Here is a 69,848-nt window from a genome sequence, read left to right as displayed (position 1 = left end):
ATTTATAGACGATATACCAATAATATATACATTATACACATACCTACTATTTTTACAAACATAAATAATTATATTATATATGTATGAATGTATGTATTTATATTATTTTTATTTTTTCCGTCGTCGTGAATTTTTTCTTTTTGTAAAACGTGTCATGCGTATAATAAACAATATTAAACGATGTGTTCCAATAGATTTTGGATTTTAACCATTACATACGATAAGTCACTTGTCGTACAACATAAATGTGTTAATGGTATATCGAAATGTTATAAGTAGGTGAGTTACTATTTATTTAGTTACAGATATAGTACACGACTAAATTACGTAAGATAAAAAAAATGAAATACGCAATCAAATGATAATTTTTAATTTTTTTTTTTCTATTTATTTTGCACGCATTATTTTCTTGATGTGAATATTTTTTAAACGCATACTTAAATTATGTTATCTTTTTTAAAGTAAATTATTATTATATCGTCTTGTTGTTTCTAATATCATAACTATTAGGTAATTTTAATTTGTAATAGCATTTATGTTTCAAAAATACACAAAAATATGATACAGTCAAAACTTTGAACAAAAATTAGTTTTTAATATGGTATGACAATCCCAATTATACTCGTATTCGTAAAATCCAATTAAAAATAAACCATATGCATATAATAATATATAATATACTATATTGCATAACATATCACAAGGTTATATAGTTAAATATGTTTTTAATGTAAATAGTGCAAGCAAAAAAAATAAATGTATTCTAATTAAAAAAAAACATACGTATAATATTCACTGTACATACAAATAAAAATAATAGCGCGTAGGTATACTATGTATATAAATTAATTCGTATGTATACATTTTTTAAGTCTATTCAATCTATTCCCTGTTTGCTTTTCTTTATTGTAATTGATTTATTGCAATAAATATAAACTATATACACAGTCTAAAATAGGTACATGATACATGAAGCATAAAGACGTCAAAATATTATGTTATTTATAATATATGAAATTAATTTTAAGGTTTAACTAAATTAACAGTTATACATTAAAATACACTGTATTAAAAAAAAAAAAAAAACTGTCTAGCTATATGGGTGAAATGGTATCACGTGATAAACTAATCAGGTTAATGTACTTTAAAATTCAAGTATAGACTTCTTTGATACAATTTTCAGGTATTATTATACTGGTATCCGGTTTGTATGCAACATCGCCATAAAAATAACAAGTTTTCAAAGAAACTGAAAAATTATAGTTGTCACTCAAATGATTACAATAATTACCTGGTAAACATTACACGCAGTGCAAAAGAATTAGCGGAATTAAGGAGTCTAAATTGGAATGTTATCTTGATTTTTAATTAATGTAATAACTAATAAAATATTCGTATTCTGTACAGCATGTGGTATGCCCTACTGTCTTTGTGAAGCTAATCACCTCCAATAACAACATTTTTGAATAAATTATTTAATTATAATTTATTTTTCATTTTTAAAGTTTAATTATTTATTTTCATTAGAGGTAATGTCGGTATGAATTAAAATTAAAATTTTCAACGAGAGACGATAAATACGAGTATAGCCATTCTTATAACGACAATACAAGAAATTAATTTAAACTTAAAAGTTTTTAGTAAATAAATGCATTTAGATAAAAGAAAAATTATAATTAATCTGCAAGTTATGAATGACTTTAATGAACCCATTTCATGTGTAATGATATGCTCACACATCATTGTATATTACATAATCATAAAATTCAAAACAAATAAATTAACGGTCAAGTTGTCGCACGCATATTAAAACCCCATAAACATCCTTTTATCACTGATGAAAAAAACGACTTATATGGTCACAAAGGGATTGACACATGATTTGTGGCAATGTGCTGCAAAGCGTGTGACCCAGTTTCGTGTGCCGCCAGAGACAATGGATGGTCCAATAAGGGTCTCTGTCGCCTAGAAGAAATCCTATTTTAGAAAACACGGAGACCTTTGATGGTGCCGCTTGCGACTCTGGCTGGCTTAACCAGGTCGCCTTCTCTGATCAGTGCTTAAGCACCAACTAAGCCATCAATGCAGGCGCACCAGACAAGTGAGCAGGAGCTCTACCCAAAACCACCACACAGCATACACACAAGATTCTGCGAATGACGGCTGAACTTCTTTTTTATAAGTTAAATCAGAGTTATTTTTCTTATTTAAATTTAAGTTTTTCTTAAGTCGTTTCGTAATTTGTGTCACCTTATATCTCTCTCCAAGGAACTTACAATAAGCATTCACTGCGGCGAATCAGGTAAGGTGCATGTTACTATCTAATTTACGTAACGGTGTGCTTAATTTTACATTCTCGAATACAAGACCTTGAGAACCCTCCGAAGAACAGGAGGAAGGTAATAATACGAGAACAAGTATATTCAATAATTATTAACACCGGACTTACGTCCAAAGTTTGTGTCCCTTGTGTCAGTCCGGACATAATACTTTTATTCGCAACTCTAAATATATTTCTAACACCGGACTTACATAAGAGACTTGTATCTCTCGTGTTTGTCCAATTAGTTTTATATTTATTTATTCTATGTTATATTTTCTCGTTATTACACATGTATATGTTTACCTACTCTTAGTAATTTAGTATAAACAATAGCACTAGTATGCATTTTAATTTTTAATAAATTGCTTATTTCAAAAATAAAAATTTTATATTTTTATAATAATTACAAACTTACTTTCTAAATAAGAGTTGTTAATATCAAAAGCAGTCAGGCCCATTCAAACTAAATCATTTGGCGTTTTAAAGTAATATAATTTATTATTTTACTTTAATCCATATCATAAAAACTTATGCAAGGGCATCATTTCAGGGGGGAGGGATCGGGTGTGAAGTTGCACCTTTTACTTTTAAAATAATATACTAATTGGCTTGCGCCCTATTGAGATAATGCTCAAAATTAAATCTTCTTAAATTGTATTTTAATTTTCTCATTGACATTTATTATTATTGCTATATATACAGTCAATTATTGTGATTGCTAATTATTTATTATATTTTAGTTTTAATATTGATTTTTACTGCCTGTTTATATTGATGCGATCCATGAAATGTATGGAAATAATTAAAAGCAGGATAATGCGTACATATATTTACATATATCTATTTTTATTTGGCTTGATTTAATTTAAAAATGGTCTTCTTGAAACTTCACACACCTAAAAAATAACCTGAAATGACGCCCCCGCTTTTATGATATATTTCTCTTTTCAACGTCTAAAAACGGCCTTTATGAAACGTTTTAATTTTTGCCATAAATATAGTAATTACTAATTAGCTTTGTACTCCGACATTGCCCCTTGAAAAAGTAAATCCTATAATCCCTCCCCCTCTGGGCATCAGGCATAAAGTTATTTACTATTCGAAAACTTCCTTAACTCAATGGAAATAAATAATTTAAACTTTTAAATTCTATAAAATAAAAATATGTTTTTAAATTTGTCGAAGAGGCAGGTCATTTTGAGGAGGTATGAAAACAAGAGAACGAGTTGAAGGAAGTAAGCTATTTCCGGGGACGAGAACTCTTCGGCGGGACACCCTGTATCATGGTATAATAATGTAGTGTATACATGACCTACAACGGGAATTTCGTTTTAAACACCATTGTCAAGAGGATCGATAACGTCGAGATTGTAAGAGCTAAGGGCGCTGTCATTTCGGCCGTTATTCACAACGACGTATTGTTGCACGCAATCGATTGCGATTTAATGTGGTAACAACTGGGACGGGTTCGGGTGTCTCGTGTAATACAATATATTAAACCAGATGGAATTCGTCCGTGACCGGTCTAAAAAAACTGTGTTCGAACACGCGCAAAAACACACAATCGGACGGACCGACAATCAAAAACCGTGTCTTTCGTCCGTTTATTTTTCTCCGAATTTGTCGTAATGCGTTACATTTGTAATGCAAATCTTACGAGGTGCCGGATTTTTCTGAAAGCGAATTCCTGACTGTCGTAATAATGATAGAACACGAAATTAATGTTGATTTCATGCAAAGCTTTGTTCGGTGCACGGTATGCCACCGTGCACGAGCCGTACAAGCGCGCGCGACGTAGAGTAGTACGGACGGCGAAAAGAAAATTCCTTTTCCACGAAAACGGCTTTATCTACGACACATAATGGAGGTATAAATTAACACGACCGAACGAGCTCGTGAAAATTAACGAGTGTAAAATATAAATGATGATCGTAATTACACGACTGTTACGACGGTATTACACGATTATATTGTTAGAAACGCGCCGCCGTCGTCGTCGTCGTCGTCGTACGGATGCGGCGCCGAGGAACGAGCGTAGGTACCTCGACGGCTCGCGGCTGTAGAGTTGTCAAACACCCGATATTACGCGAGATCGGGTTTGCGTGCGCGCGTGTAAATCGATGTTAATTCTTATCTGTAAACGCATATTTGGCACCAACGATGATAATAATTACGTTACATTATATTATTAATAATAATAATAATAATAATGCGTATCGCTTCCGCGAATTCGGTTTCTTCTTCTCAGATATCCGTCCGTTCACACATCATCATCGCCGCCGCCGCCACACCATCATCATCGCGTTTCGTGGCGCGCACACACGCACACACACACGCACGCCGCCGAGTTTGATTATTATATAAAATGCCTCGGCAATAACGCGCGCGTTAATCAGAACGGACGGCGTAACACGTGTTTCGACGCCGCCGGTATTATAATATACAAATGATATTACTACAGTAATAAAATATTATGACAGTTTGAATGTAATAATAATAATATCATCGCATTTACGCGTGACCGTTTGTCCCGTTTCGTACCGTTTGGTAAACTGTTATACTATTATTACTATTATACCGACAACGTCTGCGCCGGCAGCTGTTTAAAATGATTTTCCTAACGTTCATTGCAATATTGTTATTTGTTAAACATACGTAATTACATATTGTGGTGACTGGCACACACAGCACAGGACAGAAATAATTATTATTGTTTTTATGTATTTTTGCATCGCGTTTTTTAAAGGTTTTTTTTTTTTTTTATTTATAATTGAGTTGTCAACGCGCGTTTGTCACGATGTCAACATTTCCACGCTGTTCTCCACCGCGTTCTCGTGCCTGACCGATGGTTGTCACTCGCGACGGCGCCCGACCAGAGCCGCGTACAGCGCGCAATTAAAAAACATAGGTACCTACTGTTTTTACGATTTTTTTTTAATTCTCTTTCTCTCTCGTTCTCTCATAACCACACGTCGTGTTGTGTTTAAAAATTATATTCATTCAATTAAAACGAAATTGTCAATAATTAATTGATAATATTTTATTTGTTGATGCGTGCGGTCTTAATAATATGAGATGAATGAAAACCACATCGTAAACGCGCGATCATACGTCACAATCTGTACATTTAGTTTTATTTGTATTGAGTAAAATTTGGTGAATATTTTACACGCGATTTCGCGCAAAATCGGTTGGCGAACCACACGCCCCTCTACCACTCTTAACGTGCAGCCAAATCAAAATCGTTTAAAATTTTCAATGTACGCACAGTGTTATTTCGATGTGTGTGTGTGTGTGTGTGTGTGTGGAGACGTTATAATAATATATAAGCGCCGCACCTATTCGATGTACCTATTGCGTATAAATGTATAATAATACCCGTTCCTGTATAACAGACATACAGACCATACAGTTGAATGATTTATAGCTTTTTTTTTTTTCGAATTACGTGTTTATTGTTTATGCGTATTATTTGCTCGTATAATTTATTCTCCGTACTAGCGATTTCCTGTTATGCGTTTCAAAAATTTAAACATGTGCTGAACTGATGGATTGTGCTACAAATTTATTTTACACATTTCAACTACCTACTGTATTAATTAATAAAAGTGTTGTACTATTACCGAAAATGTAGACTACAAATATAATACAAATAATTTATAATATTGATCATTAATTTTTTTATTTGATTTTAACATATTACACGTATTTGAAAACAGTTATCGTAATAATCATTATTATATAATATTTATGGAATAACAAAATTTGTTTGTTTTAAAATTTATTTGCGTAATTAATTTTTCGGCTCCCAGTACTGTCATTACGTCATATTTCTACCATTAATTTAGAAGCTATTTTCTTCTCTTAGTTGTTTTAAATGATTGATTATTTCGAAATATTTTGATTTACTAAGAAAAATATTCTTAATTTTTCTTAGTTCAACATCTTTGTTTAAATTTTCATAAAATTTAGATTTATTTTTTAAAAACGATTGGCGATTATAACAAATCGCATTCAATTATTACCATACACGTATGAAGTAGCAGTGTCTTATTAGTTGTAAAATACAAAAACTCAACTGGTTAATTGAAAATATCAATTTTTGTTCATGTATTGTTCTCTGATTTTAACAAGATAGCTATTGCTTTTATCATTCTTATATAGTCTCATATGGGAAAACTATAATTCTTAAAAGTTTAATCACAAAATAAAATTTATACATCGTTTTTCAAAAATGTCATACATAGTTTATTATGGAATTCTATAGAATTAAATTTATGAAACAATAATATTAGTTAACTTTTTTTTCTTATTTTATAAATATTTTATAATCATGGTTGTTATTACTATAATTGTTTTAAAATATGCGTAATATGTTACCTAATGAATATTCATAGTAAATTATTTATTTGTATTCGAGATGTATAATCTAACATACACACGGATACCACGATTGTCGCTACCGGATTTCGCTGTGTCATTTCAAATATTTGAAGAGTATAATAATATTTAAGCGTATAATAGTCTCTAGGGTCTAGACAATTAATAAATTTATCCCTATGTTCTCTAGAAGACTTGTAAGAATAAAACGATTAGAAAGAAACGGAGATTAATAATCTGAAAATCTGATTTTATATCATCTTATATTTTATACTACTGTACTGTATAATTGGATTGTGGTGTCGTGGGGAACTTCAATAAACTATTACACAGTAGCGTAGCATGAAATTTCGTAATTCTAAGGCTTATAAGAGGTGGAAGATCATTTAAACACAAAAAATAAATTATTAAATAGTGATGTTAGAAACTAACAAAAAAAAAATAATAATTTTAACAATTGTTTTACTAGTTATAAATGGATTGAAAACACAAACATTATAAACTTAAAAATGAACTTTTCGAGCCATCATTTAATTAAAATAAAATATTTTCTCAGATTTTTAAATTTCTGAGTGGTGCGATGAATGCAATAATTTAAGAGTGATGTGTTTTTTTTCTTATATTTGTGTATATGGTTTATAGTAAAAAATGTATTAGTGTGATCGTTTTATACTTTTATAGTATAAAAATTGCTTTGATCTTCAACTTTGAGAGTAATTCTTGATAAAATTTTTGATTTATTTGATGTTTTTGAAAATTCCTAGTATTTACTTTTTAAAATAATAGAAAAACAAAAAAGGAATTTTTACATAGCAAAAACATTTTTTAACAAAATCGATTTTTTTATTTTGTTGTAGTTTGTTAAAAATAAGTCAAAATAAAAACGCGTTATATATATATTTATAAATAATATTTTGCAAAGTAATTTTAATTACATTTTGGTTATAAGGAAATAATTCTAACAAAATTAGTAACGCAGTAACGTGTTAGTTTTGTTACATTACTACTCAACACTGGGGTTTACCAGTTTATAACACTCAATATTTGATTCTATTTGTTTAAAATAATACTTATACATATCTATATAGCTATAGATAAAACTAATTTGCCAGTTTTTTTTTCAATCACACTGTATAAAATGATTTAAAATTATTACAAGCAAATAAATATGTCTTGATCTAATATATAGTTTAGTTAATAAACAAAACATAAACGTAAAATTGCTAAAACCATTGCAACTAATGTACAATAAGAAGGAATAATACAGGATAAATGTTAAACAAAATACTTACATTATTGTTATTAAAAACAAATTTAAAGTTACACAATCACTTTATAAATATATATGTATTGTGTGTGATGTGATGCTTGTCATTTATGAACTCGCCAAAAAAGTCAAAGAATTTGCACAAAACAAAAAACAATGGTGGGATTTTGTGAGCACGCGAATCATAGTTATAATATAGTTATAGAATATAATATTCTTGCACACCTAAACTGAAAGAGTTATAGATAATAAATAAATAATAAGTCTGTAAATTTTTACAGTATAATGTAGATACTAAAATCCATACTTAATTCCAAATGTGTTATTATTTGTGTTAAACATAATTTATTATTAAAACTATAATAATTTAAAATTTGAGAATTATTTTTAATATTATACGAGTAGATATTGTAAAAAGTATAGTCAGCCGATAAAAAAAAATCCTGACATAATATAATATTATAATATAAAATATACCATTATATTTTAGGAAATTTTAATTATACAATTTAAATTATATTTTTCACATCATAATATTACTATACTATACCTAGTGTAATGTTTTGTAAATTATTATCATAGTTTTTAGCATAGAAAACATTAATATATTTTCAATATTTTCTTACAAATCATAAAAAAATTAATAAGGCTTTATTGTACAAAATGGTATTATAAAATGATATTTAATTTTTCTTAAGATATTTGAATATTTAAAGTAATTTATTAGTAAATTCATAATTATGAATGACTCATGACTATATATAAATTTGTTAAGGGGTAAAAATACTAAAAAATTCATCAGGCATATACAGGCGTAATGTAATTTATCTAGACATTTTTATTAACAGAAATTAGAAATATATATTTCCATTTTTTCAACTTCGTATTAGTTGTATATTAGTTAAATTTTTTGTTACATGCAGTGCCATAAGTGAAACAATTATAATTTAACCTGTACACTATCGCCAGATACCGAGTGTCCTTTAGTGGAATTCATAGCTACTTAGTTTATTTTTTCAAAATCTATTATGCTTTAATTTATTTTCGAATTGTTCGATATTAGAATATAATTAATGATAATTTATAAAATAATCGTTAAGTAATAAGTAAGTAATTTTTATCTTATTAAATAAAAATGCATGTATTTAAGTGGAAATTTTATTTTTTAACTGTACTTATATGATATTAAGTTGTTGGAATATATTTTAGTTAAGCACTAGCCACTACATCGTTAAATTCATAAGTTTCCAAGTATGATAAAATATTTAAAGTGAAATTAAAAAACAAAAATCGAATTTCGAATTTCGCAAATTGTCTTGTTTATTATCAAAAATTGACAATATATACCGGTATACCTACTAATTTTATTGAGATTCAAAATATAAATTAATGTTTGCGTATTTTTATTCTTTATTGGAGTTGTATTTCTATTCCCTTTATTGTAAAAAAAAAACGTACCTATAAATAGCACTTTTAACTCTAAATTAGAAAAATGGCACTAAAATCGTAAATATGCATAAATTAGTAAAATTAAATTTCTTATACATCTTATGATATTTAATTGGAACCTGTATACTCTTCCTTTTATGGCTTATATCCTTTATTAAGAATCGTTATGAAATAGTTGTTTATAAAGAGTAACTGCAAGTCTACCCTAATACATATTTCATCGGGTATTCCACGCAAGGTTCGCACTTAGCGCTTATATTACTTCTGATTTTTATTAATGATATAACTTACCAAAACAACTCTACATTAATGTTTGATGATGACATCAACATTTTTCGGAAAGTTAACGGCAAAAATGATACTGAGTTATTCTAATCTGACTTAAATGCTCTTTATAAATGGTATACGAATAATAACTTTATTCTTTAACATCCATAAATGTCAAATAATATCATTTACCAGAGTCCGAGCAATTATTATTTTTTATTATTATGTTAAAGGAGTAATTCTTCATTGGACTAAGGATTCTGTCTTGGACTTAGGTATTTCGATCCAAAAACTTAAATTTGATTGTCACATTAATAATATTTTTATTAGATCTAACGAAATTTTAGCTTTTATTATTTGAAATAGTACAGACTTCACTAATAAATATGCCCTAAAATCTATTTATATTGTTCACTGATACATGTGTATATGGCTTAATTTTAGGGCCACCATACTAAATAAGCTATTAATGAAATTAGAAAAAATGCAGCAAAAAAGTTTACGCTTCCTTTCATATAAATGTATCATATATCTACCTATAGGTAGATATAGGTATCCTATAGGGATCCATATGGATACTACCTTTTCTTGTCTATTCTCAAACTTGAAACACTGCAGTAATGTCGTTGATTGTAATTAGACTTATACTGTACCTTAAAACTTTTTTCCGGAACAATTGATTGTCTTGATTTCTTGTATCGTTTTTCCTTTCATATGTCTCTTGCACTAGAACTAAAAAAACATTTTATATGAATATATAAATAATATGAACTAAGCTAACAATTCTTCTAGTAATAGAGTAATACAATTTATTAATGAATTAAATATTAATTTTTTGTTTCACCAATCTTTTACTTATTTAAAACCTATTGTATTTTTATTTTTAGTTTGTCAAAACTATATTACTATGTTATTTATCCTTATGTTTTACATTAATCATTTGAATATCTATGAATAATTGTTTTGTTTAACTACTTATGTAATTGAGCATGGTCTATTTAAAATTATATAAATAATACCAAGAAAGTATGAAGCAAATTTGTATCTTATTTTTGATGTTACCGAAAAAATAATATTTATTTACCAGAATTTCCGAGCCCTGTTTATTACCAATGACTAAATGTGTTCTTATTGATTATTTTATAAAAATATATTTACTTAGTTATAGATTATAGGATTTTATTATTATCATCATAATTGATTTCTTTGAACATTTGAATATAGTTACCTTGCACCAATAATCTATATTACACATTTCACTATAGCTATGCTAGAAGTATTCAAACTTTTTCATCTCGCGGTTTCTATTTGTTTCTTCGCAATATTTTGACGGATTTTAAATTAATAATAACAATAATAATAATAATAATAAAAAATAATAGTTATATTATTTATGTAAATTATTATATTACAATTATATTTATTTATCACACGACTATATAAAACAATTTATAATTAATAAATAGGTAATGCAGGAAATATTAAATTAAAAATTGTTATGTTTGATAAATATAAATTAATAAAAAATTAATTAATTTTTTGTGAGATAGATGAGGTTGTTTATGTTTTATAATATGTTCAAATCTTGGTTTTAGTTTAGAAATAGCTATTTTAATCTCCTTCTCAACGTTTACTTTTGACCAATATTTTGTTTTAATTACAGCTAACGCAAAAATCCAGTCTCACAATTCACATAGGTATGAAATAACAAAAGGTATTAAATTTTTCAAAGCTTTGTTGGCCAATTCTGGGTATTATAGTATTATACTTTCACATGTGCCCAAAATTGGATTAACGACGATGATACGAATATAATCTTCATTGTGAAATCTGATGTTATATTGATCTAATGTTCTTGTTCAATAGATGGTAAATTCGTTGGAAGATCAGCACTGAAGGGATCTTTGATCCAATTTTGTTGTTGAGTGTTCTCTGGAAAATAGCGTTCAAAATGAATTTAGAGATTCAATATAAGTAGGTAGTCAATGCATGAGCTCTTTTTTAACAATATTATTCGAGTTCATATCGTTTTCACTTAGAAATGTATGGAACATAGAAAAATAGTCATTAAAAGTATCCTCTTCTATTGATTATATATATTACATTAATTTTATAGTTTCCGGTTCTTTAACGTGGCTCCCTTCTCCAACTCTTGCGATTACCCTAAAAGTAATTTTGAATACATCTGCACTATAATATTACATATTAATAAATATTCATAATTCATACATTATTTTTGTTTTTATATTTATTAATTGAAAGAATTTACCATTACCTATATGTCATATTAGTTAATAATATTTTTCATGAACATTTAGAACTATGATCATTTTTTCACTAAAATAGGTTAAATTATATTTAGGAGAGAGAGTAATTTAAATTAAATTTATAAAATTTATATCTTCACTTTTGTTGACCAATTATTATATTTTTAAAATATAGTTTTAAAAATACTGTATATTCTATATCTTCCCATATTCTTAAAATTTGAGGGTTTTCTAATTTAGGGTTAATATTTAAGCTATTATCTGCACTTGCAAGTCATCTTACTTTTAATACTATGTTAAATATAAATATATTTTATTTTAGACATTCTATATTATACGCATATTATATGAGTAAGCAATTTGTTTATATGTGTATGTATGTATTTAATTAACATTTGTAAACTGTTATTTTTAAAGAAATAAGAAGTATAGATAGATAAAATTTGTATAAATCATCAAAATAATTTAAACGACATTAATTAATTTAACCAAGATTTAAAAATATTTTTGTTTTTTATTTGCAATCATGCAACAATTTTTTAATTGAAAATTATATGTTTATGATTTATAGTGGTGACTAATATGGTGTGCAGTATTTGTACTTACTGCTTGATATAATTTAGTAGAACAGACTTCTCTATTTGTACGTTTTGAGAGAACTTAGCCCACTTAAGACCCTTACTCAATTTCCGTCTATGGTGTTAAAAAATTTCAAATATCTATTAACGCTTAAGTAATCATGTGATAATGTCCAATTTCTATGATTTATTAACTATTGCCATGTATTATGATAATTTAATATAATACATTTTTTATAATATTGTTCTACTAAAAAATAAATATTGTAGACAATTTAATACTTATCCATTAGTATTAAGAATTAACTTATACATACGTATCATATAATTATAATAGGTTTTTATTATCCATTATGATGGTATTATATTGAAAATTTAATTTCATCTCCAAAGTAAACACGAGAAATGGAAAATTACTTTAAGTTAGTATTTATTTATTTAATTTTATTTACTTAGTAATAAATATTAAAATTTACTGGAAAAACATGTTTGTTCTTTGGTGGTGTGTGGAGATTTAAAATATGGTGTAATTATGTTCATTATTTATGAATTTGAAAATTTGGCTGTTTTTTAGGTGATTATTTATTACGTGAATTCAAAGAAAAATAAATATATTATTAAACAATTTAGGCATTACTTTTTAGTAAATTGTACTTATGGTTATAAAATTATAAAAAAATAAATAGTATCTTGTGTTATGGTTATAGATACCTATAATAGCTCCCTTCAAAATATCCCACTTTAAAATTAAACTCGTTACAAAATACAAATGTCCTCAATTAAAAATATCCTATATACAAAATTGAATATCCCCATTAATATTATTTCTTATTTCTTGTATCATATTTTATTAATTTTTAGTGTAGGTACCTTAAATTATATTTTCATTAATTTGTAATTCAACCATAATAACATGTTCTTTTCTGAATAATTAATATAATATAATCAAGACTGAATTTAATGTACTTACTAAAAAACTAATAAATATGTATTAAAAGCTGACGAAATATGCATTTAAAATTATTAAAATATGTAAAAATGAACATGTTAACAATTCTTATTACAACTGGTATTTCCACCGTTTTCTCATATTGAAATTGATTTTATGAGTTGGGAAATTAGTGAAAACGCTAATCAAAGTATAATATACTACGCACATAACGTATAGTTAAAATCAAATTCAAAATAATTCAAAATTTCAATATGGCGGAGTGAATGCCCCTTTTTTGAGTATGCGTATAGAAGAAATCCGCGTCCTGAAAATTATATAAACATTTCAATAAAGAAAGAATTTTTTTTAATTTCTTCCAATTGTATACACCTTTTTACTTGAAATTCAAAATATTTCCAAATACAAATTCTCCACTGACTCCACAAGCTGAAATATCTTGTTATAATTTATTATCTATACAAAGTTGGTAATCAAATATTTATTTAATCAATAAAACATAAAAAAAAAAAGTATTTTATATTACATATGACTTTTATTTTACTGTTATACAAATATATTTGATTTTTATGGAAAATTCATTAAAAATAAAAAAAATGATTATTTTGGGGAAGGTAGGTTTTAAATACTTCAAACTGTATTTACTGAAAATCGCATTGTTTTTTTTTTTTTTGTATTCACAGATTTCTTAAGAATTGTTGAGAATTTTGAAACTTAAATAAACTTGAAGTTTCACTTGTGCCTGAATTATTAAATTGATAAATCATAAAAATTAAAGGACTTAGCATAGCAAGTTCGAAGAATTTTCCTAATCCTAATAATTATATTATGAGAAAATAAACATTATTAACCATCGTTAACCTGCATTATAATATATCTTTCTTTCCTTCGCTGAGAACTTAAAATATTATAAAAATAAAATATATGCAATGCTCGTTATTTCTTAAAAAAGTAATAATAAAAGCTTCTAGTTCTGTCTTCCATACTTTTATCATAATATAATGACAATATAATATATGATGTCAACCTTGAATTATTTTAAATAAATTGCTTTTCTTGTTATGGTAGATAGAATTCTATCTGCTATTAAATATTTTCTTATACCATTAGGCGGCGATGTTTAACCGGATGTCAAACTAAATATCTGTAAAACAATATTTTATTGTAGGTAGATGTATGTATTAATCTTCACGATGCCATTGAGTACAATTTTATATCGTCTAATATAAATTAATACTTGAAGTTTTCAGACGTTATTCGAAAATCATAATTTTTTAAATGTATATTATATTTACTATAGATACATATTATACAAATCTAACCACTAAATTCAAATTTAAATAATAATAAATTTTAAATCGTGATCATATTACGACGTGTACACCAACTAATGTATTATTTTTATCATGTTGACATGTTGTTATTCAAACTATATATTTTCGATCGATGTAAATAATAAGCACGATTATTGATTAACAATATTTTCGTGGTGGTTTTACTTTATTGTGATTCTGTATAAATCTAATTCGTTTAACTAAAAAATAAATAATATATTTAATTATGGTAATTTATTTATTTTTGAACATATTTTGCTTTTCGTTTTATAATCACTATTCCAATGTTAGATTGTATTAAATCAATATTATAAGTTATCATAGTTAAAACAATATTTAACAATATAGTCATAATGTCTATTTCTGTATGATATTTCAATTTAATTATTTTTAACTACAAAGACAATTGACAAGTTATAATAACCTATAATAAAAATTAAGACTCCTTATTATCTCACCTTTACTTTTAATATCTTTTCAAATGTTCCGATCTTATTATTTTTATCATTTTTACGTTATTAGAAATGTTTTTTTTTTTTTAACAGATTAGGTATTATATCGTTCATACATTATGTTAAGTTTTAGAACAAAAGACAATTTAAAAAATAAATGTTTTGTGGAGATAAGCATGTTTTTAAATTTTGAATTTGATGATATAGAAACAACCATATTCAATGTGAATTCTGAGATTTTAATTTGTCAATTTTTTTTTACAAAATGGTGCTATTTTGTAAAGAATATTTCTTCAAAATATTTGATAATTTTTCGATTTTCATGAAAATTCTTGAGAAATTTCAAAAATTACCCTTTTATTCTATATTACTTATACCAAGTTGTATCTCTATTTAGAGAATAATATTGCTTATAAAACTTTAAAAAAAAAAATTTACAGCTTTATATTTTAGTTAAATATAAATTTGCTTTGAAGTTGTTTGCACTCGTTTGCTATATAGTGACTATATAATCATAATCAAAATTGCTATCCTGCAGTGAGGTAATAATTTTACGGACGGATGGCAAAATGGGTTTATGATTGAAATTGTTGATAATCAATATCTATATTTGTCCTAAATTTTACAATAGCCTAGTCCTGTTCTAAGTATAGTGCGTTTGACAATGTTTTAAACTTCCTAGACTTTAACATTTGATTAAAACTAACTGATGAAGTGAATTTAATGAAAACACCGATTATAAGAAGTCAGTACATCATATAAAAATGATTATTGGGTTATTTAATAACAATAAGAATAATTCTATTTAATATTGTAAACTTTATTAGAGTAATACGGAAAATAATTATTAAAGATTTTGAGAATCAAGTAAATTTGATTATACACATCGTATCGTTTCATTAGAATCACATTTAAACAATAATCTTGTATACTAATGATGTTGAAATGTCCATAGAATAATTTTATTCTGATTTTATATTTAAAAAATATTATTCTAATGAAAAGGCGGCAATTATTAATATACTTCATATTTTCTTTTTCATTATAATCTTGATAATTTGAAGAATTATTATATTCGATAGAATTAATCTATTGATTTTCATTATCAATTCTAATATTAATATTTTAAGAACTGTATGTTTTTTAAAAATATTTTGATAGCCATTTATATCAATAATAATCAAAAATAAACAATTGATCTCAGTTATCTCATAGCAGTGTATCTATAATACAGAATACTACATATTATATAAATATTACTATTTTTATTTTATATTATAACTAGCTGAATATTAATTTGTGCATTTTCAAAATTTTACTTTATTTTATTAAGTGCTAAATAGTAGTAGTAGCTGAATTATAAATAAAACAAAAATATAATAACCACTTGTAGGAGTATTTGGTACAACTCAGTAAAAAAAATTGAAAAAATGTTAAATGGTGTCGTCACAAAATAGGAACAAAAAAAAAGGACTGTTCTTTTATATATAAATAAGGATAAATAAAATATTTATAATATTTAGTTAGTTAAATTATATATAGCCATATTTCGGGTATGTTGGACCATGTACACCAGCATCCCGACAGTGGATTATTGGTTTGTTTGGCATTTTATGATTGCGTCCTTTTATAAATCAAGCTACATACTCTATAGTTCAAACTTGCAACGCATAGATAGATGATTGTAATTTGTAATTATAATTTAGCTCTGTCAGTAGTCATAAGCATTATCACAAATCCACACGATTGGCATGGAAATCATTTGTGAAATTTTATAACATTACTATTTATTATATGTACCTACGATTCGCGTTATCACCATCATGAAATAAAATTAAAATCGTGCAGTGATCTGAACTTTTAACAGACAGATTGTACTCAAAATGATATTTACTGTTATTAGCATGGAGTCAGAACATAATAATTATGTTGTTTTATATGTTATTAGGTGAGCAGAACACAGAGTAATAGTTTCTTTGTGGAACAGAACAGACCGTTATCATTTATATAAACAATGCTAGGTACTTTTGTAAACAATTTTCAGGTGATTTTCTTTTTTAATATTTATTTTACTCGAGGCGAAATTTTTAAATTACTTTAAACTAATTAATTATATTATTGTTATTTATTCTATGTAGTGCTTATTGTCAATATTTCTGAATTGTCGTTAAACACTTATAATAAAAACATAGTCGATAAATCATAAGATAACATATATTTCAAGAACATTTAAATTCAATAACTTAGTATTTAAATAGAATCAATATGATTTTTAAGTATATATTACTAAGAACAAAATTAAAATCTGAATAATAATATACGCAGGTATTCAGATATTTTCTTATACTTAAATGTGTTTAAACAATTTATATTTTTACAAATATTTTGATGTACGGTAATTTTGTTCATTGATTGATATTAATTTTTAACGAAATATTATGTTTTGGGAATAGATAAACGATTTATTTCGTAACTAATAAATATTTTAAAATGTACGTTTATGTGAACAATGATACTATGTTAAACTTAAATTATTAAGATAATGTTTATTATTTGTATACTTATAGTTAAAATTATTTTTCTTATGTATGTCCAAAAATTATTTTCATACAAATAATATATTACACTTAGATAACTTAGAAATAAAAGTTCACTCAAAATTAAACAACTACCTACATTGGGATAGATTTGATTATTTTGAAGAAAAAACAAAAACTATATGTCAGGAGTTAAATTATACCAAGGCGCAAAGTCTCGTCTAAAAAAGAAGAAGGTATTTTATAATAAAAAAACGATATTGATACATTAATAAATGGTCGCGAAAAGTTTAAAATATTTACATTTTATGTGGTTATTTATTGAGTAGAAAGTGAATTAGAGAAACGGCGACAAACTTATGATTTCTACTACATTAAACTGTTGATATTCCACAAGCTGATTTCAACAAGTGTCTAGGAAATAATAGAATATACCAATAAGTTACAAGAATGTCACCCAGGTGATATTGAAAAAAAATTTTCAATAGAATGTATACATTTTAAATCTTATTTAGAATCTTCAAATAAACAAATTAATTGTATTTCTCTTCTACAGTAAATTATTACAAGAAGATTCTGTTATGGACATGTATCCTATTATAGATATAGCACTTAAAATATATGTTTGGATATCAATTTTTAACTGTAAAACTGAACGTTCTTTTTTATGTTTGAAACGAGTTATAAATTATTTAAGATCGACTATAGATAGGTACTAAAAAACTCAATAGTTTAGCAATGTTGAATATCAAAGCGGATTTATTGTCGATTTTAAATTGTGATGATTTAATTGATGCATTTGCTGAAGAAAAAATTTAAAGTTTTAAGTATAATTAATTTATAAATTGCAAAAAAAAAACTTATGAGCAATTTAATTTTTATTAATAATACATTTTTTTTTTCGTATAGGATAATAATACAACAAATTTTATAATCAACTATGTTTAGGAAAGTGCTTATAATCGAAAAATCTCTAAATACGCCACTGTTAGTATATTTCATTATTATTTAGTATAAAATATAAATAAGTAATAAGTATTAACCAATGGAACGAAATGTAAAATAAAATACTTAGGTTTTACATCACAGGTTAAACTAGATAAATATTATAATTGATAATTATTTTCTAAAAAAACAAATGTATATATGTAAATTATTATGATTACTTATTATAATTACACACATACAGGGGTGGAGTGGGAAAAAATTCAGGCCAAAAAATAAATTTATTCTAGGCAATTCAACATTTTTATCTTTTGAATAGAAACTTTATTTTATTTATGTATGTAATGAATTTTTTATTTAAATGTCAATAGGTAAATAACAAATAAAAAAATTCGTCGCATTGGTATGTATTTTATCGATAAAACTATTAAAAAAACTTTAAATCTAAAATCTAAAATAAATAACAAAATAATAATAATCTCAAAATGTTTTTACATAATATATTATGATAATAATATGATCGGGCTTAAATGATGAATCATTATGATCAGAAATATTTTTAGTATCTATTAAAATGTTTGGTAAATTTCTTTAGAAATAATATTATATTAATTAGATACATTGTTTTTCACTTAGCATCAATAACTTTTTACTTTTTTCACTCTCTTTCAGCACCACCTGTCCTTTTCTTATTATCACTCATTCCGAGGAAACCCGAAAAATATTTAATATTGAAATTAATATAATATTTAAAAACAAAACTTTTTTTAAAGCGTATGAAATATAATTAATGTACCTAGTACAAAGGTACTCTACTAGTCCATCATGCTGTATTTTGTTAAATAGATATTTTGATGACAAAATAATAGGAAAATGTATATTTGACTCGATAGTCGCGAGACGATAAGGTATTATTGTGTTGTAGAGCTTCTACGAAAGTTCTAAAAATAGATAGTGTGTATTTTACTAACGTTGGTATATCGTATACACTATGTACGGGCTACGGCAAATTCATATCGAATAACTATCGCTAATCAGAATTCAAAATAACAAAAATAATATAAAAAGGATATTTAATTAAATTGTTTTTATGATTTCGTTTTGGTATATAGATAAATATACTTTTCACATTATTCTACACTAATAATTTCATGTTTTTTTCTATCTATACTTCAGGCCAACGGGCTATTTAGCTTCCAGGCCATCGGGATTATTCCCGGTATCTCGGTGGGCCACCCTGCCCCTGCACACATATTTTAATATAAATACAATTAATTTAATTTAATTAATATAGATTTACAATTTCAAAAAAACCCGGCGTTATTTATCACAATACATCGTTATCAATTTGTTACCCAATTCCAAATACGTTGTAGTAAGATCATAACGCGGTTCGAAAGAACCTCCTTGGATATAGCGTGATGATGAATTGTAGGTTAACGCCTATTATCATCATATACTCACGACACTTTCGTTGTTTATCCCGTCGGTTTTTTGCTTTCGTGGTCGAAACTATTTACGAATTGTAATATTAGTTGTGAGAATTCATATTTTTTACTAGTGTTTTCAATACAGCTTTTTGCAATGCCGGAAGAAGTGCCTCATTTTGTACCCCCAGAAATACAAAATAATCCGTTCGGATGGGGACCGTGCGAAATGCCAGACCAGTTTAAGGACATGCCATATCAGCCATTCTCAAAAGGAGATCGTATTGGAAAAGTAAGACATTTGATGGTTCTAATTGCTGTTTAAATTTGTTTGATTAATACCTATACCAATTTTATCTCTAGATTTCTGATTGGACTGGTTTGTCACAGGACAAAAAATATTTGAGTGAGTAAAGATTTGTAATATATACCACAGTAGGTACTTGTATTATTTCTTACTAAATATTATTTATTGTGTTATTTTCCAGACAAATATCAGTCTCAATTTGGTAGTGGTAATCAGTATGCGTATTATCACGAAGAAGATGAAAACACATTCCACTTGGTGGACACGTCTCGTGTACAAAAACCTCCTTACCAGCGGGGTCGTCATTTTCGTCAAGGTGGTCGTATGTTGCGTGGTCAAGGTGGTCGTGGTGGTATTTCACGTTTACCTGGTGGTTCCAGTCAATTCCAATCTCTTGGAAAATTGAACAAACTTCAAAGGTATTATAACAAAATATAAGTTATAAGTATATTAAATGTAAATTTATTTACTTGAAAAAAGATTCAATAATACTACTTTAAGGCATTAGGTATTATTATTTAGAATCTATATGGCTAACTCATAATATTATAAAAATTAAAACATACTTAATTATAAATAAAAGTAGTTAAATTTCATTCATATTATAAAATGAGAATGCCGGCTATTTAAATTAAAGTAAACAAATAATCTAAAATAAATACAATTAAAACTAAATTTTTTTTTTTATTGAACTTAAGCCCAGCAACTAGGGCTATTAGCTGTTGTAGGGGTTATAAACTGGTAGGGGGTAAGGTTGGTATGGTAGGTTGTTTTTTACGATTGTTACAATTGATAACAAACACGAGTATGCGTGGCAAGGTTTTTAACCACTATGATCCCGAGTGGTCACCCATCCGGGAGCTAGTAGCTGTGGCTGTTACTTACTCTCAGTTGCATTCCGCGACTGGTAGCAACCAACACCCCACGCCAAGCCTAAAACTAAATTTATTTTACACTTTTTTTTTTTTTTTTATTATAGCTTCAAGTTTACAACTAATATAGCTCAACAATTATATAATTATTTTACACTTAAAAAAACGTTAATGCATATTATGAATACCAATAAAAATACATTAAAATATTGCATTAGAATTAGTTAAATATTAAAAATATTTTTTAAATTTTTTACTGTTATCTAAATTTATAGTTTTAATTGTAATATAATTAATCTATTTTCCATTAATAAAAACTGTTGTTTTTTAGGGATCGAAAAAATCCAAATGCACGTAGAGGTTGGAATAATAAACAAGGTGGTCGATCCAATAAAAATAACATGCAAATGAAGAGTCGAGATGCCTCAGTTACTGTAAGAGCTGATTGGAATACTATTGAAGAGATGGATTTCGTTAGATTTTCAAAATTATCTTTGCCCACTGTTAAAGAGCCAGAAGATCTGTAAGTGTAACAAAAATTGATCATTGCTAACTTTTTTTTATTCTTTTTATAACTCAATTTTAGTATATGTTGTGGCTCCTTGGAATATTATGATAAATCATATGACCGAATTAATGTTAAAAACGAAAAGCCATTACAACGTGTTGATAGACTTTTCCATACTGTTACTACTACTGATGATCCGATTATAAGAAAAGTAAGTAGACACTAATTAATATACTTACTAAGATTATTGAAAATTTGTCAGAATAATATTTTTTATCTTTGTATATCATAATTCCTAATAGTTTTCTGTCAATTTCTGAGTTCATTCAGGCCTATTAACTTTTTAATTTGTCAGTAATTTTTTACTTCTAATATGTATATCTTTGTTTTATTTTAAAATTTTATTGATATTGTCCTGTATCAATATTTTAAGTATTTTATCATATTACTTTTAACAAATTTAGTGCTATATACTTTAAACATTATAATAGTTCAGTATACCTTAAATTAAATTATAGCATAGAGATACTATTAAAATTAGGAAATTCATTAAATCTATTTTTTAAGAAAACATTTTATTTTATTGCCATATTTTTATTATTGTATCAAAATTTATAACTAATAGGTATAAAAAAATGTTTATAGTTGGTGAAAACCGTGGGTAATGTTTATGCTACAGATGCTATATTAGCATGCTTAATGTGTTGTACTCGATCTAACTACAGTTGGGACATAGTTATTGAAAAAGTTGGTGATAAATTGTTCTTTGACAAGAGAGATAATACTGAATTTGGTAAGCATTTTTTTTTCTCATAAATACATACAATTGACTGTGTTTCTAGTGTTGTAATATAATTATTTACTTGGTTTTTTAGATTTACTTACTGTCAATGAAACAGCAGTAGAACCTCCATCAGAAGAAGCAAATAGCTTGAATTCGCCAAGGAACTTGGCATTAGAAGCTACTTTTATCAACCATAATTTTTCACAACAAGTATTGAAAACTGTAAGTTTTAAATTGATTTACTTGAATAATTTATATAAAAAAAAGTATTTTTATACGGTTATTAAATATTTAAGGGAGAAGCAAGATACAAGTTTGACGAACCCAATCCATTTGTGTCAGATGATGAAACCGATGGAGAAGTAGCATCTGTTGCTTATCGATACCGTAAGTGGGATTTGGATAATGGAATTGTATTGGTTGCTAGATGTGAGCATGACTCGGTGCTACAAGTACCAAATGGAGATTTGCAATTTTTGACTATTAAAGCACTTAATGAATGGGACTCAAAAGTAAGATAATAATAATTTTTTTTTAATATTAAACACAATAAAATATGTTTTTATATTTGTTAAAATAGTTGTCTGGTGGAGTAGATTGGCGTCACAAGTTAGATGTACAACGTGGAGGAGTTTTGGCTACAGAATTACGAAATAATGCTTGTAAATTAGCTAAATGGACAGTACAAGCTTTGCTTGCTGGTTCTGATTACATCAAGTTTGGGTATGTTAGTCGTGTACAAGTGCGTGATTCGTCAAAACATGTTATATTAGGCACACAACAATACAAACCTACTGAGTTTGCGACTCAAATAAATCTGAACATGGATAATGCATGGGGAATTCTACGATGCATCATAGATTTGTGCATGAAGCAAAAGGATGGCAAATATCTCATTATGAAAGACCCGAACAAGGTTTCTATTCTTTATTTTAATATTAAATCTCTTGTAATACTATTTACTATTTTATAATTATTTTTTTATTAACAGCCACTCATTCGTTTGTATGACATTCCTGATAACACATTTGATTCAGACAATGATGAGAATGAAGATGAAGAAAGTGGTAAGAATAATTTTTTTAAATATTTAAAATCAAAAACATATAATATATTTTATATTTATATTTTTTAAGTTAAAAAGTATTATAATTTATTAGATGGATTTAATTTAACACATTGTTTGGAATCCTTTTTTATATTTATGATTTTATTCCAAATACTTATTACATGATTTCATTGTTAAATATTTACATTTTATTAAAACATATTTTGTTTTTATTTTAGGTGAAAAATCTACGATACCAGCTGAACTTCTTCCACCAAATCCATGAAAGAAATTTGAAATTTAATTTTTAAAATTTCATTAAAAATTTAAGTTACAGTTTTATATTCTTTTTAGTCTAAATAATTTATTAATTTGTAAACATAATCAATATTTATTATGTTTAGAAATCGCTAAATTATGATTTATATTTCATTCAACAATAGTTAAAAATTTATTCAAATATTGATTTGTTTTTTATCAATTAAAACATTAAATTAAAAATCACTCGTTTTTAGAGAATATTAATTAAATGTACCATTGGTTTGATAAAATTTGAATTAAATTAAAAATAAATAACTAAAAAGTCATTTGGTATGTATAAATAATATCTATAGATATACAATTTTAAAATTACAAAGTATCTAGTTATTTTAAATCCCAATGTAAACCATTATAACTTCGAGGAGCATTTTTTTTATCATAGTTTCATGTATTAAAAAAAAGCTATACTTCCATCGTGTGCCTTGTCTCTGTCTAACATACCAATTTTGTGTTAGTTTTACTATTAATATATTATATTATCCAACTTCAATGTCTGCTTGTACATTGGTTTTTATGATATTTTTAAGTGAGTTATGATAATTTTTAAATTATTATATTGTACATATTCATAACTTGTTTAAAAATTAAGGCTTGTGGCCTTAGAAAGACATGTACTAATTTAGTTTTTAGATTCTGATAGAACCAATGAATGCTTTTGTAATTTTCTGGTAACAAGTTGATCTAATCAGTAATTCGAGGAAAAAAAATTAAAATATCCATTAGTTTTCAAAACAATTTAATAGTTATGAGAATTTTTATGCAAAACAAGTTTTTAACAAAATATTTTGAAGTTTTTATAACATATTCTTAAAATTTAAAGTCATATTTTTTAATTTCATGAAATTTGTTGAATTTATAGTGTATTTCATTTTAATACTCGAGGCTAGAAAAAAAAAATTAATATAGGTTTCCTATCAAAATTTTATTTTAGTTTTAAAAAGTATATTGTAAGTAAATGACCATCTTATAAATTCTTAAATAATTTTTGTTATTTTACTGTAGTTTAAAAAATACCGATTGAAGAAACTTAAAATTTTTCGCTAAAATACTATTTAATATTTACTTAAACTAAAATTTCGCCTTTAAAGCTAGATATTTTTATTTTATATAGATTGTACAACATTCACCAATAAATTTCAGAGTTATTTAAAAATTAGTTTAACATACATATTATTTATAGAAAAATATCTTTGAAAATAACGCTAACGCATCAGTAACAATAATTTTTCGTATTTAAAATTTAACACATCTACTACAGAAACATACAATGACAAGGCGCTTAAATCTATTGTACACCATATAACAGTGCGACTTACCGGATTGTTTTTTTTATATAATTATTAATTATTATACAACCGGTCTGATATTCCGATTTCGTGGAAAAGTGTTGTTATTAAGGTTATTTTGTTCGCTCGATTACACGATTGAGTATCGACACCACATCGCAGTGCCGAGGGTCTCAAAATATAATTATAATATATAATATTTATATAAACAAAACATAGTATATACAAAGTGCATTTCAATAATGGTGGATGAACTATCGGCTACAGTACGTGTCGATTTTTCCAATGACGTACTTAATCTTTTCAATAGCCATATCCACTTCTTCGTCGGTAATGTTCTTGTGCGTCACGAATCTCACTCTTGTGTCGTTTATCTGCGCAATCCTCACGGCCGTCGACCGTATCTTGTTGTTCGACTGACTGTCGCATTCATCAGGGTCTATCTGTGAAACAGATATTAAACGATGTTAGTATGTTACCTTAAACCAATGCTATTGACGAAGTACATAAAATATTATATGCTATGAAAATGATAAAAATCTTTTTCAATAATGATATGCTATTATTCTAAGAATATATTTTTCTTTTGAGATATCGAATTAGTATAATATCTAAGGATTAAAATTGTTAGCGGTCGCGGTGGTTTTTTAAAGAGAAGGGAAAACTGTTTAATTTATGATAGTAAATTCTAAGAAAAGTAGATTGACTTTCAATTCACGATCGATCGCTTCATGGCTTTGGTGACAGGGGTACCTATCTCTAAGTGGCAACGGAGGACGCAGTCATCTTCCCCTACATGGTTTTACCACGTATCGCATTTAAAAAAATGTTTTTAATTTTCACGATTGTTAATTTTTCTTATTAAAAATATGTGGGTGCGATTTTTTTTTCGTAGGCGTTTGAAGTTAAAAATATTGATAAAATTTGTCAATATCACGAAAACATGCAAATTATTTTGTAGTTAAAAATGTACAAAATATTCGTTTTGTATGAATAAGGTTTGACAATTTAATGTGAATATCCTCACAAGTATAGTTTTTACTGGAGTACATAAATCTTGAAAATATATAAGCAAAATGGATACTTAATTGTAGAATAAGTGAATAATTATAATTCAAAAATATTATAAGTGGACACTTGAAACTTTCACGTACCTATATTTTTATACTAATCTACAATAATTAATTTATTAAAACATTAAAATTTATTTTATGCTAGGTATGGTTTATTTATGTCAATCGTATACAAATCGTTCTACATATACATACGGGTATATGTTAAGATTGATTAGATCGTAATGACAAAGAGGGAGAGTATTTTTTCACTCAGTTTTAATTTTGACACTTTTTTGTTTTCGTCCTTGTTATTGTAGGATTTGAATTATTTTATCGTGTTTAATAAAGTATATTTAGATTTGCGAACCGTGGTCCGCGAGTGATGTTGTATTTTTTAACGTATACATACAATATAATATATTGTCAAAGGCAGCGATGGTGATACTTTTTAAAATAAACTGATTTCACTATACCTTTATCAGCTCGGAAACAAAGTATTTAGCGTCGACTACAGTTGAGTTAATGTTCACCAAAAGTATGTTTGTGTTGAATGCGTCTGGGTTGACGGTCACGTATGGACTTGCTGTCTTTTGGATTGCTGCATGTAATTATAACAATAAATAAATAATAAAAATTAATCATAATCAATCAGTAGGTAGCGCGATTTCAATTAGTAATGGATCGGGCAAATGTTTTGAACGGTTTAAATTTGCAATTAAAAAAAAAAATTGATCGCTACACTCGCAACCACGTTTTTATCAAACTACTCTTGCCATCTTGTATATTTTTTAATTTACATGATTTATCTCTAATCTTTACGACGAAATATTTTTCATTAACTTACAATATCATTTAAAAATGCAGTTTAGCAAATATTATATTTTAATTTAAAATAAAAATTTACGATTAAATAACAAAAACGTCTTTAAGCTATTCGTGGACAGCTTTTTGTTTTTATTTTTAAAAATATATCCACTGCAGATTAAATTTAATCAATTATGATTTATGTGATTAAACCTCATGATTATTTATATTACTAATATTACTTAATATTATAATTATTGTTATACAATATTATATATTATAATATAATCCTTTTCTTTCACACCACTCACACACACATACGTAAATACACATAGTTGAATCCAGAAAATTTCTCTGGGGGAGGCTCACTTTTTTTCACGAGTATTGTGTACCTATTTAATAAATGGGTACATTTTGTTGAAAGTCGGGGCATTAGCCCCCTCCCCCCCTGAAGTGTACCTGGATTCAACATTGCATACACACGCATATACTAATTTAAATGCACGTTTTCATAAGTTTACACTCAGTTAGTCTGCCCAGTGAGAGAACACGGGCCACTGCAATTCAGCACATCTGCGCTCGATATCTCGCCATAACGGAACCCGTCTCGGTGCCAGGATGTCGCATGGGCACACTCAGATTTCAGAAAAACCGATTTTTGTCGGGCTGCTGCATAGTCTTTCGGTGGACTAGATAAATATTAAATATACCTACATTCAATTAATCCAACTATTAATTATTAATAAGTAGTTACCGATTTGTCATCGTGATAATAATTTTTATTCTCGGTACACAATATAACAATATATATATATATATTATTTTGAGGAATTATTACAAAAATAGGCATATTTTTTTTTTACCAATAATGGTTAGGTCGATAAACGACCCGGCATCGGTTCATCGGACTGCTTTTAAAATCAGATAGGACAGTGCATCCCCCTCACCACCCTGACACCATTATAATCAATTTACAATGCTACAAGTACAAATTCGGTATCTATCAATTCATTATTATGAATTTCAGTTAAATAATCTATTTCTGTGTGGTTCATTATTGTGAGATTCGTGGTGCTTTATCCTAAACATATAACTTAAGGATTTGAGCATGACCCTTATAATGATTTGTGTCAATGAGAAAATCAAATGTTTAATAATATTGTAGTCTGCATTTGACTTTTACCGCGGTGTGCTGACTTGAGGTCGAAGCAGTCAATTTTAAAATAACTCAAAAAGCTAAAATCCCTTATAAATATTTTAACATTGATGTAACACGATAGATTTAGAAATGCTTTTTTTTTTGACTATTCAAAATTACCATTGGTTAAAATGGTTTTTATCTCCGTATACTCAGACTCTAATGGTCTTTTTTTACAAATATTAAGGAAAGTATTATGCATTTTTATTATTTTTTTCATGTAAACTCAAAGACTTTTGAACGGCTTTAACTTTCTTAAGCCCTCGATTTCCAAGATTAAGTATATATACTTAATAATATATATATATATATATATATGTAATATATGTAATATGACATATGATATTTTAATTGATGTGATCATATTTTGTACCGTAAGCGATTTTCTTAGCGTTTCTATGATCGTCAGCCAGCCTTTCCACGCAATTATCCAACGCGTACAGTCCCGCCGCAGCCACGATCCCAGCTTGCCGCATGGCACCGCCCAAAACTTTTCTCAATCTTCTAGCCCTGTAAGCAGAAATTAATATTTTAGTAGTTGCTATCATTACCATTTTACCTTTGGTACCTACATGTTATAATTACATAAGACATAAGTAATTTATGAAACTATACATATAAGATAATATCTATTTTTCTATAGATTTAAATTTTTATACAGGTATGCCATAGCATCTAATTAGTATTAAAGTGATAAAAATACATCAATTTTTAATTTTTTTCCCTCAACTTAAGAATATATATATATTTTTTTGATGTTAAGTAGAAAACCAATTTTAATTGTTGCTATATTTTCAATATTTTACTACGTATTACTGTATTAGTTATAAGTACAATATATTTATTAGATGTATTGTTTATAATTACTTTTCAATGAATGGTTTTTCACCAATTAAAATGGAACCAATTGGGGCACCAAGGCCTTTGCTCAAGCAAAACGTCACGGAATCGCAATGCTTCACTATTCGGCTGACTGGAACTCCTAGACTCACAGCTGCGTTAAACACTCTAGCTCCGTCCATATGCAAGGGTATGTTTCGTTCTTTGGTGAGTTTTCCCAACTTAAAGTTTATTAATTACACACGTATTAAGTTTTATATTATTACAATCTAAAATTATTATATTTTACATTACTATATATTGTTATATTTTATTCATATATTAATGTAATTGTAAGATACCTATCGCCTGTCAGTGTTTTTTTAATAAATAAAGTATAAGGTAGCAAACTGAATAAAATTGTCCTTCGAGATTGTGTTCAGTTTTTATGTTTAAAAAATAAATGTCGTAATCGCGAAATTCATTGAAAATAACTAATTTTTAGGACTTAGATATCATATTTTTGCATAGCTATTGTAATTTGTACACCTGCATACAAATGTAAAGGTATGATAAATTAGAATTTCCTATAGGTAAGTACAACAAAGATAAGAAAATGTATTATTTTGAATATTGACGAGAATTGTTTTTGATTCTTAGTTATGAAACACCATTAACCATAAAATTATGAAAATGTAATTATTTCCGAACTATGAATTCTCTATCATTATAATGATTATTTACTAAATATTTAAACTGTATAAATAATAAAAAACGCAATTATCAGTTATCTGCACATAACGAAAATTAATTAAAATCAATAGTCATCAATTATATTGATGAATTAATAATTACGATAGTGAACATTATTTTAATTTACACGTAATTTATACAGCAATTATAAGTACCTACTTATTTAGAAAGTTAAGCGATATTGAAAAAATACACACATATATATATATATATATATAGGGCCAAACAATTGATTTACTAAAAATAATTTTAGTTAAAGAGTTAGTTAGAACTGTTAGTAGTAATATGTAAAATATAAATATGTTATAGGTACCTATAACAAAAGTATTAAAATAGTATTAAAAATAATAATACATTAAATCATTATTGCATTATATATTTATTACCTGATCAATCCATTCAATAGGCAATACAGTACCGCCACAGTAGTTGTGAGTGTTTTCAATACAAACTAGTTTAGTATAAGGTTCGTGAGGGTCTGGGAACTCCGGTCTTATTTTTCCAAGTAACTCTGTCATATCCAGTGTACCATCCTCCAAATTCTTAACTTCTCGCATTTGCAATCCGGCAATCTGTTAAAATTAACAATGAATATTTTTATTTTCATTTTTTTGTTCTAGAAAAATACTAAATATAACGTTATGCTTTTTTTATTGAAACTGCATGAACAATTAATTTTCAAACAAATCAAATTTAAATATCAAAATTATTTTCCGTTTACAATTTAAATAGCTTTTGAGTATGGCTCAGTCTGTTTAATTCATAGAATTTTTCATGTCATTTTCTCCTAACTAAAAAAAAAGATACTCCATCTCATAATTTATGAGTTTTTTTTATATATCTTATGTCTTTGATAGAGTTTACTCGACAGTTTGTTAAATAAGCTTCGGATGTATTTATCCTAACTTCACGTTAAAACACGGTTACATTACCTATTGTTCAAATGTGTTTATTAATAATATTATAATCTAACTTGTGACACTGTCAGATATATTTAGAACTACAAACATCTCCGTCATCTAAATAAATGACTGACTGCAACTCTGTCAAGCAATTCTCACCAAAGTTTAAAAAAGAATAGAAGATAAGATTGTGTCAATTGTGACCGCCTTGAGTATATACAATATATACATATACAGATATGTACTCAAAACCTTAAGTAACACTAATAGATCGCTTTTTTAATTAAATATTCACGACTCTCAAATCATTATTTCAATATGTTTATAATATTGTTAATTATTAATGTATAGACTATAGATGATATATTTTTTATTTTCTTGATTAAAAATATATTCATGTTAAAATACTCAAATACAAAATAGTATGTATTATAACCTGTGAAGCTCCACCTTGTTCCCACAGCAAAATATGACTTTTATGACCGACTATTACTTCACCTCCACGTTGGTTTGAATGACTCATCACTGAAAATTATTGTCATAATTAATTTAAAAAATATATTAAAATATAAATTATAATATTATGAATCAAATAATAAACTTTCAAGTAATATAAATACTTAAAGCTATTTGTTTCATAAATCGAAAAAAATGAATGGATAACTTTCATTTAACTAATTTTAGTATTAAATTTCATAAGCCAGAGGTCGGGAATCTGCGTCTCCTTAATATACAATCTATGACTCTTTGGAAAATGCATCAATATCAAGACCCGTAAAATTTTAATTAAAATTTGATAATAATTTTTTTTTCAGATTACGATATAATTTATTACTTAAATTTTATTTTTATTTGTATTCTATAGTGATGATATTCTGAATTTTTTAGTAACGATTTTTATTTCAGGTAAAAATAAAATAATATTTTATCTATAATGACTCCAAAAAAGAAATAAAGTTTTCACATATGGCTCTCTGGACATCATGGTCTTATAACTTTTAAAAAAAATGGCCCTTTCCTATGAAAAGGTTCTTGATTTCTTTCATAAACTCTTCCAAAGCATTTGGAAATTTCAAAAGTAGTGAATATATATTTTAGTATTACACATTAAAATACTTCGATTTGAATTTAAGTATAAAAATTGAATTAAGCCAGTGTTTAAATTTGAATAACCTTTAAACTAATATAATGTATATTGATAAATTAAGTTTAAGAGAAATTATAAATTAAAATAATTAACGACTTATAACAGGTGTTATAAGTAGTTATATCCGTTATATTATAAACATTGATTATGGATATACACATTGAATAATTTATAATATAGTTTAAATGTATTACGTTTATCTATATAATATATTTAATATTGGTTAATTAGCTCATTAACAAACTAATCGATTAAAAAAAAGATAATAAGTTCAAACGTACCTTTATAGATAATTAAATAATTTGTAATTAAATGTTTATCGATTTCACATCTAGTTAAATTTTGGTAAAAAACAACAAGCCTTTAATAATTGAATTAAATAATAATGCATGTTTTTCAAATGTTGTAGAAGATGAATGATATTGTTGTGTTAAATAAAAATAAAAATTTATTTTGAAATATATATTTTGGCATTTTCATTTCTTAAATTTCAACCCAATTTACTTTCTATCAATGAAACTGCTGCTTACTATTACAAACGCTTCCACGTCAAACTATTTGTTTATCCCAACCAACTAATTGACGAATTATCATCACTTCTCAGTAATCAAACCAAATATCTCAAAAGGAACTGGTATTGCGACTTAATTACTTATTATTAATTTCTTTTTCTTGTCTAAATTTAAAAGCTATACTAAAACTATGTTTAATTACTTGCAATCAAATTTCCCATGAGTCCGCTTGGTAAAAATATTGCCGCTTCCTTTTCAAACAGTTTTGACGATTTTTCTTCCAAAACTAAAATAATTAAAGAAAACTAAAATTAGTTAAACAATATAGCATAGAAGTGACATAACAATAGAAAATATTTTATAGGTGATGGGGAGGGGCTTATGAGGAACATTTCTATGTTTTTTTATAATAAATTATAAATTCATATTTTATCTTGAAATTTGTGGCAAGTAATTCATAAAATATATAGTGGCCTTTTCTTAATTATTTCAATGGCACTTAATTGAATTAAAACATTAATGATTCAAATTATAAAGGTCAGATAAAATACACGATATAACAGTAGTACAACTAATAGTTTATTTTTAATATTTACATAATATGTAGGTACTTAATATGAAAGGGATATACTTTTAGGTAGATGATTTATAAACTTGACAATTTTGGTATTTGTTTTGAAAAATTATTAAATTGCTTATTTGATTATTTTATACCTAGGTGTAGACATTTGCAACGCTATTTTATCAAGTGATTTTGAAGATTTAATTTATGAAACATTCAAACATAGTTCAAATATATTTACCTATTTAATTAATTCTACAGTTAAAAGTATTATAAATTTAAATAGTAACGTAATTTATCAAAAAAAAAAAAAAAAATAATAATAATTATAGATAATTGATCTCTGTTCTATATTGTCATAGATGATACTCAGATTTAAGTTTAAAATCTTACGATTAATGGTGGGATCCTCGCCGTAACCGTCGTCGCCGACTTCGGCGTCGAACATTGCTTGACGCATATGGACATCAGGTTTTGTTACTGTGTCGCTTCTCAAGTCAATCACTTCACTCTGCTGCAAATTATTGTCGGACGGCACCAGCTTTAAAGTTTTGAACGAGTACATATTATTATTTTTTGATTATTATTAAAATTAAAATTTTCTGGTACAGTAAATTTTATTTTCAGTTAAAATTATCAACTGCGTCAGGTATTGTGTTAACTTATCTATTTATACAACGAAAAACGTGTTCCTTATCGTTTTTATATATTCATAGGCGTGTCTAGACCTTTTTCGTAGGTCGTACACAAGCGTTATAATATTAAGTTAACATTATATGAATGTAAAATCAAGTGAGAATAAGGAGTTTGATCCCAAAATATTGTAAAAAACTTATCATTATCTGTCTTATTATGAGTACAGAAATATGACTAATAAATAAAAATGAAAAAAAAAAACAATAGTTAATAAATTAAAGGAACTGAAATATTATTGATATCACATTTACTACTCACGTTTCGTCAAATTTCGGAGGTTGTATATTATGTGCATGAAAAGCACGACCTGTATACATGCTTATATTTATTATTTTTATCACGCTATATACACTTTTATTCACGTGAACATTAAATGTTAGTGAAATTTTCATTAATTGTAAATTATAAACTTAAAAGTATAACAATGTTCCAAATAAGTTGTTTTTTATTATATCAATATAAACAGCTATAATATTTTTTATATATTTTTTTATCTCAATCGTGATTATATGATGAAATAATTATATTATATTATGGAAGCTAAAAGATTTTTTATAGCTCATAATTTATTGCGATTAGAGTCTATAGTTTATACTTTGTAAAAGTAAAATCAATATTATTATAGTGGGTATGTAAACTAAACCTTTAATAATTTTATTGCAGTTTACGTGTTATTTCAAACCCAGATTAAGATTAATCTAACCCCGGGCTAGACAATTAACTAATTTTTAATAATAACAAATAATTAAAAATGTTTTTATCTAACGATTAATCAAAAAATTGTAGTAAATGATAATTAATAAATTATTAATTAATTCTAATTAGTTGATCTATTGATTGACTAATGCTAAGTTAGATATATTTTTTAAAACAAAACATTAAAAGCAATACCATATTTAATCATATTATAAAATAAGTAAGTAATTAGGAGATTTTATGAGTAATTTTGTATTTAAATTTCAATTTACAATATGTTCATAAATTTATTAATTATAAATAAATGTGATGATGTAAAACAAAAAATACATGATTCATAAATTCTCAAATTGGAGGACTCGAATAGAATAGCTATTTAATATATTATTATAATAAATAATTTAGCTAATTAAAGCAACAATTACCAAAAAAATAATATATTTTACCAACCTTTTTATACATTTTTGATTGACTTGACGTATAGATATTTTAGAAATTATTTGTTCCTATAGACAGTAATATATAATAACAATGACTACTAGTTACTTCTGCAGGTTAGGTTGTATTCTCTTTTACTTGCCACTTCTAGAACATAAAAGTTTCAGTAAACTATCATATTATGTATGTATTAATTTGTATATTAACAGTACTACAATAGGTACCTATTTAAAAGTAAATGTATTTAAGACTACGTAAAAATAAAATAATTTAATATTTAAATATTTATATTACTGTTGTTCCAAGAATAATTAAAAAAAAAATAATAACATTTAAGTCTTTATACTAAATATGTAGAAAATAAGCAAAAAGCTTAATAAACTTTAAACAGTTTTAACCTCTAGTTAATTTTTTACATTAACTGTGTTCTAAATTTAAACAGATTTGTATTTGTATTGATCTAATTAAATTACCTACAATTAGGTAGTCATTTTTACACATCAATTACTTATAATAAATAATACTTATAAGTCAATCAACTAACTTTTACATACGAATAATTAAATAGAATATCAATATATATAGATATATATAAAACTTACTTATAAATTATGATAAATTATTACCTTAAATAGTTTTGTTATATGCAGATACTTTGTATTTTTATTGTTATATCTTCTCGTGTACCTATATTTTGTGATTAGTATCGCAAGTCCATTAACAACACATCTTTAGAACTTATAACATTTATAATTGCATCATCATTTACAGATTGTTACGTTGTACCATACGCAAATAGAAGCGATCACATAGCGTCGTTTACGTAATCAGTAATTCAATAAAATATTATTTTAGTTGTAATAAACATGGTTAGAGTTTTGAAAATTATAAAATATCATAATAGAAAATATGTCAAAAAAATATATTTTATTTATAAACTAAGTTAAACAAATTGAATTGAATTATGACAGTATGATTTTACGATTGTCCACGTATCTTACAAATGTATTAGTTTCTATAGACTTCGGTCACTTTAATAAATAATAATCGCTGTATAACATATCATCAATTAAAATAATAGTGGGTATAATTTAATTAAGTTTGACATAAGATTAAGCCGGCTATCAATACGGTTTATGCTTCTATCAATGTGTAAACATATGTTTGCTATTTGTTATTTCATTATGAAGTTAGAACATATAAATCATTAATTACAAATCATAATTTTCCTCTTAAACTGATGCCACATATCCACCATATCTCTGGTTAAATTCGACAACAGTCAGGCTTTTTTATGGATATTTTGTCATTTTTATCGCATAATATAATATACACTTTAAACTTCTAACATTCTATCCTAGATAATAATAGTAGTTTTCTAGAGTATAAATTGTTACTTCTCACTTTGAGAGAATTATAGAGTTGAGCATTATACACTTTCATAAAATATATAACCTATATATTAAAACTAAAAAATAAGGGAACTCGCTCTAGTATATAGTAGGTATCGGTATACCTCGTCATTGACTAGATACCTATACGATGAGAAATGATTACAAGTGGAGATAGTATGTTAGCTTAAAAAATTAATGTACCCCATTGTGTAATTCCTATTCATTTTGTTACATATTATTATAGTTATGTAATAAAAAAATAAATAAAATTACAATTAACTAAACACTAAACAATAATACGTGATGATAAATAAATGTATATTAAATTTTATTCCATCTATTAATAATTGATTAATGTTAAGTTAAAAATATAGTTTTTATTTTCTAAATAAAAGGGTTGTAAGAACTAAAAAGCAATATATCTTAACAAAAAATAAATAATCCGGATTTTACATAAATATATTATTTTTAATCTTACATTTTTTATTGTACAATTTGATCATAAATATATCGAATGATAAAACAGATGATGTTGGATGTGATAATATGAAAGCAAAAATATATTTGATCATAATATGAAAAATTCTCAAATTAAAAAACGCAATAAAATAACTATTCAATACATTTTTATAATAAATAATTTAGTTAATTAAAATAACAATTACTAAAGAAAAATACAGACGTTTTTAGAAACTTACATAGATGGTAATATAGAATATTTACTACCAACTACTCCTGGAAATTAGGTTGCTTTCTCCTATACTTGCCACCTTTAGAACACAGTTACAATAAATACTTCTCTATTAATTATAGAATAAATATAAATTAATCTAATTTTTACTAACGAGTTTTATATAGACAATTTTTGAAATACATAGAAAACTCGCGAAGTTAAAAGTGCATGCATTTTTTACTACTTCAAATTGTAATAAAAAATACGAAAAAATTATAAAATCATAAAAAAATAACAGAATTTAAGAAACACCAATTTTTGAAAAGTAGTTTTGGATTTTGTCGATAAATAAATCCAATAATTTTACAATGTGTGTTTTTTTGGGGGAAGGGAGTTTGCCATTATCCTCATCACCTTTTGGAGCAGTAAAAATACACATATTTACAATTTCATATATTGGTAGCAAAGTTAATTTAGTTAATAGTTAGTACTTTGATAGGTTAAAAGTAAAAAATTTCTAGTTGATACTTTTCTCAATAATTGTAAAAAAAAAAAAAAAAATATGGGAAAACGTGAATTTATGCAATATAAGTTTTTGGCTACATCAATTTTTATCGAAAACGAATAATTGTTAATAATTGAAATTTTGGCCAATTGTTTATATTATCATTTATCACAGTATCACACAAATTATATGTTTTTAAATATCGTGAAATATTGGTGGTTTACTTAAAAATGTTTTGAAAACAAATTCTTTTAATTACTTACAATTTTTACATAGGTACGTCTTAACATATATAATAAGGTACTATTAATTATATTTTTAATTAATTTAGAATAAAATCCAAAAGTGAATCTTATGGGCGTATGGAATTATTCACTAAACTGTTAACTTAAGACCAAAATTTGAGCCCTCAAGTATAAAAATATTTATAAAAGAGTTTCAGTAATGGATCTTACTTTCTTTTTTATGTATTTTATTAACATAAAATAAACTTATACCTTATAAAACCAATTGAAAACAAAATGTATACATTTAAATTAAAATGTACAGATTAACATACAAATTAAAAATTATAACTTTAATAAATTTTAAAATTTACGGATAAATATCTCTAAATATCACTAAAAGAGACAACATATTTTTTAATAATATCAATTAAATCCAATTCGTGTTAATTGCAATGCTAAGACGGTTTGGTATAAACCAATTGATATTTAGTATAATATATTACGTACCTACCTATTGCATTTAAACTGACTTACTTAAAACCCGTGCAGAATCTATATTTTAACAACGTGAACACCATGTACAATGTGCTTACTTTAAAACATTACAAATGTGAATGGACTCGGTAGACATATATAAAATCGTTCAGACGAAACTGCTTTAGGTATTTAAATACTGGTTATTGTCCTCATATAGCCATATGTATATCTCCCCTACATTGATACTCATGTAGACACACTAATAATAAATAATAATATTTGATAGTTAACATTTGTTCAAAAATGTATGGTTAGTAAAATAAAGTTCAATGTCTATACACTGTTTTATTCAATATGTCTGTATATTTAAGTTCCTGTTGCACAGTACAAACACATAACCAGCTATTTATTTGTATGCAAAATGTATATAAAAAATTAAAAACTCAAAATTTATAGTGTTATATAAATAATGCCTATAGTTGTAGTATTCAAGAAGCACTCTGCGAAGATCAAACTACCAAAATTATTGTTTTTTCTTCCAAATTTAATTAATATATTTTAAATGATTATCATTTGCAAATCGTAATAATTATAAATTGTTCGTTTAAACATTTGTTATTTGTACACTTTTGTAGGCTTATCAAGGTCCTTTCAGTAGAACCAAATACTCGTATATTTATGAAATAAAATAAAATAAATAATAACCTTATGGTACATTTATAATCTCATTTTATATTATTTATTAAATACTTAAGATAAATATAATAATAATATTTAAATCAGAACCGATAAATATCTTTGTATCAGAAATCTTGACATCTTTAATTTTCTATATAATATTAATTAACACGTTCACTGCTACGATGTTTATTAGTTACTAATTACTATACGTGTATTTTTATATACAATAACGTCAATAACCAGTAGGTTTTAACGTTGGGTCTAGGGCAATTTTCTGTAGACCACTTCGCCGCTAAAGGTTAACCTCCCTACAAAATATCTAATAAATAAAATAATTCTGATAATTTCTATCTAAAATAATTGTAATTCGTATTTTTTTATTATTACATGTACATAATATATCGTACGTGTTATTATGGAGTATTTATACTTCCCGAATTCCCTAAAAGTGATAAAATTTGTTCATAAAATTAAGAAAATATATTTATTGAGATAAAGTATTCATAGACGTAGTGCGAGTATAATAGATGAACAATAGAGCTTCAAACTTGGCTGCTTCGCTACGATGAACTAAATGTTCTCAATAATTATATCCTTGAGGCCTATGAAAACCACTCATAGGTAGGTAAATACGATATATACTGAATTATCCAAGAATTTTGACTATATAGACCACTCATTCCTTGTAAAGGTGCTTTAAAATCTTACTTTAAAGATTCTCTATCATTATAAGTCATTATATCAGGTCATATTTAGAAGATAAAACTCAGTAGATAAAAACTAACAACCACAAATTAGTGGTTACTGAGGTACCATCAGGTAATCTCCAAGATGGCTATTTAACATCATTTTTATTTACCTTATTCTTAAATGGTATGAAATAAATGTTGCCCAGCTACCACTTCTTTGTTTTTTCCGACGACTTTAAATTGCTCCTGAAAATGACTTCCATAAATTATTGCAATTTATTGTAATCTAGTTTAGACAATGTAGTTTTCCATTTAAATTCACTAGGACTACGTCTCACTGTGAAAAATGTTCAAACTATTTCGTTCACTAGATGTAAATCTTTTATCCGTTTTCAATACAAAATTTAAGATTCTATTCATGTTTTGGTGAAGAATGTGAAAGACCTGAGTATAATTTACACTCCTACACTAGATTTTCACTTACTACATTGAAACATCATCTTGTAGGGCTCTCAAAGTGCTAAGATTTGTCAAATAAATAGCGTTTAAATTTAAGATTGAGTATTCTATAAAATTACTTAATCACTTTTTAGTTCGATCTATTTTTGAATAAGAATCCGTGCTATAGAACTTTCATACAGCCTCAAGATCCCTTTAACTAAAGCGTGTTTAAAGATGTTCCTTATTTTCTTATTGATGATTTTGGAACTCATAACAGAGCAAAACTGGGTGACCTAAAATGTTAATATTGTCAGTTTCAAGTATAAAAGGGCAAAGGCGCAAAAAGACTTATATAGTATTTTGTACTTACGATAATACGAATAAGTAAATTAATAATACAACTCGTAAAAATGTAAACATAATACAGTAATATCATTGATTTAGTATATTTAATTAATGGTAATATTGATAAAATAAGTCAATAATTTTTCAAAATTTTCGTTTTTTCACAGATGTAGCTTAAGTTGGTGACTTTTTCTAAAGTGTTCCGATTATAGTATTTTTATTGAATTTAGTTCTGAAAAAGATCGTTCTGTCGAAGCAGTAATTAAAGGCATACTTAAGAATACGAGTATTCAATACTATAGATACGTTACACTGTTACAGTACCTAAATCCAGACATTTCGTCATGACCAACATGACCGATTCACTGCAGACCGTTTCTCCGTGGACTTTTTTTTACCACGAAAGGTTAACTTCCCCACAAAATATCAATGATACCAATAATATACGTACCTATTATTAATATACAACGATAATAAAATTATAAAATTTTTTTCAAATATCATCACCCGATATTTTGCATTCGTTCGTGCAAAGATTTTGGTTGCAGAATATGTAGCTGATGAAATGTACTCCACGAAAATATAATTAATGCCCCTCAATGAATGCTCATGGTATTGCCTTAAAATATTTGTGATAATCATTTTTATTATCACTGCTATTATTACATAGAAAATAATAGATTTTTCAATTTTTTTTTTATGTTGAAAATTAACTATTTACAATAAAAATAATTTCAGATACCAAATATATTATACATAATTACGTAGGTAATATTTATATAGTTTGTATACACTACAAATGTTACTAGACAAATTCAAAATTATATTTATTTAATAATTGAATTTACTAATTAATATTTACATTTAGATGTAAAAATTAGTTTTAATGTTAAATTAAATTTAAAATTTTTTATTGAATAGCTGATTATAAAAATAAAATTATTATTTATTTAAAAACTAATTGTGAAGAAGAGGGAAGGGGTCAATTTGAAAATTTTGGAAATCTAAAAGAAGCGTTTAAAAAAAAAAGTTCGGTAAACACTGCTTTATTAGGACCGGGCAGGGTTAATATCACTAACTCATCAACTGTTTAAATTGAAAGTATCCGTCGATTTGTTATGAAATCACACACCAGATAAATTCCAAGATAATCTTAAAGGTATTCACGTGTATAATTTTGTTTACAATTATACCTACACCAGGAAGAAATAATGTTCATACCAAAATGGCTAAGCTAAGAAAGAACAATATAAAAATGAATAAATTAATTGGAGAGAAAGTATCTAATAACGGTCAGAAATAATATGAGGTATTTATATTAAATATATCAATCAACTTTAAATATTTAAAAAAATAAAAATAAGTGGGTGCATCTATCATTTATAAAGTTACTTGTTTTAAATTATTTTGAATTATAAAATTAATTTTAATATGTGATAATGTAAAATTTATGACTTACATCAAAGTATTTTCAAACATAAATCATTAATTCAAATAATATACATTTTTCTGAATATTCTATACCAGAGATATTTAAAGTATAGCATGCAAATGACATATGTGGTACAAGAGATAAATTGAAATACAGATACATTTACTGATTTTTAATTTTTAATTGTTTTATTTTTAATCGTTAATATTTAGTGATACATAAACATACTAAAGTAAAGTAAAAAGGAAAAATTAAGTTTAAGAATTTCTGTATTAGATAAATTTAGGCAGTCTCGATACACAATCATACGTAAATATTTAATTTTTAATTGAATAATATACTAAAAAATGTTATTTAACGTTTGTTCATAATATTGTATTTTCCAATTAACGATTAAATTCCGGTTTACTTTATGAATTCTGGCAACACTGAGCTAAACAGTTTATAAAAACCTCATAGTTGCTCTGCCGTCGCCCTCTAAATTGTTAATATTTTTTTAACCGCTCTACAACCTAGCTGCAGTTTCATCAAATTTAATTCTAGAGGTAAGTGGACCATCATTTTAAAAACAATTTTTCTTAACAATTAGTTTTTTTTTTTTGTATTTTATTTTAAATCATAATAAGATATTTTAGGTTATTTCTAATTATAAGAAATTATTTTAAATCACCAGTCTACGGATTAAATTTAAATATTAAGAAAAAAAGTAAATTAAATAATTAAATATACAACTAACCAAAACTTTTGTTAAAATGTTAGATTGAAAATAATTATACAAAAAAAAATATTTTTAACTATAATTATAAATTATTAGTTTTTTAATACGAGTAAGATTCGCTTACTAATATCGACTTCTCACTCACCTCAGATTCCGCTCTATAGTTGGTAGGTTCTTATATTATTAGTTTATAGACTTTTATGCGATGAAGGGTTATTTCTATATCATTATTTTAGTTTTTTAATGAATTAAACAAGTTTTCACTAGTTGCAATAAGTGGTAATGATGACGACAAATAAATATATGGTAAAGAAAGAGAGAGATTGACTGAAAGAAGTATTGCATCTATCAGAAGTTTTCTTCTAAGAAGTTCTATTATACAAACTCTCGTTCTTATAACCAGTTAGTCCGGCGATTCGCTACCTGAAATAAGTGGCTTTTATTATTTTTGCTAAACATTTCTACAGGTACATATTAAATAATACCAATTGTTTTATTGGTAGATGTATTTCAACAGTTCTCAAACTGTGTTTCGCAGAGCCCTAGGGCTTCATGAGAGTAATCTAAAGACTCCGTGGGCACATCTGTGTTAATTAAATTTAAATTGTTATCATATTTCTTTTTTTTATTAGTTGATGGTAATATTAAAGAATTTTATGAAATATATGACAAAATTGAATAACATTTAAATTAAATACTTTCGTCGTTAGAAAAATATTTTCCAGAGAGTAAAGATATAAAATTTATCCTTCAATATAGTCGGGTTAAAACCCATTTTTAATCAACGATAAACCTGAAGACTTATCCATAAGTATCCATAAGAGAAGAAGAATTTATTGAAATGATCACCGATTTATCTTTAAAAAATGTTATTTGATAAATTATTATTAACAGATTTTTGTAACAGTAGCAGTATTACTAACGAATATAACTAAAATATATAACTAAATCTTTGGTTAAATATGCTGTACTAACACTTCTTCCTTTTGCAACAACATATTTCTGTGAAACCGGATTTTCGTCATATATATCAATGAAAACAAAATATCGTAATAAATTAGATGCTAAAGTAGACCTGTGTATCCAACTCTCGTCTTTCAAGCCAAATATTAAAATACTAGTTAATGAAAAAGTCAAAATCATGGATCACTTTAAAATCATTAAATATTAAAATTTATAAATTACTAAAATAATATAATTAAAAAAAAAAAAAAAAATTAAAGAGCAAATCATTTACGATTTATATATTTTATTTTTTTATAAATTATTGCCGTCTCAAATAGACATTCCTGATTTTTGGGGTTTCATACATTTTTTTGAGACATAATGGCTCTGCGAACAAATAAATTTGAGAACTGCTGGACTGTATTTAATATGGTTTGATTATTGTATTATATACACGTGTTTAATAACTATTATATTAGTCAATTATTATTTTATTTACTTGTGTAAAAACCTACAACATGCTATCGACTGTTAAACGTAGGCACACGAGCGTACTCTGTATACACACACACACACACACACATATACGACATAAATTATGTGCTAACTAGACTTGCTAGAAGTATCTATAAACAATAGTTAAATATTTTATTTAAGGTTGGACGAATAGTATTTTTTTGTTTTTCATAATGTTTCTGAATTTCTGACATTGTGATTTATAACATATAACCAAAACGATCGAATTTGTTCTGCCGCAGGGAACAAATTAATTTTAGTTTATGCGTTATTTTGAATATTGCAATTTATATGCAATGCATAATGTATAATTTATAATATCTAATACAAACGTATATAATATATTTATAAATTACTTTTATATAAGCTTTTATGTTTGCTGTTTCCTCGTAAATATATTATATCGTATGGGATTAATTTGGTACTTGAATAATTTATGTAAATAGGATTTCAGTTTTGTCTGAATAGAAAAAAAAATTACCAGTTTTGTAGCAAATCTACTAATTAAAAATCAATAATTTTTTTTCGTATTAGCAAATATTTTTTATGAGGGAGGTGGAATTAACTAGAAAAAAAAAATCAATAATAATTTATAGTCATGTGCAATATATAATTGAATTAAATACACATTGTAGACTGTATTACAATAACACATAATATTTTATGAAAATCGTCATTGTTCTACGAAAAATAGAAAAAAATTACAAAACCAACCAAATTTGAAATAATTTTTTTATTCATAATTTAGTATTGCGTTTCAAATTTTTAATTCGATAAAAAAAAAACATCACCAACATGTTTACTCAAAACCACCAGACCCCTCCGAATAATTTAATTTGCTTTTAATATGAGGATAATATCCGTATTTTTATTAACATCCGTTATTTTCTACGATGTACTTAAATAAGAGTGAAATTACAGTATGTTGGTCGGATTTAAATTTTACTTTATGACTCAATATTATGTTATATTATAAAGTTTTTAAGCCTTAAAGTTGACTATTGATTTTTTTATTTATTAAATACTGATTTATTTTTGTTTGGAAATATCTAACGTGTATCTAAATAAAGTATTATAAGAATTGATTGAGATTGACATATTAATTAATAATAATAGTAATTTATAATAAATATGCATGTATAATACATAGTTCCTTATTCAAATATTAATCAAGTATATATTTATTATATTATATATTATATATAAATAATAAATTTAATATAAAATATTCTTTCATTATTTGAAAATTTATTATACATATTATATTTCTGAAAATGAATGAAATCCTTATAGGTATTTATAAATTAATGTTAAATTTGTATTCCTATTAATTTTAATTCAGTTAGTATTGCATACGTTTTAATAACAAAATCAAAACTACTAAAAATGTATATTTTATAATTTAAAAAAAATTATTTGCTTTTTATGTTATATTTTTATTATTTTAATCGATTTCAATAATATTTTACTTCTATCATGTCCCTACTGTAATTAAAAAATAGTACTAAATATATACTATTACAATTTAAATTACTTAAAAAATTGCAAATGTACTATTGAAAATTTATAAATTATGTTTTAGTGGTTATAAACAATATTTTTTTTGAATAAAAGCTGCCATGAGTCAACATCAAGAATCATCTAAAATGGTAAGTATATTTTATTACCTACTTGTAAATTAATATATAAATTATATACATTCTTAGACCTTTATATTATATTATGTAATTTGTAAAATAATATTTAAATCAAAATGGTTAAATACAATACTACATATCAATCATCAATTATCAAAATATATTTTTATTTTTAAATATATTTACTTAGCTTTAAGTTTTCGCTAATATTCTTAGTTGGCTATCATATCATATACTATTAATATAACTATGAATAAACCAGCAAATGCTTCATATTAAATTATTTAATCCATTATCATTTACATGTTTAATAAAGTAAAATAGTTAAACAAATACTAATCTTTAGTATTATATTTAAAAGAGATGTGTGGAAAATTAAAATAGATTTTTCCTCGTGATTTTTCTTGCATTTATTAAGTATTAAATAGATTTACAACTAATTTTTATTATGATTTAAATAATAAATATTTATTTCCATAATATTCACCTTGATACAACTGTTATGTACTTCTATACGATAAATTAAATAATTACACTCAGTGGACTAAGCGACTTTATCTTTATTTTTAACAATGTAAAAACAAATTAAGTTGACATGAATTCGTGAGATTCGTACGGTTATGTTCTGCTAGACAACGACTGACTGGCCTGATCGAGACGCTTGGACACTGCTGCGCATATCGTACTGGAATTTGATGTATTCAGAAAAATTGGAATACGTAGTACTCTGTCTTTTACAATATTCAGCCGTTTTTTAAAACATAATTATAAATTATTAAACACGTAAAAAAATATAACAGGGGCTATTTAGTTCGTTTACAACTTGGAACTTTACAATTTCTGGTAAATATACTTTTAGTATATTACTTCTGTACTTAATAATTAAATACAAATTTATAGCAATAAATAAAATAATAATAATATACAAGATTATAAGATGATGATTTGGTTTTACAAATATTTTTTCTGCAGTATCTTTGTACTTTTTTGTTAGTTCATTTATTTGTTTGGCATTCCAAGCTAACTGATTAAAATCTCTGTAATATTTTTTTTATTTCTACATTTTGGAGAGTAAAGTTTTCCGTTATGTCTTATAATTTGGACTAGATTTTTACTTTTGGAAGCAAAATATCTTCGAGTTTCTATGACCAATACTCTGGATAATGTCAACACAATATTGTCGGTATTACAATGATCGGGAATAGTGATTTTTCTTATACCAGGTAACTTAAATTTTCGAGATTCTTGTTCACATGTTACTGTTATTGTCTCTAATTTACAATATGTGTTTTGTAAAAATAACTTATGTCAGATTGTTAAATTTATGTTTATGTATTTGAATTTACAGATTTTTGACTGATATTCTGTAGAATTGTATTTCACAATTTTCTTTATAGGTGTGTTTATTTATAGATTTAGGACTTATGCATAACTTAAAAGAAAATAATAATTTACATTTAACATATTAATTTTCTGTTAAACCGAAATAATACTCATTTGTATCACTTATAGTTTGATATTTTGCTTGAGGTTCATTAATCAAGATATTCCTTTTGTCAGATGGTATCAAGTGGAATGTTATGAAATAACTTAAAATTAATGTTTGATAGTAATGGCGTTACAAATATAAGTGTTTGTTTATTAAAAGCTACATTCAGTTCAGATATTCTAAATAGTTCTAGGATTGATAAATGGGATTCTGTTACAACTTACATGCAATTTTAGAGATAGTAGTACTTTAAGTTGTATATTGTTTAATATATTTGTGTATATAAATCCATTTAATGCGGAGTTATTATCATATTATTGTTTCTTAAAAACAGTATTATGCTTAAAATACAATTACAACAATTCATAATTGATATAAATTTTATTATTGAATTGATTTTTAGCATATTAAAGTTATTGACTTAATAAGTGACACGATTACGAAACCAGACATTCATATGCGGCAAGCTATGTTTGAAGCAGAAGTTGGAGATGATGGTTATCAAGAAGACCCAACCGTACGTTGTACGTATTAATTGAATATAATCATTAATCACTAATCAGTAATCAAAATTAACTATATGTTTACAGTTAAAAAAAAATAAGTTTCAATTTTTGATAAAAAATTTTTAATATTACCCAGTTAATTATCATATGAATAGTTTTAGGATTATAACTTCAATCATTATACTAAAATATTCTTACATATATTTATCCTATTTAATTAACTATCATATAAAGCAGAGGTGGCCAGTGATAAGGAAGTTACGAGCCGCATAAATGCACAATATAATGAAAAATACATAAAAGCCAAAAGCAGAAAAAATTTGAAGTATAAATTGGTATTTTTGGAAATAAAAGTACAAGTTTTATCGATCATATTTTAAATTTTCCAATATTTTCTCGTATGTATTCTAAGACACGTTTTAATATATTTTTATTTTCACATGTGTCTAATTTAAAAATACAAGCTGATTTGTATGTATAGGTAATATAATAAGGGAAAATAAATACAAAGTTATGAATTTAAAAAAAATAACAGGTTGACAAATAGGTATCGCTTTGCTGTACAGTGGGTTACTATTATGAGCTTGTTAAATTTGAACTCATTGATGTATCATTATAAACGAAAAATGATTCTGATCGGAGATAATTTTTCTGCCTATATTACCAAGTATATTCTATGATAAAAATCTTTGATACCTACAACTTTTAAAGCCATTTATTTTACTTTTAGTATTGCAGTAAATTGATATAAATTTTTCTAAAATAATTGCATTTTATTAAATTATTATTATTTAACTATTATAATAATGTATATTTATACTACATTTTATCAACTTATAAAGCTGCGTACACACTTGTAATATTTACGCGTAACAGCAATAGATGTATGGACGTAAAGGTGTAACATTGTCCGAAAATTCAAGTCGCATCAAAAGGTTATTGCATGGTGAGGTCACGAATAGTGTGTCTAGGTTACGTAGTGCGCAAATGTTATAAGTGTGTACGCAGCTTAAAATACAATATTTAATAACATCTTTCTTTAAATATCGTAAAACTGTTAAAATAGGTTGATATTAAAAATAAATAATATCTTAATATAAATCAAAAATATCAATACATATAATACATTTTATAATTTTATAATAAACGTAAAAGTTTTAAATTCCCATGAATACTATATTTAAATTATTACAAAATAATTAACATTGTTTTTTATCGTTTAAATCAGTAATCTTGTATTATTTTTTTTTAAATTATGGTATAAAAAGAAAAGTGTTTATAAATTTCTAATTACAAAATGATATACTATACTCATCCAAAAAGTGATAGTTTAATTAAATTTTATAACATATCTTAAATTGTATATTTTATTGTTTTTTTTCACCATCCCATGTATATTTAGATTTTTTCATTATGAACAACATTGGAAATCATTTTAAAAAAATTTGAAAAAGATTTGAATTTTATTGTTTTTATTTTTATTTTTATGTATTAAATCGTATTATAAGCCGGTATAGAATCAAAATGTAGGTATGCCGAATTGATATTAAAACTGCGAAAACGATACAACTCTAATACAATAAAAAATAATTCAAGAAACTATATAAACATTAGTAGAAACAAATAGGTATATTCAGTGGCGTATTTACGGGGGGGGGGGGGGGGTCCCCGACGACCAACCCCCACCAGAAAAAAAATTATATTAATTTATATTATGTGTTTTTAATGTTTGTATTACAATATTTTTAAAAATAACTATTAATTGACATTTATTTTCATAATAATAGTGAAATATAATATAATATAAATAATATCATTATTAAATCATAACTCGTATGTATTTTATTATAATTTTATAAACTTATATTTAATATTAAGACCCCCCCCCCCCCCACCACAAAAAATTGAAAATACGCCACTGGGTATATTATTATGTAACAAATTGTTAATTTTTAAACAATCCGGGATCTATTATTATCACTTATCTTATGAAACCACAGTTATACCATATATCACATACTAACTATGAGGTCTATAAAATATACATACAGTAATAATATTTAATTATCTATAATATCGCAGATATATAAAATAACATATGCCCATGTCTTATATCTAATACCTATATGTGTATAAATCGAATTCATTTAGTATTTGGTCATTTGGAGAACCTATATTTGAGAAAAATAATTATTTGATAGATCCAAATTAAATTGGCGACGCCATGGATATTAGAAAATATTTTCCTCTTATGTTCATGTAATATTATGTGAACAATCTTAGATTATCTGGTTTTATATTTCAAAAACGTGAATTTATGGTTATTTTTTTTTTTTGTAGTAATCATATTTATTAATAACAGCAATGTTAACAATTTCAGAAATGTATCCATTATTCCAAACATCTTGTACATTCAGCATGTACAATAATAAAAAAATATAATTAAATATAACAGTGAAGGAGGAGGGTTAGGGTATGATAACTTTTGTAAATCAACTAAATGCATAATAAATATTTGACTCATCTTAAACTATTTATAGATATGTGATATTTTAGACTTTTTTAGTGGTTTTTCGTATTTATATATGATTAAATTTTAATTTGCAAGTTAAAAAAGCCTAAACATTTGGTACAAGGTTTCCTATAAATGGCAATGAGCAAGAGTTATGTGAAGCAGACAATACACATTAGATCGAATATTTTAAACGAAAAATAACGATTTGTCCAGTTACAGTTTTAGTTATTTTGTTGTTATTGAAAAAATATTGATTTAAAGAATGTATAATTTTTGTTTCCATTATGTATAATGTATATTATTTTCTATACACAAAAACATTTTAAAAATAATTAAACGAATATTTAAGCTATTGCTACCACAGACCTATACTCACATCTCACATAGTTCCGTGGTACATTACTACATAGTAGCTATATTGATTCAAATTAATAACAATAATAAATGTCATGTTTTAATAAAAATATAATAGTTATTATATTTCGCTAGGTATCTAGTATGTCTATTGGATTTTTTTTTTGCAAAAATTAATCTAATCTTCTTTGTTAATCATTATAAATAAAAAAATAAATTTCCAACGAAACAATAAATAAATAATCATATTTATAAGTATAACTGTGCCATAGAATTATAAAAATACAGAATTTGTTGGTATGAATGCACTTATTTTAGAAATCTCTGAACCGATTTCAATTAAAGTTATATCAATAGATTCCTAATAGTGATTTAAACTTAATTATTTAACTCCTATAGGTTGGTATAGGGTTACTTACTTTTAAATTTCATTTAAATTTTTAATTTTGATAAATTGAATAATTGTTTATATATAGGTTGCCATTATTGTCACAAATATAGAATTTAAAAAAAAAATAGTATTATCTAATCGAACTACTATTATGCGTTATTATAATATTTTTTTTTTTTTTAACAAATGAAAATTATTTTTAATTTATTCTCATTTAAATGTACAATAAATGCAATATCCTTATATGCCTGTAGCTTACATTAAGCTTAAATAAACAACACAATCGATTTTCATGAGAGTTTCAGTGATTATTCTTAGAGATACCAGGAAAGTTTAGAAAGTAGTTTTAACTACATCCAAAAATATACCAAGTGCCATAGATGAATTATTGCTCATCTTTGTCGAATTAGTTAACAAAGTGAAATATACTGATGCAAACATACCCGTGACCTGAAACACTAAAATCGAGATACACTGATAAAGTTCCGTATTTTTTTCTGAGTGAAGTCAGGATGTACAGATAGGTAATTATTATATTATTATAATTTTTAAGTTTTTTTAAAATATTTTGTTTTTAAATAAAGTTATGAATGCTATTTACACGTATACAAATTAAAAAAAAAAAAAAAAAAAAAAAAAAAAAACATTAAAAAAATTCAAATAACCCCCTCAAACTAGGATAGGTATATAAATTATCGTTTTTGTAGTAAATCATACACTTGGATACTCTAATACTTTTTATAATTTAATAAATATACAATTGACTTTGTTTTTTAAAAAATATAGTATTGGAAGATAAATCATCAACACTTTTTGGAAAAGAAGCAGCATTATTTGTTCCAAGTGGCCTCATGGGGAATTTAGTCGCAAGTAATTTATATTTTTATTATGAATAACGTTTAAAAATATTTATAGAAACATATTTAGTTTTTAAAACTCTGTAATTTCTAACACAATTTTATGTTTTAATTATTTGGATATTTTATGTTAATGATATAATAATTGTGTAAATAAAATATCTAGTGTTTTTTTAATAATATCAATAGTAATTATTAAAACATATATATATAACTAACTGATATATGTATATATAACTTGAGAAAAATTGACATGTTTGATTGTCATTACTGTAGCATCATTGTGGTAAAGATAATTCTCACATTATTGTTCGGTCAATTTCATTATTTTACATGAAAAATGAAAGTTATCCAAAGGTTATTTTTCAGTTATCATCAGACATTTTTTCATATTTTTCTACTTGTTTTGATTAACCAATATGAATACTTCTAATGACAATATTTTGTGATATTAAAGATTCATCTCTGTTTATGTACTGAGTAATTATTTTATTAAACAACACTAATTATTTAAAATTTTCAAAATCTATTAACGTTATGAAAATATTTTTTTTTTACATAATTTCCAGTCAAAATAAAAATAATATTAAAAAAAAAAATATGTATTTTAATTTTTTTATTGTTATAGTTTTAAGTTTTTTACTTTTGTAAATTACATCACATTTTTTTGAAGTAGATTATTTTTTAGAGTATTTCGTTGTAGTAGCTTATGAGTTATAAGTATTTAAAGCTTAGATTTAATGGAGCAGAAATCCAACATTTTGCAGGGTATTCCTGTACCACTCCACTCCGCGCATACACATAATTTTAATTACTAGTAACTCAAAGATTATTCGTCCAAATTTCAATTTTTAAATATCGAAATACTACAAAAAAATATTGTGTTTCAAAATATGAAATTTATTATGTATATTATCATTCAAAAAAATATAAGAAATTTAAAATTTATAACAATAAAAATAATTAAAAATATATTGTTTTATAAAATATGTTTTATTTCAACTGAAAATTACATAAAAAAAAAAAAATATTTTTAAAAACATTGATAGATTTTGAAATAATGAATGTTCTTTAATAAAAGAATCATTCTGTGTATTTTATTATTTTAGTAACTGTATTAACGTACCTTTGGAGTAATATATTGGAGTTGATTAACATAATATTCTCTTTTTTTTATTTTTGATTTTTGCACGATAATTGAGTAATATTTAGTAGCTTACATATTTATAAAGCAATATAAATTTATTTACCAATTTATGAAACAGAATCATAAGTGTGAAATAAAACATGATATTTTTTTAAAAAATACTTACATTTCAGTGATGGCTCACATAAAAAATCAACGAGGATGTGAAGTAATTGTTGGTGACAAAAGTCACATTTTATTATGGGAACAAAGTGGAGCTGCACAGGTTAAATGTTTAATTAGTTTGATAGTTTTTTTAGCAATATTAATTTAAATATTTTCATTGATTAGTTTGCAGGTTTGCAAATGAGAGAAGTCAGAAATTTGCCAGATGGTTCATTTGATATGTCAGAATTAAAAGATAAATGTCGACCGTCAAACCCATGTGATTACGAATCTTATACGTCATTAATTTGTATAGAAAACACTCATAACTATCTTGGTGGTGTAGTAGTTCCTCTTGAGTGGCTTGATCAAGTAAAATAAAATATAATTCATTTTTAATTTTTTTATAATTTTTAAACTACGTATCTACTTCTATAACTCCTTCATTTTTATAGTTTAATTAGTATTTTTTTTTTTGTTTTTAGTTTTTTAAATTTTAATTATATCATGACTATAGCCTATAGAAATGAAAAACACAGCTCAAATATTTAATCAATTTTTTATTTAAAAACAGAAGTCGTTTACTTTAACTTAAACAGAAAAAAAATCTAAGTTTGAATAATTTCCATTATTTAAACTAAATTATATTTAAAAAATATATTGTTCTTACTTTGAGTTTTTCATACATTATCTAATACGGTATTCTATTTTTTCAAATTTAAATTTTATTTAAGAAAAATTTTATAATTATATAATAGTTATTAGAAATAATATAATAATTTGAGCAAGTAGATTACGAACAATGGTAATTTTTTAACATTAAAAAAAAGGTTAATAAACAGCTATTATGATCATGCATGTGGAGAAAATGACATAATTACTACTATGTGTGAATTATTAAATATTATGTTTTATGTATCTATTATATATTATTACAATAATATTTGAATTGTTATTTAGTGTTATGTTAAGTTCATAGTACTGTTAAAATTATTATATTAAAAATCCGTTAGGCGTAAACTTTATACATAACATTAAATAAAGAATGAGTAGATTTATTAAACTAAACAATTTTAACCAAATTCAAATCTTAGATTTTTCAGGCTTTTTGCTTGTATAGTATTTAGAATGTTATTTCACGTGTACCTTATATGTTAGAACCTAATTAAGAGTAACACATTTGTTCATTCAAATCTTTAATATCTGCACAAAAATTTACTTGAATAACTTCATGGTAAGGTGCATATTTATAATAAAAATTATAAAACATAGTATAATATTATAAAATCAAGCACACTTAAACGTATTGAACGGTCTAATCATTTATTTGATATTTGTTTAGCTAGGAAAATTTGCTAAGGAAAAAGACATACCTTTGCACATGGACGGAGCTCGAATATTTAACGCAGCCGTACACCTTGGTGTTCCTGTCAGTCGAATATCTGAACACTGCGATTCCGTGACGTTCTGTTTAAGTAAAGGACTCGGGGCACCAATTGGTGCAGTTTTGCTAGGCAATAAAATGTTTATCGAAAAGTAATGTATCCGTGTCCCATTAATTTTTAAATCTTTACTGGAAACAATAGTATTGTTTTAAATGTCCGTTGTCCTAATTTAGATGCCGAAGAATTAGGAAATCCTTGGGTGGGTCTATGCGCCAAGCCGGGATCGTGGCCGCAGCTGGAGTATACGCCTTAGATAATTGTGTGGAAAGACTGGCCGTGGATCACTGGCACGCCAAGAAAATCGGGAATGGTATATAATTTTGTATTTGTGTTTTAAAATGTACGTATAACAATAGAATCAGACTCGTTTTACTACTTGACACAAACACGAGCCACAGGGTACTAAAGAAATGCAGCTAATATAAGCATATTAAAATTTAGATCTAGTACCAAGCATATCATATTATAGTATATTAATGAGTAGACAGTATAGCAGTAACCCAACAATCATCATAATATTGTCTTCAATGCTAAATAGTTTAAGTTAGAAAATATTTTATAATATATCAATATAAATACAGGAAGATACATTTTAGATTTTGTGAACACTCATTGTTTCAAATATTTTAACCTTTTCTGGATAATGGAGGTTTTGTGGAATTCTAATAGATATTATTATTTATATTGGCACCCGATCTTTATTTTTATCATAATCTATTTGTTGTCAAATCTATCTATCCACTTTCAAAATTGAAATATCGAGACCTATATTTTATTGATTCAATAGTTTATTGGAAGCAAAGTATTAATTGTTTTTTGAATTGATGTAACGTGTACAATATATTACGTCAAGTATTGAACTGCCTAACAGTTTAATTTTATTAGTAAGAATTTGAAGCTTAGATGACAAACTTGTTAGATGATGTTGCATTTTTAGGTTTTAATATTTAAAGTTCTATGTTTTTAATTATTTATCATTTTTCATTTCAAACCAATATTTAGTGGTGACAGTAAAACTAAACAGTTTTTATTTTCAGCTATTCATCAAATGGCCAGTCCTGATGTGACCGTTAACCTTGAAAAAGTTGATACCAATATACTGATTGTAAAGTTAAACAATTCAAAGATCAGTTCACCTGACTTCTACAACATGCTGTTGAAGGTAAATCAGTAAATAATAGCATAATTTGGGGGCGGTAGGAAGTGAAAAAAAGTAGATGTTTACTCCTATATTTTTATAATTTTAAAGAAATATAAAATTGTATAATGAGAAAATTATTATAACAAACTAATATTTATTATTTGGAACTTGGAATATATAAACGTTAGACGTGTAAGCATACGTATATATATTATGATGTGTATGTAAGTGGAGTGTGTGTTTTTTATGTGAAGGTCCCTATTCATATTATCTATGGGCTTGTTAAAACTTTTTCACCTCTTTATTAAAAATTGAAATGACTTAACTTAAATTAATTTTAATATTGTAAATATTCAGTAGTATTTAAAAATTATTTCTAGTTTGTAGTTAAATTAATATATATTATTTATGCATATTTTGTGTTATTTATATAATATAGGTAGACAACGAAGACGATAATATTCCGAGTGAAATCAATTTAACGTCTGTTAGAATATCATATTTATACAAAGGATGCGTGAGATTAGTTTTGCATAAAGATATTTCCGAAAAGGACGTGGATATGGCTATTGAAAAAATAAAATACGTTATTGGAAAAATCAAATCCTCGAATTAAATTATTATACTAAACCAAAAAAGTGTAACATCATAAGTAAAAGGAGAAATTATTTGTACAATATAGAAATATATTACATACCTATTAATGTGCATAGAATGTAAAATTTAAATCAAAAGAAAGATAGTTATAAATACTAGGTGCACATTTATATTATCTATATAATCTTCTATTATTTTAATATATCTTATTTAATCTATGAAATTAAGTTTTTATTTTAGTAAAAATAAAATACATAGTACATTTAAATCAAGTATTATATAAATAAGAAACATACGATCTAAGTTTAAGACTTAAAAAAAATTTATTCAATGTTATTTTAAGAATTAAAACATCCTTAGAATTTAACTTTAATATTTTAATTTCTGAGTTGAGAGATAAATATAAATGTAATAATTTTACTATGATGTGTTTTCTGATGAATTATATTTAAAATTTTATAGTTATCCATCAAATCCTCCATTTTTAATTAATAAAAAAAAATGAATTAATATCAAATTCATTTAGAATATATTATGATTGGGAAAATTGTATTTATGTAAATGACACATTTTCCTAATTTTAATATCTTATAGTAAAAATGTATTATTGAACATAATTTTGAAGACTTTGTATGTCCATCAAATCATCAATTTAGGGGGGGGGGGGGGGGGGAGCAATCGCCCCGGGCGCCAAATTGTAAGTCTCTTAAAGAAGCACTGCGCTAAAAATTTAAGAAGCTTTTTTATATTTAGCTTTTTATTATTTTTAGGTAAACTACCGAAGTGTAATAATTGATCAGCACCTTTTGAAATTGAATTTCACAAGAGTAGTTTATGGATTATAAATATTTAAAGTTTTGATGATCAATCGTTAGAATGGAGAGGTACCCCTCAAAATATTGGTCTAATACTCCACTGATCTAAATTTTAAATACTTATAAGTTATAACTTATAAATTATAGTTAATAAATAATTTTTCCGAAATTTTATTTTGACAGATCGAAACACTCTGAATGATATTCTATTTTGAAATATGAAATTAGAAATACATGTTGTCTTTCAAAAGAGTAAAAACATAAATTTAACAATAAAAGTAGAAAAAATATAATTTTTTCCAAAAATTTTGTTTTATAACGGCACACTCATGTAAAAGAAACATTTTCAAAAAGTTTTCTGAAATAAATTTGTCATACGTTAAATAGATACATAAAGAATAAGTACCTACACTCATGGGCGACCCCAGACATTTTTCTAGGGGAGGGGGGCAAAATTAATTTAAAAAATAAATATAGATTTTTTATACATTTTATTTATAGTGCATTATCATATTTTGTCATTATTACAATTAAGTATTATTTTTATACATATTATTTATAGAACATTATTATGTTTCGTCAGTATAATGTTAAATTATTACAATTAGGAAACAAAATTAAAATTCCTTGGAGGGGGGAAGTGCCCCATCGTGCCCCCCCCTAGGGACGTCCATGCCTACATTTACAACGCTTAAACAATACACTATACATATAAATACACATAATATAATATATGTATAATGTATATAATATAAATAATGTTATAGTACACAAGTGATACGTCGATGCGTCTGGACAATAATGGCAGCGCTATCTATTGCCGTTATTTTGAAATTTTTCTAATTGATGAACAGGATAGAGTCGCCACTCGATAGCGTCACCATGTACAATAAAGTTACCATATTAATTTTTGTTTTTATTTATTTCACATATTTTATGTTTTCGTTTTCTGATTTAATTAATACGTTTGATATATTATCAATCACTTACACTAAAGTTCAAATTTTTCAATGCTGCTTTAAAAATGTTTAGCCTGAGTAAACATTTTGAAAGTGTTGCACATATTTTATGTAATAAATAAAAAAAATGTAAAAATAGTTTAAGACTTTTTGGGAGAAAATATTAATAGTTTGTTTATTAGAATATACTGTGGAGTGTGAATGATCCGTTTTAAGTATACACTTTCATTATTTCAAACAGTTTAAACATTTTTACATTATGTATTTATATGATATTATTTTAAAAAATAATGTTTGAAAAATAATTATGGTTTTTTATAATTTACGTATAATTGTTATTATTTTTTAATTTATTACTATTATGCAAAACAACGTAGATATATATTCATATGTCAACAGAATTTTTTTCAGAGTATTTCAATATACATAATACATATAAAACGAATTTCGATACAGTAAATAATTAGTTAAAACTTTATAAACACTTTGCATTATCACTGTTAGGGTTTTCACTTAATATTTATTGTTGTTTTTGAAATTTTCGAATCCTATTCGAATTTTGAGTCATTTGTTTTATTTTATTTTTTATTCATCATAATTTTTCAGTTGTTATTTATTTATTGTTATAAAAATAAGAAATATAAATGATGAAGAACATACTTTTCAAAATATGTGGTCACTCTGAGTCAAAAACAATAATAAAATTATTAACTTAGTATTATCTTTTTCATGTTTTCAAAATGTTGATAATTATTATTATTTCATTTTATTATTTTTTTTTTTTTTACTACAATATAATACATTACAGCTCATATTAATAGTAATTGGTATTACTATTATTATGGGTGTTTTAATTATTTAAAAAAAATTGTCATTTCAAGTATCTGAATATATGAAATGTATTGTGAAAATTTGAGAAAATTAAGTGTACTTCAATTTACATTCACTTACATAGATTATACTTGGAATTTAAATATATATAACTAAAATATATTTTTTTTTTAAATAAATCTTATCGTGGAAGAGAGTTGTGAAGGTTAAGCCTCCCACAAGTTTGTGTTAAATATTTTTGCACTTAAAACGTAATTTTTAAATCACTAAGTTGATCCCTTTTACTATTTTTTCCCAACTTGAGCACTTCTTATAACCGATAACTACGAATTATTGTTTAACAAAGTATTCGAAATATTTATTTATATAGCTATGGCTCATTAAAATACACCAAAACAAGTTGCAGAGTATTATAAATAATTATGTATCTATAAATATACTTAATTTATATGAAAGTCATAATTACTTTATTTTATGAGATAAACAACTTTTCGTGAATAGATTGATTTCAAGATGAGACTCTTTTGCTTATTAATTATATAATATTATCTCTATTCAGGCCATTCAGCTATAGCTATTAATTAATAAATAACAACGAATAAAATATATTATTATTTACGTTGAGTACCTATTAAAATTAAATAGTTCCACGTTCCACTATTAAATTATCAGTGACCTCATTCCTGGATACCTGGAATCTAATTTCTCGTCTAAAAATTGATAGTCAACGAATAAACATATCACTTATATCCAAGTACTATATGAAATGCAAAGTACCCACATCGGCTCCTATTTGTCCACTTTGTCTCCCACTATTAATTTGAAAGTGGCCGTATTGGCTCATAATTAACATTTTTCTTCCCATTTAAAGGCTGAGGACTGACTACGGATATGTTCGCCAGAAGCGCTCTTAATGAACAGTTAGCCCCAATGGCTTGCACTTACAGTCTGAGTAATATTAAAATAGTATACATAGACTATGTTACGCCGATTGCTCGAATACTCGAAATAACAACATCAAGAAATATAATATACGCGTTAAAGTTATAATAAATAATCAAATATCAACAAAGGGTAGATATCTCCAAAATTGCAATGTATATATTATAATAATATATTATATAATATAAGCATAATAATTGATAATAATAATACTCAAACTTTTAATATTAATAATATGGTTTACGTTCACAAATGGGACGCAATATGGCCATTAAACCGACAGAATGGTCAAACACCCGAAGCCGATACGGATTCATTAGAACCTGCTGAGAGCCGATACGGTATCATCCATTTTTCCATGAAAAGTACTAGATATTGGAAGGATAAAATTTAAAACCTTTGGATATGCAAAAACTTGTACATGATTAAAAATAATTTAATATTTTATTGCATAGAATATGAAATTATTAACCAAAATCATCTTTTTGAAAATCAAATATTAAAAATATTCAGTGTAATATTAAATATTTTCATTTAGTTTCATACTTCAAAACGCAGTACCTTAAAATATAATTATATTGGTCTTAGAATTTGATTATAGTTGTATTAGTAGTAACTCGTGGATAGACTTCATAAAATACTTACTTATGTTTAAAAGAAAATTACATTACTATTTACTTGTAATCATATTACTAGAATCATAATTCTGAAAAATTGTCTATAATACTAATAAGATATTGAAGGATTTCGAGTCATATTTTGTATAGTATAATATCAATTAAAACATTTAAATCTTTGATAATGGATAATAAATAGGAATATTATAAATTTTTTGATTAAATATATAAATTAAATTTTCTACAGCAAAATAAAATAATGTTTTAAGATTCATAGTACTTATTAATTTATGACAATTTATTTATACATTTATAATAATCATGAGACTATGAGAGACTGAGTGAGTTAAGATTTTAATTGAAAATCTGATTTGCTCTATGGATTAAGAAGTTTAGTATATAAATAATAAGTATATTCGTAGAATATGGACTAGTATATTATGTTTTAAATAAATGTTTTAAACATATAACTTTTCATAACATTTTCATTAATTTGAATAGGTAATATTTCATATATTATCATGTATTAATAATATCTACAGGTAAAATTAATGTTATCCATCTTCATAAAACTATAAAAGTTAATAACATTTATTGAATTGTTTGTACATCAATTTTATTATAGATTGATTAGTGTCACTTTTTAAGTTAAAACTATACGTCTATACAATATAATATGCCATGAGTACCTTCCAAATATCTACATATTTATTAAATTGATTTCATCATTTATCTTTTTTTTACCCTTACAATATTTATTTTTGTCATACTAAGATTCATTGCAATGTTTGTATTTGACATGTATTATGCATAATTATTGCACAACTATAATGCACAAAAGTGTTATACAATAATTATGGTTATCTTTAAAATACTTACCTATAGCCTATAGGCTATAATCACATAGATAATTCAATTTTATAACCCATTCTGCATTTTGACATCGATACAAATAAGGCCAATTATTTAATATACATCAGCTTCGCCTCTTTTATGACATCGAGTTCAACCGCGCCTGTTAGGTTATTTTCAGCACCATAAAACTTGCATCTCTAAACTAATAGGTAATTTACATTGAATAAAGAACTGATGCTTATATTCCTCATTAACTTTTTTGTGTTTGCAAAACTATAATATCTCATGTTTAACTGAGTAAAAACAAATTTCAAAAATATATATAAACTAAAAAGTGAATTTTATTGAATTTAAAAAAAAAAACATTTTTTAACCTAGAGTAAAATATCTATGTTTTTTTAAGACAGATTCAACTTGATAAAAATTACCATAACCTACACCACTAAAAAGAAAAAAATTAAATAGCTGTTATTGATTTTGCTTTGTAGCAGTATTATTGTTATTTTTTATTGAACTGAAAAAAACATCAACAACAAAGGTTATTAGTTTTTGATTTAATAGTGCATAATGTTAACAACCATAATAATATAACAATCATAATTTCATAGTAAATCTAAATAAATATATACAATAGATACAGTGATATTATCATACAACTACGTTTGTTAAATTTTATTATATAAGTCATTTTTTCTTTTGAAGGTTATCATATTAGTAATGTTTTCGATGTCTGGTCCTAATGTTTCGTCTATATTGGGTGGGGTGTTATATTTTTTGAGGTCATTGATGTATTGATAGCATTTTGCTATTATAGCTTTACAGTTTTTTTAACTCTACATGTTGTGCACTGAGGGGAAGTTCCTCTTTGGCCGTTAAAAACTTGTAAGTTAACCTTGTATAGCCTATCCGGAGATGATTAATTACAATAAAATTCGCTCTCTTCTGCTGAGATTCGGATTTTGCCAATTATGAATCGAGATTTTGATTTCTCTGAGTTTAATCCTTTGTTTTAACTACTAGGAATGCCATTTCATTTGGATTATGCGTTTTTATAATTTGGGCTTTGATGTCAGAATATGTGGGGATGTAAATTATTTGGATGTGCAGCTTCTTTTGTTGCCTTTATTTTCCATTTCGTTATCTTCTATATTTATGTGACATGTGACTTGGTACCCAAATGAAGGTGATATTTATTTTGTTCTCTTATTTATTAACTTAATGGTCTCTTGTATTAGTTTATCAATGTCTGATAATGGGTTTATTATACTATCTAAAAAATTAAGTGTGCTCAACAAATCAGTGAATATTATGTTGCTTGTAAAAGTTTTCTCGTGTTTTTTAATAAATTCTATTATTTTGAGTATAGCTAATGATGTTTCAGATGAGTATATGGAGCATCAATTTATTTAGTAGTTAATATTTAAATTTTAATTGTAATATATGATTATACAATAATTGAATATCCAACCACTTTTTCAATTTTTGAAGCGTCTGTATAAAACATATTACAATCTTGGTATGTGTCTAGGGTGTTTTTTAAATAGTCTTTGTATGTTATTTTTAATTCATATGTTTTTACTCATATAATAAATATGTACCAAATAAAAGTGGTAATGGTCTAACAAACGAAATTTTTGTCACGTACACTAGCAGAATTTGGTGTACATAACTAAATAAAACAAATATTGAAATATTACATTGGTCTAGGTAATTGTATTTACAATTTTATTGATTTCAATAACGTGATCGTAGTATAAAAGAAATAAGAGCATAGTTTAAATTTTTCTAAATATTTTGAAAATTTTTTTTAGTAAAATATACGAGTATGATATACGTATAAGTTTTAAGTTCTCGTGGATATTTTTTTTAATTACAACAAAATAACATCGTTATTTTTTGTTTAAATATCTAATTTCGTTCAAATTGAACTATCTAACTTAAAATTTCTATAAAAAATTGTGTATACATATTTTTAGATCTTTTGGTTTTGGTATGAACTATTTTCAAAAGTCCTTGTGATATCAAATGTCAAGCTTTACCTATAAAAATTGAACAGTTATCACATTTTTAATTATAAAATAAATCGCAAATTTTCGAAATGTCAATAACATTTTAACTTTAAATGTTTATGAAAAAATCATGTCAATGTATCTTTAATATTTTTAAATAACTTTAATAACAATTTACAAAGAATTTTATATAGCGTTTTCAAACTTTTAAATTTAGCAAAAATGTTTGCCATTAAAAGTTCAACAATAAATTTTTATTTACTATAGCAAGTACCCATGCAATAACCGGTTCACGAAATTAAAATAATGTAGAAAATAGAATATAGGTATATTGTATAATGTTCTAGCTGAAAGCACTGAAAATGGAAAGTCGTAAATATATGTATATAACTATTTAAGTGAAACATTGTCAACTGTCAATATAATGAATAAAACACTAAACATTTTCAGTACAACTGCTTCAAAAGAATTGACGATCTCCAAACATTAAAATCTTCATATTATTTTGCTTTCTAAGCATACCATTGCTTCTTTACAATAATACCTATAAGTTGATAAGTAAACCCGTTTCCAGGTTGTTTCTTGAAACCAGTATCCATAATTCTTACACCTAATTTTCTCGTTTAACTCTCTATATATGTAATATACCTATTGAAACTTACTAGCTGACAGTTATATTTTAGTATTGTACAGATATATATATATATGACTATTTGAATGTGTTATACTGAAAATAAATAGATGAGATGTATGTACGTTTATTAAGTATACTTATTATGTTGTTTCTATGAAATAATTATAATAATGTGAATAGAATTAAAAATTTCAATCATTTCAATATAACAAACGGTATAAAAATATAATGGGTTTTAACTTTTAATATTAAATACTTAATGCATATCATAGAAGATTAGGTTGGGTTAATAGTATAAACACTAATAAATGTATATAAATAGATGATATTTGATGTATTAAATAGGTAGTAGATAGGAATTTGAATTGTATTAAATTATCGGAATAGTCCATTGGTACATTTGATATCCATTGAATATTGTTGTAAGTAGGATCGGGCATATTTCATTATACTTAATTATATTTAGTATAGGTAATTTTGTATTTTTTATTTCAATACAAATTCATTTATTATTTATTAGTAAATAATTATCTATGAAAATAATTAAATTTATTGTATTAACTATCAATAAAAAAAAGAGAGTAGGTACATTTACATTTACATTTAAATATAATATCTAATAGTTATACATTTTAAAATGTGGCAATAATACATGTTTTTAATTTAGAATTCCTAACCCCCAAACTTTAGATGGTACTCTTATCTGAAAAATGTACATACAATAACTGTTGTCATATTATTCGTTAAAAAATACTAATAAGATTTTAATCAAATTGTTTATAAGTTATAACATAGTACGAAGTACAAATAACATGTAGAAACTAAGTTATATATGACACCAATAAATGGTAATGTTACAATACGTACTTGAACAGCAGTAATATAAAACACTTAAAGCAATAAAATTATTGTCTTCAGCGTAAAAATACTAGTAATTTGTTCTTACATACTGTCATATTATTACCTTAATACCTGTGATTAGAATTAACTAAACAAATAAAAACAAATAATATAATGTTAACATAGGTAGGTACATTGAAAATAACGTGCTTTTCAGTTTTCACTGACGAAAATTGAAGGACGAAAGAATCAAAATTTCCTAATTTTTTGGAACTTAATATATAATATTTTTTAGTATAATTTCCTCGGTGATTTATTTAAACACGTCTACATAAGTTAAATTAAATTTTTTATGCAAAATTACATTTTTTATTCAAAAATAATAATTTCTACCTTCTTCTAGTAATTTCAAATATTTTGTGTGGCTTTTGGATGGAAAATTTATAATTTTTTTTTTTTTGTTTATATAATTCATTATTTATATAAATTAATAAGTTATACTATAAAATGGTCAAAGTGTCAAATTATCATTAACAGTGTAATTTAATCAGTAGAATAAAAACTTTACATATATTTTAACCATGTATACGTATTACATTAAAAATATATATTTTAACATTTCTTACCAATTATTTATATACAATATAGTTTAAATGGATAAATAAGCTCTACATTACTATGTAGTAAAACGGTAAATTTATCAATTTCACACTCGATGTACTTCTAACACTTTATAAATACGATAAGTTTGTTTCTTATAATTACACTAAGCAAACACATTTTTAATTACTAATTTATTATTCGCTGTATAAATAAATAGTGCATATTTTAGTAATGCAGTGTTAAATTGACTTACTCGTAAAAGATCAAATGCAAATTAATTTATAAAAATAACAATATTTTGGTATATTGCACCATGTACGTATAGCATATTATGGTTAAAGATATGAGCTATGATATTCTGATACTATACTAAATTTAGCCTAATGTACTTAAATACTGAAGCTACAGTTAGTATAAGTATTTGGTTTTGATACTTTCTCATGCAAATAATAAACTTCTTTGAGTGATATCATATTATGTTTCTATAATGCATACGATTAAATATCAGCCTGAGTCAGTGACCAGTGATTGGTAAATACTGCATAATAACGTGACAATTATCAATATATGTATACACCTTCACATTAAGATTTTCTAAATATTCGAATTTTAAATACATTTTAAGCTACTTTTACCACGAATCTTTCTACGTCAAATTAAAAATATCAATAATTAAAGAATACTAAAGAATTGTAATGTTAAGAGTATACAGTAGTAGAATACATGTTTTATATAATATATTTTAATATTTTAGTATTTTGTTTAATTTTTTCCAAACACGAATTTACATAATACATTAATCATTAAAATTCCGTAACAATTTTTTTATCAAAGAGATTCTATCTTGATATGAATAATTGAACTCCATTTAGTATTTTAATGCGTTAATATATACATAGGATATATATATAGGATATCTCAGTGTTATAGTTTTATTTAATTTGAAAAGTTATTATGAGCAAATTAAAAATGTCCGACGTTTTGTATGTATATTATCTAGGTCTTAAAAAAAAAAAAAACCGTTGTTTATTTTTTATTTTTTTTATCAAAATTAATAATACACATGTAATCACATTTGTTGAACACTTGTCTTTTTTTCATATATTCGTCATATAACATATAATGGTTACAATGTCATATAATTTCATTATTAAAAAGCGTGTTTAAAATAAAATAAAATGATATTTCAAATTTATCGAGTCAATTACAAAAATAATCATTTAAAATATTCTGATGATTTCAAAATCACGATAGACATGTTTATTAATTAGAACTACAGTTGTACCTAAATAATAAATACCTATTATTAGGTTAAATTGAGTGTATAAAGTGTAATAATAATACAAATAAATGTATATATATTTTTTTTATTTAATTAAACTTAATATAAAACCATAAGTTTTAACATTTAAAGTTTTAATAAAAATTAATTTGTAAATGCATATATAAATACACGTATAATAATAAGTTTTGAAAAATATTCTATAATTTAAGTACGTATTTAACAACTAACTATTATTTCAATTTAATTATATTTTAAATTAATCCGTAAAATAAAACATAAATCTGATATTTAAAATTAAATATTATAATTAATATTGATGATAGTACCTATTATGATACTATAATTTAATAGTAAGTTTAACAATATCACTAAAAAATTTATTATTAAATCCTAACGAGTGAAGACGTCATAAAGATAAAAATATTAATTATCATTACGATGACTATTTGATTTATTTATGAATATTTAAAACTTAGATAAACATTGCTTAAAACAGAACAAAATATCAGAAATCCCATCACACTTATCAAAATTAACCTTTAATGTAATTTGATTATGTTTTACTTGGTACGAATTACAAAATATACATACACATATTAATAACTAAATAGTTATATAGAATACAATGGTAGGATAAGTTAATCTCAAAAGCATCTTGCGTGATACTTCAACGACATGAGAATAATGACAAACATAACATTATAAACGAAAAACCTAGGTGTAAGACAGTATACCTTAAATACAACAAATATCTCCGGAAACATAGATAGATACATCCTATATTATGTATGCTGATGATTTCCATTGCCATCAATACGTACGCGATTAAACTGTAAATTTAATATTGACCGACGAGTTCGAGAAAAATACTGTCCCCTTCGTTAGATACTGACACTTCAAGGTACGAGCCATTTCCGGTATAATAAACCATTAAGAAGACGTGATGCCTACATGTGTTGACCCCGTCTTACAAGCCTAGTACAACTTGGAAAATTTGCGTTCAGCACAATTCACAATATCTAGTTTTAATATTATAGTAAACAATTGACTTATTATCAAACTGTTGAAGGTAAAAAAAATTATCTACTTGTTCTCACGTCAGTTTTTTCATATTTTAATTGCTGAAAAAAAAATTAAAAATCCTCACGATTCATTATAAAATAATAAAAAAATCTAATAATAGAACGCAGATAATATTATTTCCTTTTTAAATTTGACAATGATAGTTCAATATTAACTGTAATATTAGTATTAGATTAGACTATTTTATTTTTATATTGGACTGTAATACAAAATACAAAACAAATTCTGCTAAACCCAAAATTCCCATATTGTACTTACGTTTCTAAAACGGAGACACCACGTATGTGGGCATTGCATCTTCATTGCATATTTTTTTTCTTGACGTATAATTATTATATTATTCAGGTTCACTTCACACACATGCTGACACTAATAAACCAAAATATGATTAGACAAGCGATACGAATATATGATAAGATATAATATCATGGTACATATAATATGAAATATGATTACATAATTATAACTCTTGATTTTTAGGGCTTAAATACACGAGTACCTAATCCAGAAATAGAAATTGTAGAAGTGTTCAAAATTGATTTATCGTAAATACATTTAATTAGATACTACCGAGATATTCGATAAAGAAAGAATAAAATAACGATTATAATATTAAAATGTACATGCACCTTTGCATTTCACAGTATTATAAATATGTGCGAACGCATTGAATATTGGAAAATTAGTAATTTTAAATTACATAACGTCTTCGCAATAATATTAACATAAATAGTTATTAACTTATTATACATTAAATTGTCATGTTTTTAATTTTTTATAATATTTTGATTATAATAAGCATTTAATTAAAACGTCATTTTAATTTTTTTACTTAGGTATCTATAAAATATTCACCAAAATACAACCAATTGAAACTAAATATTGAGATATATATGCATTATAGTAATTTTATTTAATAAAAAATAAACTTAATCATATAATATTCAATAGTGATTTAAATATTTTGACTTATTCCAAGCATAAATAAATTATTTTAACTTATTTATCTCATAATTAATAGATTAAGATTAACCTCATAATGGAAATCAATTTAATAGAAATAATTACATCAGACATCAATTTAGTTAGAGACAGAAATAGCACATAAATATTTTATATTACGATATATTTATTAAATAGGTAAATAAAACTCATATATTTATATAGTATATATTTTATATTGTTCATAGATAATAGATTTATGTAATTCGTGATAATTCTAACCATAAACTAAAATAATACTCTATCCTAGAAATCACAACAATGACTATATTGAATTTTATTTTAAATTGAATTTAAAGTAATGATATATATATTTCAAATAACTATAGACGATTTCTCATAAATTCTTCAATATAATTTTCTGGTGTGTTTTTTTAATATAAACAAACATTTTTTGAACAAAATGTCAAAATTAAACAATAGAAAAAATATACTTATACATAAGTACTTAATGTTATGCTATATTTTTTATAATAACTAATATAATATTTGTAACATTAATAAATTATAATATTTAGAGTTTACCTAATATATTTTAAAATATGCGTGTTTTAGATAAAAGATATTATATTATACAGAACTACACCTTCGTCCGTGGGTAAACTATTACGCTTTTAAGTTTTTGCTATATAGTTGTTATATAGGTGTGGTAGGGTGTGCCGATTATTTGTCTAGTTTCTACAAAACATCGTCTACATTTTATAATTTTTCATGTTTTATAGATGTTGTTACAAGAAAATTATTTACCAAATACTTAAACTCCAACAAATAAAAATAATATTGTATAAGAATATAAAGTTCTTAGATCCATGTTTATTGTTAAATATTTTTAATCCATAGTAAATATGATAAAAATTATGAAAATAAGTACGACAAAATTTCAAATATTGTTCCAAATATTAAACTCAACCATAATAAAGCCAATAAAGACTAAGTAAATTGAAATAAAGTTGTATAAAATGTATTAAAATAATTTTATAGATAATCGATAATTTAAATGATGAACATTAGGTATAACTTTTTTTAACACAACTTATCTATTTGCAACATGGATTTGTGTTTAATAATATAAATAGTTACCTACTGATTAATTTTTCTTATTATGTATTGTTCTGTACTGAAAATTTTTATAAATATATTTCGCTCTTTATCATGAAATCTTCCAGCAATTAATTTTTCGAGCGTATAAGTATTCAATTAAACAATTATAAAAAATAATTATTT

General features: G+C 25.0%; 3 protein-coding genes across 7 annotated transcripts; 2 read left to right on the top strand and 1 right to left on the bottom strand.

Annotated features, from left to right (window-relative positions):
- Window positions 1–20,332: 20,332 nt before the first annotated feature.
- Window positions 20,333–24,036, top strand: LOC112594140 (eukaryotic translation initiation factor 3 subunit D). Its single transcript, XM_025338789.1, has 11 exons — window positions 20,333–20,467; window positions 20,539–20,581; window positions 20,664–20,901; window positions 21,686–21,877; window positions 21,941–22,073; window positions 22,508–22,655; window positions 22,738–22,868; window positions 22,943–23,158; window positions 23,227–23,562; window positions 23,638–23,713; window positions 23,934–24,036. Exons 1-11 carry the CDS (start codon window positions 20,333–20,335, stop codon window positions 23,978–23,980), a joined length of 1,695 nt encoding a protein of 564 aa, XP_025194574.1. The 3' UTR covers window positions 23,981–24,036.
- A 1,444-nt stretch (window positions 24,037–25,480) lies between these two features.
- On the bottom strand, window positions 25,481–38,304 carry LOC112594121 (probable low-specificity L-threonine aldolase 2). 4 transcript variants are annotated; one of them, XM_025338757.1, is made up of 10 exons: window positions 38,217–38,304; window positions 34,896–35,030; window positions 33,447–33,594; window positions 32,694–32,777; window positions 31,269–31,357; window positions 30,317–30,502; window positions 29,226–29,419; window positions 28,732–28,868; window positions 26,830–26,954; window positions 25,556–25,744 (listed from the first exon to the last, which is right to left on the bottom strand). In XM_025338757.1, exons 2-10 carry the CDS (start codon window positions 34,905–34,907, stop codon window positions 25,556–25,558), a joined length of 1,164 nt encoding a protein of 387 aa, XP_025194542.1. In that variant the 5' UTR covers window positions 34,908–35,030; window positions 38,217–38,304. The 4 variants fall into 4 exon arrangements, with proteins under 4 accessions (XP_025194540.1, XP_025194542.1, XP_025194541.1 ...); XM_025338756.1 differs by having other exon boundaries at window positions 38,194–38,292; XM_025338759.1 differs by lacking the exon at window positions 38,217–38,304 and adding an exon at window positions 35,510–35,768.
- Window positions 38,305–42,211: 3,907 nt separating this feature from the next.
- Window positions 42,212–56,286, top strand: LOC112594122 (probable low-specificity L-threonine aldolase 2). Of its 2 annotated transcripts, XM_025338760.1 has the most exons (10): window positions 42,212–42,292; window positions 45,509–45,575; window positions 47,456–47,576; window positions 51,605–51,688; window positions 52,996–53,087; window positions 53,153–53,338; window positions 54,309–54,502; window positions 54,585–54,721; window positions 55,449–55,573; window positions 55,992–56,286. In XM_025338760.1, exons 2-10 carry the CDS (start codon window positions 45,546–45,548, stop codon window positions 56,166–56,168), a joined length of 1,146 nt encoding a protein of 381 aa, XP_025194545.1. In that variant the 5' UTR covers window positions 42,212–42,292; window positions 45,509–45,545; the 3' UTR covers window positions 56,169–56,286. The 2 variants fall into 2 exon arrangements, with proteins under 2 accessions (XP_025194545.1, XP_025194546.1); XM_025338761.1 differs by lacking the exons at window positions 42,212–42,292; window positions 45,509–45,575; window positions 47,456–47,576 and adding an exon at window positions 51,027–51,342.
- The last annotated feature ends 13,562 nt before the right edge of the window (window positions 56,287–69,848 follow it).

The sequence above is a fragment of the Melanaphis sacchari genome, unplaced genomic scaffold (assembly GCF_002803265.2).
Source record: "Melanaphis sacchari strain LSU unplaced genomic scaffold, SCAv2.0 Contig221_pilon_pilon, whole genome shotgun sequence".
NCBI classification, from domain to species: Eukaryota; Metazoa; Arthropoda; class Insecta; order Hemiptera; family Aphididae; genus Melanaphis; species Melanaphis sacchari.
This window is presented reverse-complemented; position numbering and strand designations above follow the sequence as displayed.

Coding starts and splice junctions, on each gene's coding strand:
- LOC112594121 (XM_025338755.1), bottom strand. CDS start 33,618: ATGTACTCGTTCAAAACTTTAAAGCTGGTGCCGTCCGACAATAATTTG. Junction 32,778..33,446: donor CGAGGATCCCACCATTAATC/GTAAGATTTTAA, acceptor TAATTATTTTAG/TTTTGGAAGAAAAATCGTCA. Junction 30,503..31,268: donor AACAAGGTGGAGCTTCACAG/GTTATAATACAT, acceptor TAATTTTAACAG/ATTGCCGGATTGCAAATGCG.
- LOC112594122 (XM_025338760.1), top strand. CDS start 45,546: ATGAGTCAACATCAAGAATCATCTAAAATG. Junction 45,576..47,455: donor ATCAAGAATCATCTAAAATG/GTAAGTATATTT, acceptor ATTGATTTTTAG/CATATTAAAGTTATTGACTT. Junction 54,722..55,448: donor CGCCAAGAAAATCGGGAATG/GTATATAATTTT, acceptor TTTTATTTTCAG/CTATTCATCAAATGGCCAGT.
- LOC112594140 (XM_025338789.1), top strand. CDS start 20,333: ATGCCGGAAGAAGTGCCTCATTTTGTACCCCCAGAAATACAAAATAAT. Junction 20,902..21,685: donor AAATTGAACAAACTTCAAAG/GTATTATAACAA, acceptor GTTGTTTTTTAG/GGATCGAAAAAATCCAAATG. Junction 23,159..23,226: donor TTAATGAATGGGACTCAAAA/GTAAGATAATAA, acceptor TTGTTAAAATAG/TTGTCTGGTGGAGTAGATTG.